This window comes from Gossypium hirsutum, chromosome D13 (assembly GCF_007990345.1).
Source record: "Gossypium hirsutum isolate 1008001.06 chromosome D13, Gossypium_hirsutum_v2.1, whole genome shotgun sequence".
Taxonomy (NCBI): domain Eukaryota; kingdom Viridiplantae; phylum Streptophyta; class Magnoliopsida; order Malvales; family Malvaceae; genus Gossypium; species Gossypium hirsutum.
The window spans coordinates 13,226,886-13,298,974 of NC_053449.1; the positions used below are offsets into that span (position 1 = coordinate 13,226,886).

The 72,089-nt window shown below is 35.5% G+C and overlaps 2 protein-coding genes and 2 non-coding genes across 4 annotated transcripts; 3 read left to right on the forward strand and 1 right to left on the reverse strand.

The window, feature by feature from the left end:
- Positions 1–22,052: 22,052 nt before the first annotated feature.
- Positions 22,053–23,493, forward strand: LOC107919631 (protein FEZ-like). Its single transcript, NM_001327157.1, is given in 3 exon segments — positions 22,053–22,307; positions 22,404–22,705; positions 22,816–23,493. Coding segments are annotated over 3 exon segments (1,143 nt in total). The 5' UTR covers positions 22,053–22,126; the 3' UTR covers positions 23,476–23,493.
- Positions 23,494–33,102: 9,609 nt separating this feature from the next.
- Positions 33,103–33,208, forward strand: LOC121225878 (small nucleolar RNA R71). The gene has a single exon (XR_005923782.1). It is a non-coding gene; the product is annotated as a small nucleolar RNA R71 (small nucleolar RNA).
- A 6,372-nt stretch (positions 33,209–39,580) lies between these two features.
- LOC121225882 (small nucleolar RNA R71) lies at positions 39,581–39,688 on the reverse strand. The gene has a single exon (XR_005923785.1). It is a non-coding gene; the product is annotated as a small nucleolar RNA R71 (small nucleolar RNA).
- A 1,243-nt stretch (positions 39,689–40,931) lies between these two features.
- Positions 40,932–41,420, forward strand: LOC107919368 (uncharacterized). The gene is made up of 2 exons (XM_016848841.1): positions 40,932–41,084; positions 41,136–41,420. The coding sequence occupies exons 1-2, from the start codon at positions 40,932–40,934 to the stop codon at positions 41,418–41,420; spliced, it is 438 nt and encodes a 145-aa protein (XP_016704330.1).
- Positions 41,421–72,089: the final 30,669 nt, after the last annotated feature.

The following is a 72,089-nucleotide window of genomic DNA, read 5'->3' on the forward strand; positions in this document are numbered from 1 at the left end:
TATGAAGAAATTGAAAATTTCAACTAAGATGAATATATGGAAATTTATGCATAACCAACAATAGGCTTATTGGAAATGTGTAAAAATGTGACAGCCCAAAGTTGACCCTAGTCGGGAAGTGGTTTCGGGACCGCTAAACCGAGTCACTGAAATGTTTGAATGTGATACTTATTGTCTAGAATATGTAATTATGAATGTGTGAAAATTTCAAGCTTCAATTTGGTTGATTTCATGTGAATTTAGTCAATAGGACGTATGTGAGAAAATTCTAAAATGTGATAGGTCAATGTGTGAGGACCTATTAGTGCATGTGGACAAAGGGGGACTTGCATGTCAAATTCCCCCCCTACTAGTAGTGGCCGGCCATGACAAGCATGGTAGACCAAGTTTGATGGCCAAGACATGTCATAGACATGTTTTGTTGGTGCATCATGGGTGGAAAAAAATAAATAATAGGCATGGAAATTAAATAATGAAAAGGAGTATGATGAATACACAAAAAAAAGTGTGTAGTTTATTCTTTTCCCCCCATTGCCGTGAGCTAAAGAAAAGAGAGGAGAAGATCTTTGTTCATCCTTTTCTCACCTTCATTTAGCCTAAATTAGAAAGAAAAACAAAGAAAAAATTTCTCATCCTTTGGTTCATCCTTGGCCAAAAATTTTAAGGAGGAAAGAAGAAGAAAGGTGAAGAGATTCGGCCATGCATGTAGCTAGGCTAAGGTATGTGTGATGATGTTCCATGAGATGCATGCATGTTTTAGTTGTTAGCTTGAGTTCTACCTAGCCCATGGTCTAAATCTTGCTATGTGATGGAAATGGCACTTGACCATGGATGCATCATTCTTGGTTGGTGTTTGATGTTGTGGTGATGAGGCATGAGGATGAGTTAAGATTCGGCCTAGGTGGAGGTTGTGTTAATGCCATTGCATGCAAAATATGAAGCTTGTTAATGATGCATGTGATGATGGCTTGATGATTCTTGAACCTCCTTTTTAGCATTTTTGTGTGAGCACATATGTGCATTGGTTGCTAAATGGAGAAGAATCGGCTAGCAAGATGTGTGCTAAGGCCGAATGTAACTTTGCATGTTAATGAGCAATGCATGTGTTAAATTGATGAAAAGGGGGAGGATGCTTTACTAGTGTGTATATGTGTGTATTAAGTGTTGAAATCGACCCCAAAAATAGACATGCATATTCGGCCAAGGGGAAAGAAATTAGCTAATATGTTGTGTTGATGCATGATTTTTGCATGTATGAGACTTTAATGTCTAATGTATAAATATGGGCTAAGTGCCTTGTGTTCATCTTTTTGATGCCTAAATGATGAAATCAATTTATTTGTTTAATTAAGCTCAAGAGCAAAGGGGAAATAAATCCGATAAAGGGAAGGAAAAAGTGGTTGAATAGCTAGCGGAATCGTTCGACAACACCCGAGGTAAGTTCTTGAGTAAGAGAGCTTAAATTACGATGTGATTAAATCATGCTCTATGTGTGGCTATTGAGCCGAATGTGCAAGGACGATATGTGCCTTGTGTTTGAGTTTCGCAAATGAAAATGAAATATGAATGTGCCATGAATTATTTTTAGATGTGCATGATTAATTGAATGCTGTCCGGGCTAAGTCCCAAAGGCTTTGTGCTAAGTGAATATATCCGGACTAAGATCCGAAGGCATTTGTGCGAGATACAAATTCCGGGTTAAGCCCCGAAGGCCTTTGTGCGAGATACTAAATCCGGGTTAAGTCCCGAAGGCATTCGTGCGAGTTATTAAATCCGGGTTATGTCCCGAAGGCATTGTGTGAGTTACTAAAACCGGGCTATGTCCCGAAGGCATTTGAACAAGGAGCTATATCCGGTTAAATCCCGAAGGTACGTGATTTGGTAATGAATGAGCTTGCTGTAAAATTCCAGCGAATACTCGAAAAACATCCCAATATGGGGATATGTTACGTATGTGTTGAATTTAATCGAGCCCTTACAAATAAATGTTCGCTCAGTTGATAAACGAGCTACCGGCCTTCGGCTAAGTTAGTCTATTGTGTATGTACATAAGGGTTGTTAATGTTGTGAAGCAAGTTTGATATCGGTAAATTGCGTATTATGAAATATTCCGTTTAGCTAAATGTGTGTTATTCTTTGTTTATGCTGGAATTCCTTGCTCAAAACTTACTAAGCATAAATTGCTTACTCGTTACACTGCTCCTCTGTTTTATAGATTTTTGGTTCTCCAGCTATCGGACTCGGGATCTTGAAGTCGAAGTCGCCCACACTATCAAAGGCTCTTTTGGGTACTATTTTGGTTGAATTTTGATATGGCATGTATAGGACTACCCATTGTTGTTTTCGAGTACTTTATGAAATGTATAAGTGTACAGCCATGCGAAAATGGCTTGTAGAAGTGGAGTATGGCATTAGACCATTCGTGTTTATGAATGTATAGATGGTTTCATGATGTAACTATAGTTGGAATGGAAGTGTTGAGCAAATGATCAGCCATTGGAATGGCTAAGTATGATCATATGTGGGCATATGTATGACAAGGCCCTAGTTGGTCCATGAAACCCCGAAAATAGGTAAGGTTTACTTTGAAAACAGAGGCTGACAGCAGCAGTGGTGTGGATTGGAAAAATCACAAGAATTCGTAGGAGTGGAATTAAATAGTGAATAAATTATGTAATCGAACCTTGATGAATCTACTTTCATATGAAAGTAACGAAACAATCATATGAACAGTACAGTAAGAGATATCCGGGTTCTTGTGGAACAGGGCCAGAACAGTTTCTGGATTTCCTGTTCCAACTTTGGAAATTCACTATAAATTGACCAGAGATAATTAGGGGTCATACCATATATGTATGGATTCCTCTCTGAGTCTAGTTTCCAAAGAAACAAACGGAATCAGTATTGAAGCTCTGTGCAGAGAGATATCCAAGTCGTAATGGGAAAAGGCAGTGTAGTCGACCCCTGTGACATGGGAGACTTTGACTAATAAACTGTACTAATTGGCCCGACCAAAAATTCTAGAAAAAAATACATAGGTGGGGACGTGAGTCTAGTTTCAGGGAAAAATCACAAAACTGATTTTCGAGTTGTGAAACTCAAGATATGATTTTTGAAGCGACTAGTACTCAGGCTGGGCAGTGTCTGGAAAAATTTTTCAAAGTTTGTTAACATCTCGTGTCCGACTCCGGTGTCGGTCTCGGGTTCGGGGTGTTACATTAAATTGGTATCAGAGCTATGGTTTAGTCGATTCTAGGACTACCGTAATGTGTTGGGTCTAGCTATACCTGCCATTTTATGTGATTACTTGATAGTGTGGTGATTTCTGACAATTGTAAATGTGTTTATAGTAATGGATCCCGATCGTGACCGAGAGGTAGCTGATGATCTTGAGAGTGTAGCGCCTGCTCCCGCACAAGGGACAGTGCCGGCAGACTCTCAACCTAATGCTAGTAATCCGAATGATGAAGCTAGACAAGCATTCTATAGCGTGATGAATGATTGGTTCAACCAATACATTCGAACTAATATGGCTGTTCCACAACCTCCATTCCCGACAAATACTACCCCCGCACCTACAATACCACCGGTAACGGACCAAATAAGGTCAAATAAGCCCCCAGTTGACAGAATCCGAAAACATGGGGCTACTGAATTTAAGGCTATGGATAGCGATGATGCCGAGCAAGCTGAATTTTGGCTGGACAACACTATCCGGGTACTCGATGAGCTATCTTGTACACCCGATGAATGCCTAAAGTGTGCTATCTCCTTGCTACGTGATTCTGCCTACTATTGGTGGAGTACTCTGACTTCTGTTGTGCCCCGAGAGCAAGTAACTTGGGAGTTTTTCCAAACTGAGTTTCAGAAAAAGTATATCAGTCAGAGATTTGTTGATCAAAAACGGAAGGAATTTCTTGAGCTTAAGCAAGGCTCCATGTCGGTTACTGATTACGAGCGAAAATTTGTTAGACTTAGCAAATACGCTCGGGAATGTGTTTCGTCCGAAGCTATTATGTGTAAACGCTTCGAGGATGGGCTGAATGAAGATATAAAAATGTTCGTTGGCGTTCTTGAAATACGAGAGTTCGTGGTACTTGTTGAACGAGCTTGTAAAGCCGAAGAGCTTAGAAAAGAAAAGCAAAGAGTTGATGAGGGAACTGGAGAGTTTCGTAAAAGATCCTCGGGAAGGTCTCTTCAACAGACATCGAAGAGATTTCGAGATGATGCGGGCTAGTTTAGAGGCACTTCGGGCCTTTTTAGACGAGATCGTGATCGACCCCCTGTGGCTACACGAGGCACTTCGGTCGCCAGTGTTGGGAATGAACGTCGAGATAGAACGAAAGGTCGATATTGCGGTAAATGGCATTCGGGGAGTTGTAGATTCCCTGACCGCTCCTGTTACAAGTGCGGATCAGTTGACCACTTCATTAAAGATTGCCCGAGGTTGTTTGAACAGAATGAAAATCAGAGTGGGAAACCGGGTGCTACCACTGCTCGAGGTAGACCATCTGGAAATACGGGCAATGCTAGTGGTGGTCAGAGAGGATCTAGAGATGATATAACCAGATCCGAAGCTCGTGCGCCTGCTAGAGCTTATGCTATAGGTGCCCGCGAGGATGCTTCTTCGCCTGATGTTATTACCGGTACATTCACTCTCTTTGATACTAATGTAATTGCTTTGATTGACCCCGGTTCTACTCATTCTTACATATGTGAAACCTTAGCATCCAGTAAGACTTTACCTATTGAGTCTACTGAGTTTGTAATTCGGGTGTCAAATCCCTTGGGTCATTACGTGCTTGTCGACAAAGTGTGTGAGAAATGTCCCCTGGAAATTTGAGGTTCCTGTTTTCCGGCGGACTTGATGCTTTTGCCGTTTGATGAATTTGATGTTATCCTTGGTTTGGATTGGTTGACCGCGCATGATGCGATTGTGAATTGCAAGAGCAAGACTATTGATTTGAGGTGCGCAAATAACGAAGTAGTCCGAATTGAGTCTGCGGACTTGGAGGGGATGCCAGCTGTAATATCAGCAATGTTGGCACAGAAATATGTAAGAAAAGGGTGCGAAGCATACCTTGCGTATGTACTTGATGACAAAGAATTAGAAAAGAAACCCGAATCTGTGCCGGTGGTTTGTGAATACCCGGATGTTTTTCCGGAAGAATTGCCGGGTTTACCACCTGTTCGGGAGATAGAGTTTGGTATTGAGCTTGCACCTAGGACTACGCCGATTTCGATAGCTCCGTATCGTATGGCACCAACCGAGTTAAAGGAGTTGAAAGCTCAGTTGCAAGAACTAACGGATAGAGGTTTCGCTCGACCAAGTTTCTCACCTTGGGGTGCACCAGTATTGTTCGTGAAAAAGAAGGACGGAACCATGAGGTTGTGCATTGACTATCGTCAGCTGAATAAAGTGACGATAAAGAACAAATATCCGTTGCCGCGCATCGATGATTTGTTCGACCAACTGAAGGGAGCCTCAGTGTTCTCAAAAATAGATTTGAGATCGGGCTATTATCAGTTGCGAATTCGAGATTCAGATATTCCTAAAACTGCCTTCAGAACGAGATATGGTCACTACGAATTCTTAGTGATGCCGTTTGGGCTCACTAATGCCCCTGCAGTATTTATGGATTTGATGAATCGGATCTTCAGACCGTATTTGGATCGGTTCGTAGTTGTGTTCATTGATGACATTTTGGTCTATTCAAGAGATGAGACCGAACATGCTGAGCATCTGAGGCTAGTGCTGCAAATTTTGCGGGATAAGCAGTTATATGCTAAGTTCAGTAAGTGTGAGTTCTGGTTAAGAGAGGTTAGCTTCTTGGGTCATGTGGTATCCGCGTCGGGTATTCGAGTTGACCCGAACAAAATTTTAGCCATACTTGACTGGAAACCTCTGAGAAATATTACTGAAGTTCGGAGCTTTTTGGGACTCGTCGGTTATTACCGACGATTTGTGAAAGGTTTCTCGATGATAGCCACACCAATGACGAAGCTACTTCAAAAGGATGTTAAGTTCGAGTGGACGGAGAAATGTCAGAAAAGTTTCGACCAACTGAAAACTCATTTGACTGAAGCTCCAATTTTGGTGCAACCCGAATCAGGTAAAGAGTTTGTCATTTATAGTGACGCATCCCTACTTGGGTTGGGTTAAGTATTGATGCAAGAAGGTCGAGTCGTGGCCTATGCGTCAAGACAATTGAAGCCACACGAGAGGAATTATCCGACCCATGATCTCGAACTAGCTGCCATCGTGTTTGCTTTAAAAATATGGCGACATTATCTGTTTGGTGAGAAGTGCCATGTATTTTCGGATCACAAAAGTCTCAAATATTTGATGACTCAACGAGACTTGAATCTGCGACAAAGACGTTGGCTTGAGTTGTTGAAAGATTACGAGCTTGTCATTGATTACCACCCGGGAAAGGCTAACGTGGTTGCGGATGCCTTAAGCCGGAAGTCATTGTTTGCTTTACGAGCGATGAACGTGCATTTGTCTGTTCTACCAGACAATGTGTTAGTAGCTGAATTAAAAGCTAAACCATTATTGACTCACCAAATTCGTGAAGCTCAGAAAGTCGATGATGAATTGGTTGCAAAACGGGCTAAGTGTTTTCCGAACGAGGAATCGGAGTTTCAAATTGATGATGATGATTGTTTGAGGTTCAGAAATCGTTTGTGTGTTCCAAGGAATTCGGAACTCATTTCGATGATTCTGAACGAAGCCCATTGTAGCCAAATGTCAATTCACCCGGGGAGTACGAAAATGTACAACGATTTGAAACGTCAATTTTGGTGGCATGGTATGAAACGGGACATCTCCGACTTTGTTTCGAGATGTTTAATATGTCAACAAGTGAAAGCGGAACATCAAGTGCCTTCAGGATTACTCCAGCCGATCATGATACCCGAGTGGAAATGGGATCGAGTCACAATGGACTTTGTGTCCGGACTGCCCTTGTCAGCAAGTAAGAAGGATGCGATATGGGTTGTTGTTGATAGACTGACTAAGTCAGCTCATTTCATCCCCGTACGTACGGATTTTTCATTGGATAAACTAGCTGAATTGTACGTTTATCAAATTGTGAGATTACACGGGGTACCTGTTTCTATCGTGTCGGATAGAGATCCGAGATTCACCTCACGATTTTGGAAGAAATTGCAAGAAGCTCTGGGTACCAAGTTGCATTTTAGCACTGCTTTTCACCCCCAAACCGATGGTCAATCCGAGCGGATAATTCAGATACTTGAGGATATGTTGAGATGTTGCATCCTCGAGTTCAGTAGTTCATGGGAACGGTATTTACCTTTGATTGAATTCGCTTACAACAATAGTTTTCAATCAAGTATTAAGATGGCACCTTACGAGGCTTTGTACGGTCGTAAATGCCGTACACCATTGTTTTGGACCGAGCTCGGTGAAAGTAAAATTTTCGGAGTTGATTTGATTAAAGATGCTGAACAGAAAGTAAAGGTAATCCGTGAAAGTCTAAAGGTAGCCACGGATCGTCAGAAGTCGTACGCAGATTTGAAACGAAAAGACATCGAGTATCAGGTGGGAGACAAAGTGTTCCTTAAGGTTTCACCTTGGAAAAAGATACTCAGGTTCGGCCGTAAGGGCAAGTTGAGCCCAAGATTCATTGGGCCGTACGAAATCTCCGAACGAGTTGGTCCGGTTGCGTATAGATTGATTTTGCCCCCGGAGCTTGAAAAGATTCATGACGTCTTTCATGTTTGATGCTTCGACGCTATCGATCTGATCCATCGCATATAATTAGCCCATCAGAGGTTGAAATTCAAGTCGACATGAGCTATGAAGAAGAACCGATGCGTATCCTAGCTCGTGAAGTGAAGGAGTTGTGAAACAAAAGAGTTCCGCTAGTAAAGGTGTTATGGCTCAAACACGGGATCGAGGAAGCTACTTGGGAGATCGAGAGCTCGATGAAAGAACGATACCCAAACCTATTTACCGGTAAGATTTTCGGGGACGAAAATTTCTTAAGTGGGGGAGAGTTGTGATAGCCCAAAGTTGACCTTAGTCGGGAAGTGGTTTCGGGACCGCTAAACCGAGTCACCGAAATGTTTGAATGTGATACTTATTGTCTAGAATATGTAATTATGAATGTGTGAAAATTTCAAGCTTCAATTTGGTTGATTTCATGTGAATTTAGTCAATAGGACGTATGTGAGAAAATTCTAAAATGTGATAGGTCAATGTGTGAGGACCTATTAGTGCATGTGGACAAAGGGGGGACTTGCATGTCAAATTCCCCCTACTAGTAGTGGCTGGCCATGACAAGCATGGTAGACCAAGTTTGATGGCCAAGACATGTCATAGACATGTTTTGTTGGTGCATCATGGGTGGAAAAAAATAAAATAATAGGCATGGAAATTAAATAATGAAAAGGAGTATGATGAATACACAAAAAAAAGTGTGTAGTTGATTCTTTCCCCCCCCATTGCCGTGAGCTAAAGAAAAGAGAGGAGAAGATCTTTGTTCATCCTTTTCTCACCTTCATTTAGCCTAAATTAGAAAGAAAAACAAAGAAAAAAATTTCTGATCCTTTGGTTCATCCTTGGCCAAAAATTTTAAGGAGGAAAGAAGAAGAAAGGTGAAGAGATTCGGCCATGCATGTAGCTAGGCTAAGGTATGTGTGATGATGTTCCATGAGATGCATGCATGTTTTAGTTGTTAGCTTGAGTTCTACCTAGCCCATGGTCTAAATCTTGCTATGTGATGGAAATGGCACTTGACCATGGATGCATCATTCTTGGTTGGTGTTTGATGTTGTGGTGATGAGGCATGAGGATGAGTTAAGATTCGGCCTAGGTGGAGGTTGTGTTAATGCCATTGCATGCAAAATATGAAGCTTGTTAATGATGCATGTGATGATGGCTTGATGATTCTTGAACCTCCTTTTTAGCATTTTTGTGTGAGCACATATGTGCATTGGTTGCTAAATGGAGAAGAATCGGCTAGCAAGATGTGTGCTAAGGCCGAATGTAACTTTGCATGTTAATGAGCAATGCATGTGTTAAATTGATGAAAAGGGGGAGGATGCTTTACTAGTGTGTATATGTGTGTATTAAGTGTTGAAATCGACCCCAAAAATAGACATGCATATTCGGCCAAGGGGAAAGAAATTAGCTAATATGTTGTGTTGATGCATGATTTTTGCATGTATGAGACTTTAATGTCTAATGTATAAATATGGGCTAAGTGCCTTGTGTTCATCTTTTTGATGCCTAAATGATGAAATCAATTTATTTGTTTAATTAAGCTCAAGAGCAAAGGGGAAATAAATCCGATAAAGGGAAGGAAAAAGTGGTTGAATAGCTAGCGGAATCGTTCGACAACACCCGAGGTAAGTTCTTGAGTAAGAGAGCTTAAATTACGATGTGATTAAATCATGCTCTATGTGTGGCTATTGAGCCGAATGTGCAAGGACGATATGTGCCTTGTGTTTGAGTTTCGCAAATGAAAATGAAATATGAATGTGCCATGAATTATTGTTAGATGTGCATGATTAATTGAATGCTGTCCGGGCTAAGTCCCGAAGGCTTTGTGCTAAGTGAATATATCCGGACTAAGATCCGAAGGCATTTGTGCTAGATACAAATTCCGGGTTAAGCCCCGAAGGCCTTTGTGCGAGATACTAAATCCGGGTTAAGTCCCGAAGGCATTCGTGCGAGTTATTAAATCCGGGTTATGTCCCGAAGGCATTGTGTGAGTTACTAAAACCGGGCTATGTCCCGAAGGCATTTGAACGAGGAGCTATATCCGGTTAAATCCCGAAGCTATATCCGGTTAAATCCCGAAGGTACGTGATTTGGTAATGAATGAGCTTGCTGTAAAATTCCAGCGAATACTCGAAAAACATCCCAATATGGGGATATGTTACGTATGTGTTGAATTTAATCGAGCCCTTACAAATAAATGTTCGCTCAGTTGATAAACGAGCTACCGGCCTTCGGCTAAGTTAGTCTATTGTGTATGTACATAAGGGTTGTTAATGTTGTGAAGCAAGTTTGATATCGGTAAATTGCGTATTATGAAATATTCCGTTTAGCTAAATGTGTGTTATTCTTTGTTTATGCTGGAATTCCTTGCTCAAAACTTACTAAGCATAAATTGCTTACTCGTTACACTGCTCCTCTGTTTTATAGATTTTTGGTTCTCCAGCTATCGGACTCGGGATCTTGAAGTCGAAGTCGCCCACACTATCAAAGGCTCTTTTGGGTACTATTTTGGTTGAATTTTGATATGGCATGTATAGGACTACCCATTGTTGTTTTCGAGTACTTTATGAAATGTATAAGTGTACAGCCATGCGAAAATGGCTTGTAGAAGTGGAGTATGGCATTAGACCATTCGTGTTTATGAATGTATAGATGGTTTCATGATGTAACTATAGTTGGAATGGAAGTGTTGAGCAAATGATCAGCCATTGGAATGGCTAAGTATGATCATATGTGGGCATATGTATGACAAGGCCCTAGTTGGTCCATGAAACCCCGAAAATAGGTAAGGTTTACTTTGAAAACAGAGGCTGACAGCAGCAGTGGTGTGGATTGGAAAAATCACAAGAATTCGTAGGAGTGGAATTAAATAGTGAATAAATTATGTAATCGAACCTTGATGAATCTACTTTCATATGAAAGTAACGAAACAATCATATGAACAGTACAGTAAGAGATATCCGGGTTCTTGTGGAACAGGGCCAGAACAGTTTCAGGATTCCCTGTTCCGACTTTGAAAATTCACTATAAATTGACCAGAGATAATTAGGGGTCATACCATATATGTATGGATTCCTCTCTGAGTCTAGTGTCCAAGGAAACAAACGGAATCAGTATTGAAGCTCTGTTCAGAGAGATATCCAAGTCGTAATGGGAAAAGGTCAGTGTAGTCGACCCCTGTAACATGGGAGACTTTGACTAATAAACTGTACTAATTGGCCCGACCAAAAATTCTAGAAAAAAATACATAGGTGGGGACATGAGTCTAGTTTCAGAGAAAAATCACAAAACTGATTTTCGAGTTGTGAAAGTCAAGATATGATTTTTGAAGCGACTAGTACTCAGACTGGGCAGTGTCTGGAAAAATTTTTCAAAGTTTGTTAACATCTCGTGTCTGACTCTGGTGTCGGTCTCGGGTTCGGGGTGTTACAAAAAATTAGAGATGATTCCATAAGAAATAATTTTAAAAATAGCCCTAACAGTTTCATTCCTGAGTTCCCAGATCTTATATTTGGGTCATGGAAAGAAGAGGACGTGAATTCAAACGAGAACGAGAAGACAAAGGAACAAGACAAGGGGTATGATTCAAATTAATAAAGGGTAGAATTTTTTTTCTTAGTAGTGCTCTTAAGACTTTTATTTATTATAGGAGTATTTTATTTTATGCACAATAAAGTTTAATAATTTGATTTTTATGAATAAACTAAGTCAATACCTTCCATTAGTTTTGTTCTCTAGTAAAGAACATAGTAGTGTGACAATGTGAATGTACATGACTAAGGATTGAATTTTTCAAAAAAGACTTGGTACATAAGAAGTCTGCATGACTCATATTTTTTTTGAGTCCTACTTGGTGTACAATTTTCATTCACTTAAGCGATTTTCATGACTAATGAAGACATTGCTTCTTTTTGAAGGGTAGGGTACGTGCCACAAGCTTGTATGGATTTTAATTTTTTTTCAAATTTTACACATAAGTATGCTGAAATAAAATAATGCTTAGAAATAATTTTTTGTTAATGAGTTAACTCATATGCAAGTATAATTTTTTATTTTATTAAGCTTTCATTATATGCTAGCTTAGTTATGATATGCTTGTATTTTCATTAGTTTTAATATAGCCTTTTCCATGAAAACATATTCTCCTTGGAAATAGACCTGCATGAAGGTTTAAGTCTTTAGAATTGTCTTAGTAACTTTCTTGAGGGAAAATCGTAGGAGGCATAAAACTCTAAATATGATTTAGGCATATTTTTTTTGGATCGTTTGAGCCTTTCAAGCCTACCATATGAATTAAACCCTTGAAACCTTAGTTTGAGCCATATAGCCTATTTTATTGTTATTTACCCAATAAACCACCATATATTGATCTTTTAAATTTTTATCCTATCTTGCATCTATCTTAACTATACTTGTATTGGTGAAAAAAATTCGGGGGAAAATACAGAAAGATGTACATATTTGATTCAAGAAGAAGAAGAAGAAAAAGAAGAAGAAAATAAAACAAAATCTCTACTTAAGTATTGAGATGTATTGTTGAGTGTAAGTTTCAAATTAAGTTTGGGGGTGTTAAAACTCATTAGTAGGAAGACTGTACCCCAAAAAGATCCAAGAAAAAGTTAGTGTTAAGATGATTTAGCCTAAAAATCACTTCTCTTTATCCTTACTTTCAGCCTAGCCCCATTACAACCTTATAAAAGACAAGATGGTTGTGTCTTTGCGGATTCGGAAGACGATTAATGCCCTCAATTGGAACTATTTTTGTGATGCACGATCATTGCCCAAAGAGGAGTTAGTTTGAGAGTTCTATGCAAATTTAACTATGCTAGATGCTACTGAAGTTCTTGTTCATAAGAAGAAGGTACCGCTAACTTCTAAGTCTAATACTGATTTGTTTAACCTACTTTATGTTGAAGAAGATGAGTACTTTATCATGATGACAAATATAAATTGGGATTTTCTTTAACAAGTGCTTAATGTTGTGACATATTCGGGATCCCAATGGATTATAAGAAAGTATGGTAGTCATTCTTGCTGAAGGGAATATCTAAAATTAGTGGCTAAGGTATGGTTCTACTTTGTTCGATATAGTTTCATGCCTATCTCATATTGTTCCACCATCTTAATGGAGCGAATACTTTTGTTGTATGCAATTATAACAGAAAGGTCTATAAGTGTTGGGAATATTATTCTCATAGAGATCCACAATTGTGCTTGAAAGAAGACTGGAAGTGCTTACTTTCCATCATTGATAACTTCATTTTTCTTAAGAGGCCCAAGTTAAAACAAAAACAAACTTGAAGGGCTCGTATGTTCAAGGTTGCGTCATAGCCCATGATCTTGAAAGGTTAGTGCAGAATGTCCATGAGCTAAACCCAATTGAACCAACCAAACCAGAAACTGGCGAGTCATTGAACAAATTCGAATCGGAAGCTGACTTAGTTGATGAGACATAAGAAGCAAAATATGAGGAAGAATCGAACAGTCTAGAACCTATAAAGGAACCGAAAATCTCTGAACCAAGAGGAGCCAAATGCTGATAAACCAGTTGAACCAAGTATTGATCCTGAGTTGACCATTCCTATACCCACCTCTTCAAATACTGTGAAGAAATCAGAATTGTTAATTATGATAGATCTAATGAAATTTATGCATAACCAACAATAGGCTTATTGAAAATATGCAAAAGTTAGAGATGATTCTGTAAGAAATACTTTTAAAAATATCTCTAACGATTTTGTTCTTGAGTTTCCAGGTTATATCTTCAAGTCATGGAAAGAAGATGGGAATGCAAGCGATGATGAAACATCAAAGGAGGAAGACGAGGGGGATAAGTAAAATAAATAACAGGGGGAATTTCTTATCTTTAGTAATTATTTCTTTATTTTTATTTCCTAGTTAGAATTTTTCTTTTGCATAATAAATAGCAAGCATGAATAAAATAAGCTCTATGCCTCTTTGTTAAGAAAAGCAAAGTGATGTGATAATGGGAATGAACATGTCTAGGATTGGATTGCTGAGAAAGACTTGATACTTAAGTAGTCTTTATGACTCACCTCTCTTTTCTTGCAACCCTACCTGGTGTTCAGTTTTCATTCATTACTTTGTCTTCGCAATGAGGACATTGCTTCTTTTTAAAGGGGGTTAAGACATTTTGCATGAATTTCTAAAGTATGTTTCAATCTTTTTACTTAAGTATGTTGAAATAAATGAATGTGCATAAATAATTTTTTTCATAAGTGAGTTCAAATGCAAGTATGATTTTTGATTTTATCTAAGTTATTCTTATGTGTTCTTGAGTGATGGAATGCTTGTATGCTCTTTAGACTTATGTAGTATTTGCTATGAAAATTTGATTTCTTTATTGACATGTGTGAAAGTTTAAGTATTTAGAATTTACTTAGCAACTTTCTAGAGACAAAATCCTAGGAGGTATAAGAATCTAATATGATATAAGCACACTTTCTTTAGATCGTTTGAGCCTTTCAAATTGACCTTATTAAATTAACCCTTGAAACTTAATTTTTGAGCTTAATGGCCTGTTTATTGCAAATTACCTACATCATAAGTTGTATTATCATCTCTTTTATTTGATCATGTTCTTTTGCATCTATCTTAACTGAATTTGTCTTGGTGATCAAAGTTTGAGGAAAAATAAGAAAAGATGTACATGCTCTTCTCATGTTTAAAAAAAAAGAATGGAAGAACAAAGGTAAGTTTGTTCTAAAGAATAAAAAGCAAAGAAAGGTTTGCTCAAAGTTTGAAAATAAGGGTTGAGCATGAGTTCGAAATAAGTTTGGGGGTGTTCCAAAGACCCATTTGTATGAAGGTTGGGGTGCAAAAAGATCCAAAAAAAAGTTAGGGTTAAGATGATTGAACCTAAAAATTCACTTCTCTTTATCCCTACCTTTAACCTAGCCCCATTATAACCTAATAAAAAACCTATTGATTTCATGATTATACCGACTACATTAGTGGAGAGGAATTGCTAAGTTCAACATATAAAGACCAATAATTAAACATTGTGATTGCTATGTTTAGTTGATAAGGAAAGCATATTGATTGGTGAATATTATAAATGATTTGGAAATGCATGCATACTATGACATTATGTTGTACTTAGTATATAGTTTGGGAAAAATATTTGCATTCGAGCTACTTATTAATAAAAATTATTTTTGAGCATGACTTTGTTGATGCATGATTATGTGCAAAGACTGATGCTGCTTTATTATATTACAAAATTTGCCTTAGCAAAGCAGTTGTGCTGTCCATGAACATTACTCAGGACAAGCAATGGTTTAAGTTTGGGGGTGCGTAAAGTCAAAATTATATAGGATTTTTCTATATATTTTTACCATATCTTGACTTAATAAATATGTTAATCTTGAGTAATTGTTATTAAAATAAGTGAATTTTACTTAATTATTAATATTGGACATGAATTTATAAAGTATGTGAAATTATGTTTAATTACTTGATTTGTGTACATAGTTTATATTATTTTCATGTTAAATATTAATATGTGAATTTTCATTATGCAGGAGAACCATGGAAGATGTGATTAACATAAATGGTGCATGGACATGCACACTTCCACTTCCACTTCATTTAGACGGCAATGCCATGCAAAACTAGGCCATAAGGATGTTAATTTAACCCAGTGAAAAATGTGCTAAAAGATGGACATGCCTCATTAATTATTGGATTGAGAAACCATCCAAAAAGGAGGAATGAAAGCCCAATTTCAACACAAATAGATGGCTGCCCAAGAATAAGCTTTGGGGTATTTAACTAAAGGTTCTTGAAGTTGGAAAAATATCAGAAATCGGCCCACCAACTTTGTCTTTGAAATCGTCCACCTTATGGCTATTAATAGCATTGTTTTGAATTCAAAAACAAGCAACCAAGTCATCCTCTTTTCCACAATTTGTGGTCGGCCATGTATGAGAGAAAAAAGAGGGATTTTGAATTCTATTTTTAGAAAAATCTACCCTTGCCTTCACCTATAAATACCACGTACCTTTCCACTTCTCAAATCATCCCTTCATTCATAACACATCCCTCTATACTCATCTCTCATTCATCATTCTCTCTTCCATTTCCCTATTCTTTTCCTTTACATAGCCATCCATCTCTATTCCTTTCTTTAGCCAACAAAGGCTTTGTCAATACCTTTCTTTGGCCAGTCACCTTAGGAAACCCTTAGCAAAAGGAGCACCGAGCAAAATGAAGGAACACATCAGTCAGAAAAGATCTGAAAGGTTGCTGAATTGAATTAGAGTTTACTCTTTCCTCTTGTTATTTAATTTACTTCTGTTTGCTATGCGTTTATTGTTTTTGACATCAACGATGATATGTTAAATCATTTTTTCTAGGATGATTATGTTATTTCAATAATATTTATTGATTCATTTTTAACATATTTGTGCCTCAGTCGATCATGTTTTCAATTAAAATCAAGATGTATTTCATTCATACGTGATTGGGTACATTCAGGTTAGCTAAGTGATGTGACGAGACGACGACTAGTAGACACATAATCGAAAAGTGTATTGTTCAATTTAGATTATGAAACCCGACTATATTAGAGGTTCATAATATCTTTAGTTAGCTCTATTATCTTACATAGTTTTTGGTTTATGTGATTAAATTGTTGCAAATGTAAATGTATCTGTGACCTCGCATAAATACAAAGAAACCCTTAGTTTAATATGATCAGTAAAATGCATATTTCACTAAGTAAAAGATTTCAAGAGGACTTAATTTGGTTTCCAAACTCGTGAAAGATAGAGTTGCCATGGAATGTTTTCCGAACATTGTTAAGCATGATGAAAATGAATTCATTTGATTAATATAATTATCGTAGCCTATTTTATGTTGATTTTTTTGTTTCTAAAGCCATTCATTCATACATTTAGATAATTTGCATAAAAATTGCATTAGGGATCAATTTTTGCATCTAGTTAATTTAATCATCACTATAAAAAATTATTGAGTTTCTATATCAAATTGTGATTTATAATTTTGCAATTAATCGATTAACATACACGATCCCTATGGAGACGATAATTCATTTTACTTACTTATTACTTTAACGACTATGTACACTTGCACAAATCTCGTTACACCTGGCCACATGGCCATGTGACCCCTATTTTCAGTTTTTGTCATATTTTTCTATTTTGTTTTAGATTAGTCCATATTCAATTCTAAATTGATTTTAGGGTTCCGAATGCTTGATTTAAGTCCTGTTTTAGTATTTAAGCTATGAATAGTGAATAATTACTAATTACTGGTGATTAAATAAATATTTTGGATTGTGATATGTATTATAGTTTTCTTAATATTGTAATATCCCGTAACTTTAATTCGACAACAGAGACGGGTTAGGGGTGTTACAACATGATGAATTATGTTTGTTTGATTATGTCTAGGTATGTGATTTTTAACATGTTATGTATTGGTGATATGAACTGTTCAGGCTTAATCATTTTGTATAGTTGGAATGATGAAACAAGATAAAGGAATGTTAATTTTATGTTATGTATGATTTGTCAATTAAATTGACAGGTATGTGATGTTATGTTTTACGAACTTACTAAGCTTTACGCAAGCTTACTCTATTTGGATTTCTTCCTTATAGATTGTTGGACTCTTACTGTCGATTGGAACATCATTAGATATCATACTATCCGACAACTCTTTCGATAGCTATTTGTTTATTTTGGCTCGGCTATAAGTGGCATGTAAATAGGGTTTCGATATGTTTATGTTATTGAATAACTTGGTGATGACTTGTGTCATTTTAGATGTAAACTTGCATTTTGTGTTTTGGTTTCATGAAATGGTAATTTATCATTTGATGTCTTTCTTGAAGATTTGTTGTTGAAATGACCATTTTACTTTGGTAACTTATGAACTTTGGTTGAAGTATATTTGGCATATGTTATTTGAGACTTAATTGAGGATTGAATAAAGTTAACATGTTGATTGTGCCTTGGTTTGTATAGTTGTTTTTTATGCTTAGATTATGGTGCCAATGAAGGCATATTGGTTAGACACATAGGTCAGATCTGAATTGGCATATTTTGGTACATTTTGAAGAGGTTTATGTGATGGTAATTTCATGGCTTGGTGTCTAAGGAAGTGTAGGTGAAATGGCTTTAGTTTGAAGGTATTTTTGGGTACACGGTTTGTGATATGGTCTGCCATATGACGTAAGCCCCACACTGTTACATAAACGACCATATGGCCTATTAAATTTTGGTGCAGGTTTGTCCAGACGGTCATATTGAGTTACACAGCCTAAGACACGATCGGGTGACCCTTGAGTACACGGTTTAAGTATTATGACATGAATTGGCACATGACCGTGTTCTTGTGCCACATGGGCTGAGCTCTATCACACGGCTTGGGCACACAGCCGTGTGACCCCTGTTTTCACTTTTTACTCAAATTTTTGTAAAAGTTTTATTTTAATCCAATATTGTTTCTGGTTTGTTTTAAATGTTCCGTAAACGCAAATTAAGTCTCATTTTGATTGAATAACATGAAAATGATTGTAAATTAATTATTTGGTTATTTTTAATTATTTTTGAATGATGTCAAAGTGTTATAGTTGTAATACCTTCTAGCTCGTGCCGAGCGACCGGATCGGGTATAGGGTGTTACACTAGGCATTTCCTATATCAAGTTCTTAGCCTGTGTTTGTATTTTGAACTTGAATTTGAATAAATAGTGTTTTATTGCTGAGCACAAAAAAATTGTAAATAATATATGAATTTATCAATGAACAAAATAAATGATATTTCAATTAGTACATAACACAACATACATGTCTTCTTAAACATTATTGTTGACTTGTAAACTTTAGCTACTGTGAATAGGATATGCTAGTAGAACTGTACATTAGTTAGACTTCTATATGACATCATATAAGTAAAGATCTTCTCAATTTGAACTTCTATAAAAATTAGATCTCCTTAAATATGGTAACTTGATCACACATAAATTCTTCAAATAAAATCATTGAATGATACTCAACAATATCATGTCCATATAAATATGTTAACTTGATCACACATAAATTCTTCAAATAAAATCATTGAATGATATTCAACAATATCATATCCATATAATTGTTCCTCAAAATTCTCAAAGAGATATAGAAAGATACACAAATGTGTCAAAATGTGCTAACATATATTACAAATTGTGTTAGCAAAAAGGGCATTGCTAAGAGCAAAAGTTGCTCAACCAAATTGGTGCTTGAGGTTTAGGGGCCAAACTAGAAAATTTTTTAGGGGGCCGAAATTAAATTGTAGTTTTTATGATAGCAAAAATGCAATTCCACCATTTTAATAGACTAATCTTTATAATTTTTAAATGATGAAAACAAATTATATTTTTAGGGGGGCAAAGTGTAATTTTACCTTTACTAATTTAAAATTTTAAAAAATTTAAAGGGGCCATATGGAATTTTTTTCATTTTAGGGGGGTTGGGGCCCCTGCCAGCCCCCTAGTTTTGCCACTACTGAGATGGTGGGCACTTCTCCAAGCACTAAATGAAAAACAATAAACACACAAGACACAAGAAGATGATTACATAATTCGATTTCCCTACGTTTGCGAAGCCTAACTCGGTGAAAAATATTCACTCTCTTCAACAATTACAAAGTGAACCGACTCAACCACACAACAGCATGATCGTTTCTCTCACCCTTACACTTTGAAGTTATAATACTCTCAGCATTATGATCACCCCTTATGATCACAACAAGTAAAACCACAACAATATGTTTCACTATAAAAATAACAATCTTACAAAAACATTCTCTCAAGAATAGATTAAGTGCTTAACGCTCAGTATATTTTCCTAGGCAAGTCTCTCAAATATATAGACATTGATTTCGAGTCTTGCTTACAATATAAGATCTAATACAATCCCAATTAAATAGTATACCACAAGAGTAATATAAAATAATTAAATAACATATGAAGTAAAGATGGACTCTTGACATCTCATCAACAGAATCACTATCTAATCCAAAATCCATTAAGGGATTGCCTTGGAGAATTTCGATCCAAATCAAGTAAAAATATTTGTATTCCCAAGGAGAGTGATCTTCCATAATGGGCTCAATATTCACCATTTAATCATAATAGACCAAATATAAAATTCAATAAACTGCCAACACCTAAATATATAAACTTTTTCTACACAAATTTGATGGGTAAGGGAGTGGACACTCCCTCTAATATCAAATTGTTAGTTTCATGTTTTTCAATAAATTACACAACCATTTAGTAGCAAAGTGAATCAGAATTGACGGTGTGATTGAAACATATGATTGATACTAACAATGTTCATGAATAATATGAATATATTTTTATAAATGAATTTAAAAAATTATTAACAAAGAGAGGTGTAGATATTTTTAATATCCATATAAACATGTGCGAAGATTGAGAAGGCAATCCCTGCATTTAATCTACTATATTACCATCCATGCTTAAAATACAAAAAAAAAAAAAAAAGAAAAAAAGAAAAAGAAGAAGATCCGCATGAAGATAATTAGTTGGAGGTGGTGTTTTTAAGTAACAATGTGAAGTGTGAACCATTTGAATTAAAAAATAATATTATAAAAGTAAATAATAAAATCAGATACAAATTTTAATTATATTAGAAAAATCAAAATACCTTTTAGATTCAACTTTTTCCTTTGGAGCAACGTCAATCCATTAATTATATCAATGTGCATTTATATTCTATGACATATGGATTAAGAGTGAAATATCGAAGAGGATGAATTTAGAGTATGAGTAGGATACGATATAAGTGTGTCTAATGCAGCTACATTATTTATTTAAATTCCTTTTTCCATACTCATGTACATATTATATATGCAAACTATGCAAGTGAAATAAGCCTATTAAAATTAAACAATAGAGTATGATGAAAGAATAATGAAGGTTATTTGTGAAAGCCTTTGGTCTTGATTTGGTCTACAGATATAGGTCCAGAAAGTCAAATGATTTGGTTTTTAGGGGTTTGAATTCTATAACTCTGAATGATAGGCGAGTTTTTCACCAAAAATGGTCAACAGAGATGTTCAGAGTTTAGGGCAAGTGGTCCCAATTAATTTGTGCATTAAACTTGATGAATTACCACCTTAATTTGTGTTTATAATATTATCTCTTTACTGATACGGGGAATACTATATATTATAAATCTGACAAAATCAGTAGAATAGAAGCTCTGGGAATGGAATAGAAGCTGAATTTTTGGATTCTGAAACACTTGCATAGGAACTTTATAGTACTTTAATATTATAATATTTATGTATTATATTTCATCTTATTGAATTGTGTGTATTGGGAGTTGGTTTGGGTCCATGTTTCTATATAAGAATTCAACCAAAGACCATAAAATTATTATATGTTTTTTTGGGTATCTTTTGTATCGACTTCAAACTGGATAGGCAAAAATAAATATATCATGGGGTTTGCATTAACTTTTTTTTGAAGATATTAGTTATGTTATTATCCCCAGATTCATAATGCTGATTTTTTCAGCTTCTATTGAGATTCTTCCATTTGGATTAATCAAATCCTTTAATTTGGTTCTGAGTAAGGTACAAGTAATTTAAGAATTGGATTGTCGCTTTCTCTTGAACCAAATCTATTTTTCTTGGTAATTATTTATAGTTAAAAGTAAGAGTAAGTTTCCCAAATTGCCATTCCCTTCACTTTTGTGGGTTAATTTTATAAGATGTTATTTTTTAAACTTTAATTTAATCTTTAAACTGTTGATATTATTCAGACTTTTCTATCAATCTAACTGTTAACTTAAGTATTATATGTTCGTTTAAAGTTTGATATAAAACATATAGATAAAAATTTAAACATACATGTACGTGTAAACAATTTGAATATGACATATAGAAAAATTAATCTTCCTAAATTTTAATAACTCTGTTTTTCTTAACGCAATATATCCAATTTGTTATTTGTACATATTGTAGGTTCACGAATTTTATCCATATTGAGGACTTGTGATAAAATTAACCCCTTCTTTGTTTTAGTCAGCCAAGAGGATCCTCGCAAGACACGTATAGCGACACTGGTTTTAAAAGTCACCATAAAATGCGGCTGATTCTACGGAGAGAAGAACCCTCCTCAGGAAGCATATATTGGCTTCAAATTAAGTGAAAACTTAAGCTCTCAACTTCCTGTCTTTGAGCTCATAATATATCCCTTCTTTAAAGTTTAGTTGTTTCTTTAAGGTTTCCTTCACTGTCAAGCTCTCCGTTTTCTTTCCTTCTAGGGTTTTTTTAACATAGAAAAGAAAAAGGCAAAAAAAAAAAAAAAAGAATGAAAGAGAGAAGTGAATCTGATAAAATGGAAGAAATAATGCTTCCAGGGTTTAGATTTCACCCAACTGATGAAGAGCTTGTTGGGTTTTATCTTAAAAGAAAAGTACAACAGCGCCCTCCTTCAATGGAATTTATTAAGCAACTAGACATTTACAAATATGATCCATGGGATCTTCCAAGTAAGTTAATACCATACATACATACAAATATGTTTTTAGTGTTTAAAGCTCTTATATAGTGTGGAATCTAACATGGGTTCGTATTTTTTTATGAAGAAATGGCGACCACCGGAGAGAAAGAGTGGTATTTTTACTGTCCTAGGGATAGAAAATACAGAAACAGTGCAAGGCCTAACCGAGTAACTGGTGCAGGGTTTTGGAAAGCCACTGGCACTGACCGCCCCATATATTCCTCAGAAGGCAACAAATGCATTGGCTTGAAGAAATCTCTTGTTTTCTACAAAGGTAGAGCAACCAAAGGGGTCAAAACTGACTGGATGATGCATGAGTTTAGGTTGCCTTCTCTTGCTGACTCCGCTCCTCCCAAGATATTCTTAGAGAAAACCCTTCCTCCCAATGTAAGTACGGGTTTGAATCCGTACGGGTTTGAATCCGAAAGCTGGTGTCAATCAGTGTCTAGTTCGCTTCTTTTATTGTTATATATCAATCATTGTATATATATTTTCAGGATGCATGGGCGATATGCAGGATATTCAAGAAAACCAACTCCACGGCTCAAAGAGCACTTTCTCAATCGCGGGTTTCTCAAGTACCTGAAACATCATCATCATCGATATCTGAGTTGCCTAGCATGCCCTTGACTGCAAAAACCAGTTTAAACCTTAATGTTGACCTGCTGCAGACATCCAATGGTGCATTTTCCAGTTTAGACTTTGTTCCTTACAAGCCTCCTCAACATTCAATGTCAAACGGGGACCTCACTAGTCTTGTTTTTACACCTCTTGACCATACCTCAACAGATTCCAGAGCTGTTGATGTTACTTCCATGTTGCTAAACATGTTATCTTCCATGCTTGGAGATCATTACTGTGGTAGGGCCACAGATGGTTTACATTTTGGTGGCGGCTTCACAGGGACATTGCCACATGAGATGCAAGGGAACAACATGATGAGTGGTGGAGACCATGAAAGTTCCCTATTTAAAAGCTTGAATGTTGGAAGCCATGGTGACGATCAGTGGGGTGGTGTTAGGTCCATTGGTTTTCCCATCAGTATGCCTTTGCCTATGAATGTTATGGGAGATGCTTGGAAGCCAAGCCTAGCTTGGGATTCTTCATGTCCTAGTGAGATGTCAACAAGTTTTTGCTCCACCAAGTGTTGTACTTGATGTAATTGATAATACTGTGAAAAGTGTTTTTTCCAGTTTAGAAATTAGCCAGCAAGTTCTTGTTAGGAAAAAAAAATATGTTTTAAAATTTAGAGTCCTTTTGTAGGCATATTAAATCATTTCATTATATATTTTGAGAAAGGAAAATTTTGCAATTATAGTATAAGGTCTTAATTAGTCAAATACATCACATAAATTAATGTATGCATGCAACACTCACATTTAAACATTAAAAAGAGTAGTCACTTCTATATTCACACGTTTAGAGTTCCACCAATATTTACACACACATGTATGTTGTTAATTAAACAGGCAGTAGTACAAACCGTTAAGATATTTAACAACTTAAAACGAGAACAAAAAGATGTCCATTTTCTGACTTCCATGAAGTCAAGTGGACATCATCTCTAGTTCTTACTTTAATTCATTGTTACCAAATGTTGAAGCTTTGCAATATCATCCAGCCATGGTTTAAAGATCCAATTTCAGCTTTCGCAGTTGCCAAGGAGAATGCGACCAATGTTTTAGTCCTGCATTAAGCATAGTCTCATTTCCCCTTTCAGTCCTGAAGCAACCAACAGTATTTCTCGTATATGCTAGAGCTTGGAATTCAAGTATGTTGTAGTATTAGGATTGTAACAACTCAATTTTTAATGGTGTCGAAAAATACGGTTTTAGAATCACATTTCTGTAAACCGAGTCAATAAATATAAAATAAAAATATTTACAGGGTTAATATTAAATTATAATAAAGTTAGATTAAGTAATTTAACTGATAAATTAATTAATTAAAGGTTATGAGCTAATTTGTAAAAGTTGAATAACTATTGAGTTTTAATTAAGAAAAAAATTAGGAACATAAATATCAATTATCCAAACAGCCAAAATAGTTATTTAATCATTATATATCTGGATGTTAATGGTTGTTTCCACTAGCTTAATTAATATGATTATTAGTATAATAAAGCTTAATAAATTAATTAATTAAAGATAATTAACATATAACCTTTATATAAAAGCCAAGTTAGTGGATGAAAGATGAGTATTCATCTTCTTCCCTCGAAGAATAAAATCGGGAGAAAACTCCATTTTTGGAGCTTAAGCTTCAACAAGCAAATTTTCAAGGTAACTAAGCTCTTTTTGTGTAAATTTTTTTTATAAAAGTATTATTATGAGAGTTTGATTTAACTAACTCATATATCAATTTGTTCAGTTGTTGAATTTTTAGCAAGTTGTCATTGTTAATAAATTGCTGAATTAGGCTTGAATTTTATAGATATTAAGCGTAGATCATGATAAAGACTAAATTGTAAAGTTAAATAAGCTTGTCAGTTAAATTTGTAACATTAGGGAACAAATTGAATAAATTGAAAATCTATCATGAATAGGAAGTATGGGTCCCTATTAAAAGAATGTAAAATCGGATCTTGATCTAAAGCTAGATATTGAAAAAATATGCATATCCCGAGTACAAAGACTAAATTGAATAAACTACAAAATATGTTTGGCTTTGTATTTGAATGTAAATTGAATGAGATATGATATGATTTTATTTATTGAATTATTGAACATAGGCAAAGATGGCATTGAGCCGTCAAGAGGGAAAGGAAACGCGAGAGTCGTTGACGAGTGACGAGAGGATTCAGTTTGTACTTTTATGATTCGAGTAATATATATATATATATATATATATACAAACATGTATGATTGTGGCATATTATTTATTAAGGTAAGATGATTAATTATCTTATGACTTGATTCGTGAATATTAAGAAATTTGACTGACTTGAATAAAATAAAAATAGCTAAGATCTAAATTGATAGATTTCATATATTATGAATCGATGATAGAAATGGTATAGAACAAAGGTGTGGAATATGTGATGATATGAATTTTATAATAACAAGTTATATGAATTGATTTGTGTTTACAATATTGAATGACATTGAATATCTTGAATTTGGGCTGAACTAAATATAGTATAAAAGACTGTGAGATTATTGATATATGATGTGTAATATGATATTGAATATTTATATATATGCATATGACCTGATGATGAAATGGAATGAGATTATGATATATGAACGGTTGATACCCGTGTGAACTTAGTAAAAGGCTAGGATATAGTTGGCATGATAATAGGATCATATGCGCGTGTGTGTATGAGATAGTTGATGATGTGGAGATTATGATATCTTATTTCGAGATCAAACATCTGTTGCGGATCATTGAGTATTCACTATCTCTTCGAAGACCTTAGTGTGGGGACGAGATGTATTTGAATACATATATTAACCACCTCCAGACGTACAAACGTCCAGACTGTGAATACTGCTATAAAATATGGAAGTACGAGGCAGTATTTGCAAGTATACGGGTCTAGTTGTAATATAGTTTTACAATGGAGTAAGTGAGTACTACAAGGATCATACCCAAGAAAGGCGAGTGCTAGATCAATTCTAACCTAAACACTAAAAGATTTAATTAGTACTTTAAATTAGTTATAGTATGAATCATAAAATAAATGAGTTTTAGGGTTTTTATAACAATAAAAAAAATCATAAAATAAATAGACTTCAACAGATAGAGAAAGGAGAATGAATCAAATCTTAATTATAGGTGATTAGCTCGCTTCGGTAATCCCCATCAATTGCCTTTTCAGGCTCCTCATCAATCAAATAGTCCCTACCCCCAGCAAGATCTTCCGATCTTCCACTAACATAATGAGTCAGCAAGGACTACTTATCTTTCGGCCTCACAATCCAAACTGGCTTAGGGTAGGTGTTCACGGATGGGCCATAACAACTTTGGGTTAATTCCCACCTTGATAACTTCTCGGGGTTGTCAGACCTAGGGTTTGTTTCATGTTCTTACTTTCCCAAACAGCTGATCCATTGAGTAACCCTACAAGACAGTCAATAGATCATACCTCCACTCGCTAATCCCCCATAGAGGGATTAGTTCCTCATGGTTTTCATAGACAATATAGAATGAATATAAAGAGAAAAAATTCTAATTAAATCGATAGTATAGAGTATATGGAAGAGTCTGATTATATTGAGATTAATCACGAATCTACAAAGTTTGAATGCTTTCCACAATTAAGATCTCTTAAGAAAAACGAAGAAGAACAGAAATAAATTATAAAACTTAAAAACAAAAGAAAAACTAAACTAAATTTACTAAAGAAAATCTAGGCTAAGTGAATGATGTATATAAAATGTGCCAAAGGAGCCTATTTATAAAGTTCAGGTGGTCGTCATCCTCAACCCTAGGTTAGTTGACATTCCCGAGCTTTAAGTTTGATTGTGAAAACCAAAAACCCCTATTTCGTATTTTATTTCCATCCCAGAGTCGGTGTCGCGACACACCAGGACCTGTGTCATGACATAGTAGTCAATGTAATCCTTTTGGGATATCTTCAGGGGTATGTCGCGACACAGCATGACTGTGTCGCGACATTAAAGGCAGTCTTGAGGTTTCCCTATTCTACTCCATATGTTGCAACATCGGTTATCCCTTGTTGCGACGTACGATCAGTATCAATTTAATATGGCTTTTAAATGTCTTTTGTACACTCACAACGTGTGTTAGCTCACCAGTAGGCTTCATTTGGCCCTTAAGGTCAATTAAAAACTTAATTTGTAAATTTTATTAACTTATTAAAAACTTAAGAAAACATAATTCAAACCTACTAAAAATGGTTGTTTTCAAGCTCCTAAAGTGCGATAATTAGTTTAATCTACTACACCGAATCACGGCATATCAAACTCCCCCACATTTAAGTCGTTGCTTGTCCTCAAGCAACATGAACAAAAACAATAAATAAAAATGATGACACTTGAGCAAATATGATACAAATAGTTATTTTAGAGCACATGACTTAGGCAAATTACATTCACTCGCAATTTTAACATGATGAAGAATTAATTTACCACTTTTAACCACAAACACCTAAGTTCAATATGTTACAAAGTATACAAGCATTAAGGATCTCACTTGTAGGGATCCATCAGTAAATCATATAAGTACTTTTATTATCCGAACAAAATAGAAATAGTCATTTATGCGTATGTTTAGTATGAGGTCCATTCATGTATAAGGATATTTAGGTTACATAGGAATTTTCGGCTTGTAACGTTTTGAGGCTTATGAAAGGTATGAAATTCAAAGATAGTAAGCATCAAGAGGGCTACAAACACGAAAATAGTTTGGCACATCGTATTGATCCCTATTCTTCCCCCCTTAGTGACCCTTATCCACTTACCGCCTTATTACTCTTTCTCTCACCTTCCTTGTCTCTTCATATGTAGGAAGTCATAACATGGCATAGTAACTACGGCTAGCCTTACGAGTTTTCGTGCGCTAATGAACAAGTTTTTCTTTCTTTTGTGACTTTGTGACTTTTTTCTTTATCAATGCATCTCAGTCATGAATGTTTTTTCGTTGGTTTAGGACTTTTTCTACTCATACTAACTTTCTTTTTGTTTGGAACATTATGCTAACTTATAGTTCCTATATCACACAAATCTTTCCTATTTCACTCTATTTTTACAAACTCCGCAGTGATGTATCTACTTAACCATCTTTCCTATTTCACTCTATTTTTACAAACTCCGTAGTGATGTATCTACTTAACCCTCAACACGTATGACCAGACGTCTACAGTCGTGCAATGCAGGACCAAAGAAAAATAACAAATACAAATTAACGTTTTTAGGCTCGATGTTTGTAATGAGGTTAATCAAAAAGTGTTAACAAGCTCAAAAATTGGTACTAAGGGTGAAATAGAAATAGGTAAGCTTTTTGGCTCTGGATGTGTTTCTACAATGTCTTAGGTCATCCCTGAATATCTCAATATGCACAAATTTAATTAACCAAAAAAACTCAAATTCAACCATTTATCATTCATATTAGCATGCTCGTTTCCTTGTATTTTCTATATCATTTGATACAATTGATTGCTTAATACCTATTTACAGTGTAACATATAGAACTTAGTAGTCTAATAATAAAAATTTTAAGATCACCTACCATCATGCAAAATTTATTTGTAAACACAAGCAACCTATGTACATGCTCCTAACCAATCACTTGTATTTCTACAAGCTCAAGCACACCAAAGCCAAGAAAGAATCAAAGAAAAATGTAGAACAAATTGAAAATAAACAAGTTTTCTATATTACATGTAACACCTCTAACCCGTATCAGTCACCGGAATAGGGTTACGAAGCATTATTGTAAAAACACAACATAAAACATACATTTCCAAACATTAATATAAACATATCATGATCTATTCATTTACATGCATATAGTCCCTTAGCCGAGCCTTCGAGGCCTTAAAAACACTTTAGAAATAATTCAGAACTAAACTAGAAACATTTGGAACATTTAAGAAAAAATGGAAAAATTAAACTACAGGGGTTATACGACCGTGTGGCCAGGCGGTGTAACAATCGAAATAGGGACACACGACCATGTCCCAGCCCGTGTCCGTGCCCGTGTAACTTTCGAAGTTGGGTCACACAGTTAAGCCACACACCCGTGTGCCAAGCTGTGTGCTAAGCCGTGTAACAACCTGACTTGCAAACCTTAAAACCTACACAGGACACACGGCTGATTCATACACTCGTGTCTCAGGCCATGTGGGCATGAAATTGGCCAAATTTAAACCATTTCCATCACCAATACAAGTATGTACCTAAACGCAGTTTGTGCTCAAACTCAAAGCACCAAAACCTGACCAAAAAATGCATGAAATGACCACTTCAATAGACCATTACCATTCAACCAATATGCCATACAAGGTACCTCAAATGCATTCATTCAAATCTTACCTAAACATGTATACATACCACATTTCAATCATGCACATCAAGTCCAATACCTCTTTCCAAAACATACCTATCTTGACCATTTTGAAACTATTCCATCACATACTATAGTGGCCATTGAAGCATGCATCAAAACTTAGCCATATTAACACATACCAACAAGGCACAAAATACCAAAAGTACATCAACCAAAACAACTTATATATGCCAAACTTATCAACTAAACTTTCAGCTAAATTCCATTTCAAGTCCACCTATACATGTATGGCGTATAATTAGGGATGTTGTTTTGCCTAGCAAATTCTTGGAAAATCAGCGTCGATTCTTTCATCCACTGTCTCATCCAATCTAGCCTTTGATGACTACTTTCATCAACTTCTTGTTGAGATTGTGTTAACCTCTAGGATGCAAATGGTGTAGCTATCACGTCTTGTTGTTGCTTGTTCCAATATTTTATTTGTTTGACTCTCTGCTCAGTATATTGTTGGAACAAGGTGTCCTTGATGATACTTTTAGATTGTTTCAGCAGTTGCTCAGTGGATGTCTAGGTACAACCGCCTTTTTACATAAGGACGTCACTAGATGGGGAAAGAAAACGCCCACCTTTTGGCAACTAATGCATGTCTTCATGTTCTGGTAGATCAATTTATCGATGCACACCTTCTTTTTCTGCAAGATTGCATATAGTAAGACTGCTCGAAAAGTATTAACGTTAGAAACATTTAAAGCAGGTAGTATTCGTGTGCACACAGATTGAATCCATATTTTAACCTCCGAAAACATAATGGCTTGATGAAAAGACACAAGAACATTGGTACCTTCAGTCAAAAGGTTTATAATGTTATCCATATCTATGTCTCGAAAATATTCCAAATTAGTTTCATCAATAAATTCTTTTTCATAGTATGGAGAATTATAAAAGTCACAAATAATTTGAGGGGTTACTCGTACTTCCTTCCCTCACTTGGGTACTATATCCCACATATGGCCTTCAGTGTTTCTAGACTCTTGGTTCCTTAAGGATGCATAAAACTCTTGAACAACAGAGACCACATCATTATCTTTAGTGATCGTCCAAAAATGTTTCCACCTATGATTTATTACTAAAGGCCATATGCCTTTACACAAAATCATCGACGGATCAAATCTCATTTCTTGGATAAAGGTTTTTCCCTGTATTTTAGTAAAATATTTTCCAATACACCGATTTACAAAATTATAGGGGTTTGTAGCCGTCAATGGTTTAGGTTGATTGGTTCATCTAACTTTTCTATAAGGCATGATTAAACTAAGAACCAAATTAATTTATCAAGCAATATTTTATAGAACAATAACAAGTTTGAGTTAGGAACCCTTAACCTCAAAGAAATCTTTGAAGTCCTTGCCGTACACATTGGTTTATTGTTCCTTTAAGTGCTCCCCTCATTTGCCACATCAAAATATCTTGAATGATGAGGGATTTCACACTAATTCCAAGAAGAGAGTGAGAATTGGGATTTTAGGTTTTAAAAGTTTTTAATGATTTAAGAGGATTAAGGAGTAAAGGGGTGTTAAATATATTTATGAGGTGTATTAGGGTTATAAAAGAGGTATTTTTAATGGTACAAATCGTGTAAAAATAAATGTTTAGCCACTCGATTGCACAATTGGGTCTGGTAAACCCTATAGAAAATTACAACGATGTAGCGACACAAGGGCTTCGTGACGCGACACATTTTTCAGTTTGGAAATTTGGGGAGACTGTCATCCATGTTGCAACATAGGAGTGTGGTGTTGCGACGTCGAGTTGGTGTCTTTAATTCTTGCATTCTACCCAAAGTGTCGTGGCTCGAGGTTGCCATGTTGCGACACTGACTCTATGTCAGTCCAAATTTCCATCTTTGAGGATGTCTCGATCTTGAATGAACATCTATCAAATAAAAGTTAACATCTAAACTCTACGGTTAGTTAAATATACAATAATTTAGAATAGTAAGGTAATTACAATATTTTTTAAGTTTTACTATCGGATTCATCCGACAGTATCATCAATTCGCCGATGGATGATTCTTCTGTTCTGTCAATATTAGTCTTTCGTCCATCGTACCATTCCACTCATGCTTGCTTGTACCTTTTCTTAAACCTGTTTATTGTTTCTACATGCATAAAAGGAAGTGTATCCCTTCACTCAGGAATGTTAGAGATAACCAATTTTTTGCATTGCTCCCCTAACTTCCTCTTGTCTTCCTCGCTTTGTTGATGGCCACATTTAAATATTCCACTCTGACCATTGATTTTCATAGTCAGTTCATTTTTCTCAAAATCAATCGTGGATCTAGAAGTGGCTAGGAATGGTCTACCTAAGAAGATCGCAATCTCTTGATCTTCCTTAAAATCAAGAACTACAAAATCTATCGGAATAATAAAACTGCGCACTTTGACTAACACATCCTCTAGTACACCTTTTGGATGAACTGAAGATTTGTCAGCCCACTGTAGTGTTATATGTGTATTTTTAAGATCCCTAACCCGAGTTTTTCAAAGACAGATAAATGCATCAAATTAATAATAGCTCCTAAATCACATAGAGCTTTATTAAAATAAATGCTCCCTATATCTATGGGAATACTAAAACTTCTCGGGTCTTTTAATTTTTGGGGTACCCGTCTTGAGATAATAACGCTACAGGAAGTTTTTATACTAACTTGTTCACCTACCTTAATTTTCCTACTCCTAGACATAATTTCCTTTAAAAACCTGGTGTACTTAGGAACTTTCTCTATTAACTTGATTAAGTGCAGGTTAACATTTAATGTTTTGAACAAGTTCAAGAAACTTACGAATTCATCATCATCCTTCTTTTTTTTCCTCTAGTCTTGGGGGAATGAGATTTTTGCACCGACAAAATTTTTAGTTATTTCATTCTCTGTCTCCGCTGCCGGTGTGGTTACCTCCTCTGGCTCTGGCTCATTTTTAGCCTCTCAGGATTCCACTTGAGGATCGTCATTATTTTCCACAATTGTCTTCGAAGTAGTGGTTTTTTGGCTACTCAGTACTTTGCCCGATTAAAGGGCAATCGATTTCACGTGCTTTTTACCTTCTCTCCGTGGATTATCTTCCGTGTTGTTGGGAATACCTGTGCCAATTTTTCTTTTGATGTCACCCATCATGCTCATCAAATGGCTCATTTGATCCTCGAGTTTAGTCAATGTTCTTGTTGAATTGGTGCACTTAGACTTCACCTGCTTGACATCTGTTCTCATTCACTATATCTCTCTCAATTTTATCCAGATGTTGATCACATTCAGTATGGTCACTTAGTTTGGCCCTATCCTGGGGTTTCTTCAAATAAGGAGGTTGGTAATTATTGCTTTTAGTTTGATTTGAATTATTACCTACTCCTTGGTTCCCTGCCCATATCAAATTAGGGTGATATATCCAATCGAGATTATATGTATTCAAATAAGGATCTCCACCCCTATTCCAGATGTAATTTATATCTTCGGTAGGATTGTTGATATAGTGTAAGAGCGGTTTGTCTCCCCATTGCATAAACAGTGAAGAAGTAGATCCACTAATTGTTAATACTTCTCATCCTCTTGGATAGCTTTTATCGTGGCAGGTTTCAGGCCGTTTGTGAATCCTTCAATTTGCCACTGACAGGAGTTTAATTACATGTTCTCAATAATTCTGTATGCATCCTTGTACATTCTGTTCATAAGGGCTCCTGCTGCTATTGTATTTAATCTAGATCGTACATTCGCATTCAACCCATTGTAAAAAACCTGCAATCGCATCCACTTAGGGAATTCGTGATGCGAACATTTCTAAACCAATGTTTTAAAATGTTTCCAAGCCTCATAGAAAATTTCTCCATCCATCTGTCTAAAGACAAGAATCTCTCTTCTAATTTGAACCGCTTTGTTGGTAAGGAAAAACTTCTGTAAGAATTTTCCAACAAGTTTATACCATGTCGTGGTAGACCCTGGTGCCTGCGAATCTAACCAAGAAAATGAATTGTCAATCAAAGAAAAAGAGAATAACCAAAGACGAATAGCATCATTAGTGACCCCATTATACTTAAAAGTATTACAAAGTTTGAGAAATCATTTTAAATGTTGATTTGAATCCTCTGTCATTGCAAATTATTTTGGTTCATCTAAATCATTGCTGGCTTGATCTCGAAATTATTTGCTATAATAATTGGCCTTGTTATGCTTTCCTAAACCATATCTAAACTTGGTAGTGCATAGTCTCTTAAGGTTACCCATCTGCACGTTTACGGGCAACTATGGTGCTGGTGGGTTTCCTAAAACATTATTGTCAGCGTCACCAAATAGTGGATTTTCACGTGGTACATTACCTGCAGCAGTTGGTGGTGGATCTTGCATCTGCTGTTGCTGTTATTGTTGATGTCAGATTTTTCTTCGAACTATTCTGAATGGATCTATGGCTGCTACAATAGGCATGCCCCTACTGCGAATCATACACTAAACCTAGAAAGAAAGGATTAGTAAATAAAATAAAATAAAATAAAATCATATCTATTACCTAAAAATTTCCTAATCATTATGTTTAAATGCAAAAATTAAAATCAAACTAGTGACGTTGCCTCCCTGGCAATAGCGCCAACAACTTGACTATCTCGGGATGTACTAATGTCTAGAGTGTGAATACTGCAATAAAATATAGAAGTACAAGGCTATATCCGTAAGTATACGGGTCGAGTTGTAATATAGTTTTACAACGGAGTAGGTGAGTACTCCAAGGATCGTACCAAGGGAGGTGAGTGCTAGATCAATTCTAACTTAAACACTAAAAGATCTAATTAGTACTTTAAATTAGTTATAGTAAAAAAATAAAGGATTTTTAGGGTTTTGATAACAATAAAACAAAATATTATAAAAGAAGTAAACTTCAAGAGATAGTAGAGGAGAATGAATCAAATCTTGATTATGGGTGATTACCTCACTTCGGTAATCCCTATCAACTGTGGTTATGGGTTACTCATCAATCAACTAGTCACTACCCCAGCAGGATCTTCCGATCTTTCACTAACATAATGAGTTAACAAAGACTACTTATCTATCGACCTCACAGTCCAGACTGGCTTGGGGTAAAGGTGTTTACAGATGGGTCATACCAATTTTGGGTTAATTACAACCTTGATGACTTCCTAGGGTTGTCAAGCCTAGGGTTTGTTCCATGTTCTCCCTTTCCCAAATAGTTGATCGTTAAGTAACCCCAAAAAATAGTCAATAAATCATACCTCCACTCGGTAATCCCTCATAGAGGGATTAGTTCCTTATGGTTTTCATAGACAGTATAGAATCAATATAAAGAGAAAGCATGCTAATTAAATTGATAGTATAGAGTATATGAAAGAGCCTAATTGTATTGACATTAGTCATGAATCCACAAGGTTTGAATGCTTTCCACAATGCAGATCTCTTGAGAACAACGAAGAACAATTGAATTAAATTTTAAAACCGAAAAACAAAAGAAAAACAAAACTAAATTTTCTTAAGGAAATCTAGGCTAAGTGAATGATGTCTATAACATGTGCTAAAGAAGCCTATTTATCGTGTTCAAGTGGTTGTCATCCTCAACCTTAGGTTAGCTGACGTTCCCGAGCTTTAACTTTAATTGCGTAGACAAAAATGCCCCTATTTTGTATTTGATTTCTTTCCCAGATTCGATGTCGTGACACACTAGGACCTGTGTAGCGACATAGCAGACAATATATTCCTTTTTGGATATCTTTAGTGGTATGTAGCGACACCCTCATGCTGTGTCGCGACATCGAAGGCAGTCTTAAGGTTTCTCCATTCTGCTTCCTCTGTTGTGACATCGGCCATCCCGTGTTGTGATGTAGCAACTAGTACTAGTTTAATATGCCTTCTAAAGGTCTCTTGTACACTCACAAAGTGCATTTGCTCACCCTTAGGCCTTATTCGACCCCTAAGGTCAACCAAAGACTGAATTTGCACATTTTATTAACTTATTAAAAACTTAAGAAAGCATATTTGAAACTTACTGAAAATGCTTATTTTGAAGGTTCTAATGTGCGATAATTAGTTTATTCTACTACATCAAATCACAACAGATCATATATACATTTGATGCTTATGGGATTTTCACTTCAGTGCCTTTGTATAGTGTAGTTCACCTACGTGTCCGAGTCTATTTTTACTAAGATTGCATTAGGAAAAACATTAAAATGAATTTTGAAATTAGAATATAAAATGTTTATTGGTTAAATGGTGTTTGCAATGATTTGATAATATAGAATGGTATTAGAGGTACATATATGTGAAATGTGTTTCATGATAGCATGTGAAATTCCATGCAAACCAGTTTATATGAGCCCAGAGGGTTGATACAAAAATATAGTGAATCAATAGATTCAATATGAAAACAAGATAATGATACGTTCAATGACTTGAATTGAAATGGAATTAAATACATTAATGCTAATATAAAGTAAAGTTTGATATGTTATATTTATATAATTAATTGGCAACAATTGAGATGCAAATATATGCATGATTGGTAATAGATTAATAACATGATATGCATAAATTAGATTGTAATTGTTGGCATTGTATGAAATTGAAACACTTGATATTATATAGTTGAAATGTGATTTTGCAATGGTATATTTACCTTGTTACCGTGTTATTTATATGACTTGAATCATGAAAGTACCACTGAGCTTTATTGCTCAGCGTATGGTTTGTTATTATGTGTGCAGGTATTAGGGAATCTCAAAGTATTGAGAATTGATTCAGCATCCAAACCGTAGTTATCGACTCAGCAAAGTTTGTGTAGTTCCTTTATGTTTTGATATAAGGCATATACCTAGGTTTTGAGTTAGTTTTGTATCAAATGGTCATTTTGTGTCCCAAATTGGTAACGCCATATGATTTTAATGTTATAAATTTCTAAATTCTTATAAAATTTTAGCTTAAGTATTTGGAAAGGGTTAAATGGTTGAAATGTTGCAATAGAGTATAGTATGACTCGATTTTAAGTTGAATTGGTTAGTTAGGTGTTTTTTTAATGAAAATGATGATGAAATAGTCATATTTTAGCTAATTGGAAACATGTATCTTGTTGAAATGCTTCATCTGAAGTATGAATTGTTTGTACAGTTGTTATAAAAATTGTACCATTTGGGCCTTTTGGAAATAAACAGTCACGTCATGATATCAGGACCTTAACGTCACGATGAGATCAAGTTAGTGAGCTGGGCCACGACGAGGAACCCTTGAAGTCGTGATGTTAACCTGATAATTTAAAATTTTTAAAATTTGGTCCCTATTTGACCATGAGTAAACTCAAGAGCTTTCGTAAGCTCGTATAAGACCTAGAAATGATTGTATAATATATTTTAAATTAGTAATATAATTATTAGCATGTATTCATAGTTAAATTAAATTGTATTTGATCATAATTGCTCTGGCAACAAATGTGGCATCCCGTAGCACTGACCTGGTCGTGTATTGGGTGTTATAGGGGCATTATACTTCTATATCTAATAATCACAAATGAGATACCTAATTCTGATCTACCCTTACTGGTAAAGGAATTTCAATGAGAGTGTGCCTTTGTTTTTTTCTTGATTATTTAAGAAGAAATCTTTCCATGTTGTTGCCAAATTCTTTGACCTAAAGATAGCTCCTAAGATTAACTAATTCGTTTTTGAAATATACTATGCTTCCAAATGTTAGAGGATTGCAATTATTTTGAGTTTGCATATATGTAATTTCACCCTTTTCCTTAAAGGTAAGTATGTTGTTACTGGAGATAAAATAAACTTATGAGAATTTAATGAACACTTTAAGGTGTATAATGATGCCAGTTTCTTTAATGTTATTTTTGGTCTAGCTTTTATTTTGGCCAAATAAATACTGATAAATGAACCTCGAGGATACAATGAATTCAATGACTATCTGTGTTTTACACTGATGAAAGTAGTCCACTAAGTATTGAACAAAGCATAGAAAGAGTATCAAATTCTATAAATAACTTCTGTAATAATTGTTTAAATAAAAATATTTGAATATTAGAAGATGGAGGAGAATAGGAAGATGTTTTATTTTTGAAGCTTTGATGTCTTGATATTTCTTCATGCAAATGTTGACATATTGGAAATTGTTGTAATGTGCCCAAGGAAGTGATTACTTCCATCACTAAGCGTGCTAAACGATGGTTGAAACCATCCCTTTTCTTTAATCGATGGTCGAAACCATCCCTTTTCATATTCGATGGTCGAATCCATCCCTTTTTATTTTCAATGGTTGTTACCATCCCTTTTCATATTCGATGGTTGTCACCATCCCTTTTTATATTCGATGGTCATCACCATCCCTTTTCATATTCGATGGTCGTCACCATCCCTTTTCATATTCGATGGTCGTCACCATCCCTTTTCTTTAATCGATGGGCGTCGATACTTCATTGGATTTTTTCGTCGAGATATGATATGATAATATAACATGATAGCATTTAAAACAAAAATTTAAAACTCTATTTAACGTACGAACTTACCTAGCTAAATTGCAGAAATGACAAGGTTCAAGGGCATTTTGGTAATTTTCAATTCTCCTCGACTTTCCACTTGATCTTGATCTAAATTAATAATTTTATTCAGTTAATTAATTTAGATAGTAAAACAATGTATTTTATGCAATTTAGTCACTGAGCCTAAAACATGCAAATTAACCATTTTTAATGCCAATTCACATCAGTTGAATATTCGTGGCACACAAAAATGCCCAAGTTTTTAATAAATTCACCACAAATCTTTGTATTTTAATTATTTCAACAATTTAGTCCCTAATAAGAAAATTCATCAAAATTACTTAACAGAATACTTTCAAATATCAACCAACATTTCAAATTGATCATGTAATATCTAAAATCACATAGATTCATCAATGGAAACATTCAATATCTTTAACAGTTTCAAAATCAAAAGTACAAGCTACCTGGACCTAGTTGCAACGATATCAAAAACATAATAATTATTTAAAACGGGGCAAAAATCACATACCATGCATGAAATTTCACCATGGCTGAAAGATTCATCTCAAAAAAGGCTTCTCCCTCCATTAAAATTTGGTGGAGAAACATTGTAAAAGATGATAAAGCATTTTGATTTGATTTAATTTAATTTAGTTGACTAATTACCATTTCACCCTTAAAAACTCAACCAAATTTCATCAAATTCCAAGCCATGCTCATCCACTATCCTCTAAGTTGGTTGAATTACTACTTTACACCCTAATTTCATGCTTTTATATCAATTAGATACAAATAATGCTATACACGTTAAATTTTGCATCTTTTACGATTTAGTCTTTTTCTAATTAATTAAGTATCGAAACGTTAAAATTTTTTAACAAAACTTTAATACCACCTTAATGAAACTCCATAAATATTAATAAAAATATTTACGGCTCAGTTTATAGAAACGAGGTCCTGATACCTCATTTTCTAAAACTACTTGACTTTAAGGTCTTACCACTTGAAGTTAATAAATCGCTTTTATAACATAAATTATCAAATCAAAAATATTTTTAAAAGCACATTTGACTCATAAATATTAAATAATAATATTAAAAATATTTACAAACTTACTCGTCGGATTTGGTGGTCCCGAAACCACTATTTTCGACACCACTGAAGAATGAGTTGTTACACCCGTCTTTATTTTTATGCATTTTAATTATTTTTATAAAATATGATTTTCCATCATCTTAGGATTACTGTAATATATTTTAATTAAATCATTAGTTAGATATGTTAACGTAGAAGTTAGAATTAATTTATTTTTTCCTCCTTTGGGTACGATCCTCGGAGTACTCCAATACTTTGTTGTATTAATATATATTACAACCTAACCCATATACTTGTAGAAACCACCTAACGATTATATTTGGTTGTAGGATTTACACTCTAATCATTAGTACATTCAGAGGTAGTTACTTGACAATTTGAACTAAAGCCAATCATGTTCCAAATGTTGTAATATATGGCTCAGTTTAGTGGGATGCCTATTGAAGATCCGCACATTCATCTTCACCTATTCATGGAAGTGAGTGACTCTTTTAAATTGGTTGAAGTTACAGAGGATGCCTTGAGACTAAAATTGTTTCCATACTCTTTAAGAGATAGAGCACAAGCATGATTGAGCTCCTTACCTCTAGATTTAGTGACTACATGGAAAGAGTTGGCTGAACATTTCTTGATGAAGTACTTTAATCCCTCTCTGAATGCCAAGCTCCTCAATGAAATCACTTTATTTTAGCAACTTGATGAAGAGTATTTATATGAGGCATGAGAGCAGTTTAAGGAGTTATTACGAAAGTGTCCCCACCGTGTGATTCCTTGTTGCATTCAAATGGAGACTTTCTGTAATGGTCTAAATGCTCATACTATAATGGTGGTTGATGCTTTAGAAAATAAAGCTCTTCTTTCTAAGTCCTACAAATAAGAATATGAAATTCTTAAAAGGATCTTCAACAACAATTATCAGTGTCCAACTACTAGAGCACCTACAATGAGAAGTGTGGCTAGAATTCATGAAGTCAACGCTTTTATATCTTTGGCATCCCAAGTATCCTTAATATCAACTATGCTTAAGAACATGAACATGAATTTATCAAATGGTAACTCGATAGGGTAGCCTCTGGATCAATTCGAGAATGTTTCCTATGTGTATTTTGGTGATGGCCATGTTTTCGATAATTGTACATTGAATCCAACATTAATTTATTACATAGGAAATTACAATAGGAATGGGCCACAATTGAAATCCTACAATTCTTCATGGAAGCATCATCAAAATTTCTCATGGAGTAATCAAAGGGATGGTCTTAGCAACTCATCTATGTCTTATTGACCAAATTATCCATCGGGGTATTCTCAACAAGTTTAAAGACCTTAAGAAGTCGAGTATTCTAATACTCTTGAAAATTTATTGAAGGCATACATGGCAAAGAATGATGCACTTATCCAAACCGAACCAACGGCATTGAGAAATTTAGAAAATCAAGTTGGGTAGCTAGTTAATAAGCTTAAAAATAGATCCCAAGGTGTTTTACCAAGTGATACAGAAAATCCAAGAAATGTTAGTAAGGAACATTGCAAAGCCACAACTTTGAGAAATGGAAAGACATTGGAGATAAAAAATTCTAGAGTTAAGTGTGAGCCCTCTACAATCCAAAATAGTGAGAAAATTCAAAAGAATGTTGGAAATCCTAATATATTGAAATTTGCACCTACTCGGAATGCTACAATATTGTCGTAGTAAAGCCATCTTGACAAATTGAAAATTCAGCAGCCACCATTTCCTCAATAGTTTCAAACGTCAAAGCAAGATGCTAAATTTAAGAAATTTTTAGATGTGTTGAGACATCTGCATATCAACATTCTACTTGTGGAAGCCCTTAAGAAAATGCCCCAACTATGTGAAATTCATAAAGGATATTATTTCTAAGAAGAGAAAGTTTGAGGAATTTGAAACCGTAGCGCTAATTAAAGAGTGTAGCTCATTTTGCAGAACAAGTTGCTGCCTAAGATCAAAGATCTAGGGAGTTTCACCATTCCATGTAATATTGGAGATTGGGATGGCCTTCCGTGATTTGGGTGCTGGTATAAACTTGATGCTAATTTTTGTTTTCAAGCAATTAAGGATTGGTGAGGTCAAACCTACTATAGTTACTCTTCAGTTGACAGACATGTCTCTTACACATCTTCATGGGAAGATTGAAGATGTGTTGGTATGAGTTGATAAGTTCATATTTATCGTTGATTTTATTGTGTTAGATTAGGAGGTAGAGAGAGAGGTGTCTATTTTTTTGGGAAGGTCATTCCTCACAACCTGTAGAACCTTGATTGATGTGCAAAAGGGTGAACTCACCATGAAGATCCACGATGATATGGTAACTTTTAATGTCTTCAAGGCTATGCATTTTCAAAATGAGCTTGAAGAATGCTCTATTGTTTCAATAGTGGATTCTTTATTTTCTACTGAGATGGAACATAATTCTCTTGATGATCCTTTGGAACATCTCTTGTTATTTGATTCTCCACATGAAAATGATGAAGATGAGTAACTAGCTTGGTTGAAAGCTAATTCGTAAGGATTTGGAACAAGGGCTAGATTTGATTCATTAGAGCTTTCATCCAAAAATTTTAGGGCACGAAAAACATCAGTTGAAGAGCCACCCAAATTGGAATTGAAGGTTTTGTTCACTGAAACTTGGGTTGTAATCAACTTTAAATAGCCAAATTTTGGCTGAAGAAAGAGAGGCTATAGTTTTAGGGTTAACTTTTTTTTAGTTTAGGTTTTCTTTTATCTTTTAGCTTAGGAGTATAGTAGTTTTCTTCTCGGTAGTTTAGGGTTTACTTTTTCTGCACATTTTCTTTTTTTCTCTTAGTATTAATGGTAGTTAGTTAATTTAGTTATCACTGTAGCTAGGGTTTAATTTCATGTTTAGGACTTTTACTTTTCTTGTAATGACACTTTCATCTTTAGGTTAATGTTATTTTAGTTTTCTTTCTTATTATCTATTAAAGATCTCATCTTTATTATTCTTATTTCTTTTTCTTTGTGTTAGTTGTTTTTCATTTAAGTTTATTAAGTTAAAAACCAAAGCTTTCATATTTTTTTTCAAGTTTATGTTTTTGGATTCCAAGATTGTTTCTTACATTTTTGTTAGTTTTAATATGATAATGGGTAGCTAAACCCTAGGTGGTTGGTTGATGGAAATTTTGGGTAGTTGGTTTTAGGTTTTAGGGACTAAATCTTAAAATTTAGACTAAATTGAATACACTTCGAAACTTAGGATTGACGCCTTTAAGGGAAAATCAAGATAAGTGAGACCGAGAGGTAATCTTATTGGGCACCCATTCCTTAGTCCCGGGTTAGCTAGCAAAGTCAAAAGATAAACCGAACTAATTTTCTAAGTTGGTAAAGTTGAGACCGAAAGGTAAAATGGAACTAATTTAGGAGTGTTAACGAATAGATCCCTAATTCAAAGGTTAATTAACAACATGGAAATCAACCAACCGTTGCATGTTATCGTATTTGGTAGTTTTATATTTTGCATTATTTACAATTTGGTCTTTTTCTGTTTTAGGTTATTAATTAGTTTAATTTGTCTCAAATTAATGGTTTGTTGTACTATTGCAATTAGTGAGTAGCTAGCTAGACTTCTTTCTTGCATGCACTTCTGAATAGAAATCAATAAATCGCTAACTCTCTTGGGTTCGATCCTTGGAATACTCTAGTGTTCGTTTGTAACACTATAAACATTACAACTGACATTTTACGCTTGCAATTAAAACCACTTTTCAAAATAGTCTTTCCAAAATCATTACTTTTAACGCACACGCATGCGAGTGGTTAGGAACCCTATTGCTAGTGAAGAGCAAGAAGATCACACCAAAACTGATAGTGACAATCATTAGTAAAATTGGAGGGAGTTTTCTTTCTCTTTTTTTTTTTTAAATTTTTAGTTAGTATTTGTTAGATGTTTTTGCTTAATTTTTAGTTAGCAATGGAGGCATTGCTTTCTTTTAAGTTTGGGAAGGGAGAGTATGTTTAAGTTGGTGTTTAATTTATTAATTTCCTTATTTCTTATGTTTCAAAAAGTTTCTTTAATATTTTGATGCTTACATGGAATCTAAGTTTTAATGGAATGTAACACCCCTCGCCCAACCCGATCGTCGAGTTCGAGCTATAGGATGCCATATCTGTTAGCGGAGCAACTACTATACAAGAAATATAAATAAATCATTTAAACATTCCATAATCACAATTATCACATGCTATATAAACTTTTTTGAGACTCAATTGAGCTTATGAAGGCTTTTTTCTTGACTTGAGCGTGAAATATGTCCAAATTGCAAAGTTTTCAAAATTTTAGTTTAGGTATCGATACCCCTTCCAGGTACCAGTACTATTTTGAGCTTCAATGTGTAGAAAAAAAATTAAAAATAATGTATCGATATCAGTCATTAAGTATCAATAGCTCCTTCATGGTATCGATACTTTACCTTTGTATCGATACCATTTTAATGTTTGATGTTTTAAAAATTAAGAAAAATTGCTAAAGTATTGATACCCTTTTTTAAGGTATCAATACCTCAGAGCAAAAATGCGAAAATTCTACATTTTGGTACCTATTTCGTTCTAACTTATCAACTTACCCAAATGGTGCTTAAATTCACATTTACACCTGCATAAAACCAAACCAAAACCATATCTAAACATTTCATTTTAACCAATTCAAATCATTCAAACTAATATGCCATCATTTGGCACAATACATAGTAAATCAACCTATTCTTTCATAGTTTTAAACCATTCAATACCATTACTTACCATATCAATTCATTAATCAATTTGGCATTCAAGTGCCACATTCATAGCCTATTAAGTTACCAATATACACATATTCATATATGGATAATAACATTCTCTAATTCAAGCATTAGTCAAATTCAAACCAAACTACTTACCCAAAGTAAACACATCTATTAACACTTATGTACATGCCACATAACCAAACTTTAAAACAATCAAAATTCTACCAAGTTGATAGCGAGATAATGTGAGCTTCGATACGATCCGATCGATGTGTTTTACAAACTGACAACTACAAGGGAAAACGAATTTTAATACAATAAGCAATTTAACTTGGCAAGTTGCCTAGACATGACAACCACATATCAACAAGGTGAGTTCTTTATATAACCATATTATTAACAATTCAAATAATTAACATTCAACACAATGTCATTAATATAGAATCAATAATTTAATACCATTTGAATAATTCAATCAACATATAATCTTTTGTATATCAACGTATACCATTTCACTTTCCTTAAACCATATAGCCCGATGAACTCTAATGAACAGATTCGGATACACAAGTAACTATACCACACCAGGTTGCCCGTTAGAGCAGTAACTAAACAACACCAAGGCACCAAAGTACAAATCCCATAGGCAAGCACATATAATCATATAATAATAAGTCCCTCCACCACACCAAAGTCTTTGTAGAGACATTCAATATTCGATGATCCGTAACAAATGTTGGATCTTGATATGATCTGTAATAAACTTCGTACAATGACATACTTTGTTCCATCACATATAACTCGTTCCAGTGTGCAATTAACCCTATTGACTTGCCAATAGTATCCTATCCTTTATTACATTCTTTCGGGCACATTTAGCATGTATAACCATTTTTTACAATTTAGTCCATATCTCACCTTTTTGTACCAAACCATAAATAATTCAAATTACATTCACACAACACAAATTATTACTTCAACTATAGATTTCAATTACATATAACCATATCATGTGAACTTACTTAGAAAAAATAGCAACAAACAAAACATCAAGGATAAATCTGTAATTTTGCTTTTTCCTCGATTATCCTCCATTTAATTCAAATCCCAGTCTATACCATAATTCATTTCAGTTTATCAATTCCAAATACCTTATAACATCCTATTACATGCATATGACAATTCAATTTCACTTTTTGAATGCTCCCTAAAGTTTTACATTTTATTCAATTTAGCCTCTAAAACTAAAATTACCATAACTTTAAAAATTTGAGCTTTAGTTTTGAAACTGATCTCCATTACGTCTTTTTATAACCCCTATTATCTATAATAATAGAAATTTAACATCAATTTTGAAATTTACACACATTAGTCCCTAAGTTCAAAAAGTAACAATTAAACTTTCCAAACTAATCATTTTTCCTTACTAAGCTTAAATCTAGAAATTTAGTACCAAAAGCTTAAATAAATCAACAATGAAAAGTTTTGAAAAGTTTAACAATTTCACAAATTGGTACACCGATTAGCTAAATCAAGCTCTTGGGGCCTAAAAAATATGAAAATTACAAGAAATAGACTTGAAATTGCTTACCAATCAAGGGACTAAAGCGTGATTGTTCCAACCCTATTTTCTTCTTCTTAGAAACAGTATGAAGAAGATGAGCATGAAGAATGGCTTATTTTTCTTTAATTTTTTACTTTTATACCATGTTTAGTTTATAGTTAAATATAATTAACTAATTAATCCTAATTAGTTAACCATAAGCATAATTTAACACAATTTGTGGATTCTAAACAATATCCACCATCAAACATCTATTTAACAATGGACCAATTGCTTAATTGGTCCTCCAAGTAAATAAAAATCCATAGTGATTAAATTTTACCATTTTTACAAGTTATTCCTTATACTTTAATTAACTATCTAAATAAAAAAATTAAGGGACCAAATTTGTTGGACCGTTTAGAGAGGATTTAGGTTTTTTTTTGGACTACTTGACCCTTTTCAAGCCTACCTTTTTTATTATTATCCCTAGAATACCAAATTTGAGCTTAATGGCCTATTTTTATTACTTTAGGATATATATATAGTTATTTTATTACTTTTAAGCTTATATTTCAATTAAGATAAAAGTGGTATATTGTGTTTTTGTAATTAATTTAATTATGTTTATGTTAAGTAGTTAATTTTTGAAGCTTTTATTTTAATAATGTATTTTTGAGAAATGAGATACTAGAAATGTGAATTTTTATCCTTAAGGGTGGCTAGTAGAACATTGGAAATGTAGAGAAAAGAAGATGCTAAATTTGAACATATGAAGCTCCAATGCTACAACAAAAACGTAGCATCAAGCTTGATGGCAACAGATCGGATATCCCTACATTTAAAGAACACTGCATAAGCTTTTGGGCTTAACCCATCTCTTAGCCAATTGTCGATGATGACTAATAATTAGAAAGAATAGGGCTCTGCAAAAATTGAAAGGTCCAAACACTCTCATGGGGACAAAAATAGAATAGAAAGGGGACTTGACATAGCCTCCCACCATCTTTTTGGGGAGGATATAAATACCTTATTTTAAGAGCAAAGAAAAAGAATAGTCGTATAGCGGTTGATTTTCAGTTGTACTAAAAAATACAAGTTCGTAAATATTATACAATAATATTGTGTTAGAAATAGAAAGTATAGGGTCCCTAATGAGAATATATGAAATCAATTTTTTATACGAAGCTAGGAATTTAAAGTTATGGGTATTCCGAGTTTAGGGACTAAATTGAATAAAATGTAAAATTTTAAGGATATCGAAAAATCAAATTTATATAGATTCATGCATATCATAGAGTATTATGGATACATTTGGTATTGATTGATGATATAAAATAATTGTTTAGATAAAGAATTGGATCGAAGTGGAGTTGATGGAGGAAAAGCTAAAATTACGGATTAGACCCTGAAGTAACCATTTTACATATTTTGAGCAAGTAGTTTCATATGGAACTTACCACCCTATTTTATTTTATGCATGAGTTATGTTTGAATTTATATATATGTTAGAATTGAGTAGAATTTAGTGATTTTTGACATATGGCTTAAAATAGACTTAATTGAAAAGTCATGAGAATATTGGTTAATTTGAAATTGTATAGGATACAAATATCAATGTTGAATGATTACGAGAATCATAAATAAAATATGTAATCATGTACAAGGATTGATAATGACATGTATACGAAAATGATGCCCGTGTAAACTTAGTAAAAAGTTAGGAAATGTATGGCCTGCCATTAGGATTATACATATGTTTGATCAGGGATAATACATGATGTTACGAGGTCTAGGATTTGTCGCATATTCTTGGTTTATATGTATTTTAGGTTCAGCCTAGACAGGTAACCTTGATATAATGTCAAATTGTGTGAGCAACCCTAATATATTGTCAGCTTGTGCGAGTACTCAAGTTCGTTTTACTATAGTTCCATCAGGTGATATTCAATTGATTGGAAATGGAAACTTAATTGTGAATTGTAAATGAAATGGTAATTGTTGATGCTTGATATGTGAATAGCTATGTGATTCCTTTAAAATCTTGATTTTACTTATGATTTGGGAATGTGACTAACACATTTAAATAAAAATGTTGTTATATGTTTAGTCATATCACCAAGTGCCAAAGGGTCACTATGTTATATGCCAAATTGATTAGTTTAATTATGCCTTAAATTATCAAGGTATGTTTAGTGATTTCATTTGAACTTTCTAACCATTCTTAATGCATTCTCTAGTTTTTTCTTTCCCTGTAGATTTTCACCTTGCGGAACGTGCCGAGCCGAATCAGAGTAGGAGTTCACACTATCATAAGATGATAGATATACATTCGTTTTGAGTTTAGACTTTGTGGCATGTACATAAGAACTGTAGTTGTGCAAATGGTGAATTTTGGAGTTAATGTCTTTGTTAGAATGTGATGATGGTAGGATTTGTGTAATAGGTTTAACATGTGATCAAATTATGCATGTTTTTATCTTTTGTGGTTCTTGTATGCATAATGGTATTAATTGATAGGTTTTGGAATGATAAAGATAGGAAGTATGATGGTTTGAATGGTTAGGTTGCTAAATGACCTGTAAAATGGGTAAAAATGATGATCATGTTTAAAACATATGTTTAGTGTATTGTTGATTTGGCTCTTTTCAATGTCATATGGATACTTGATGCTAAAAATGAGTAGTTATGCATATATTGATCAAGTAAAATTTTCATGGTTAGATGATAACTCTAGAATATTGAGTTATATTCAGTACTTTTAAGCTTACAATTCATTCGAGTTTAGAGCGGTTGATAACATTTTAGTAGTATTTTGGTTATATTCTTGTTAGGTATTTATTAAATAAATATTTTTGTTTGACTGAGGGGTTTTCATTAACTTCTATGCTAAAATGTGAAAGATTTCCTTGAAAGTGTGCTCACTAACCAAAAGGCTAGGATGTACTATTGGGAAACTAAGAAAGGAAGCAAAGGGATAATAGAGTCAGCACCCACTAGTGCTAAAACTGCATCTTGGCACCTATGAAGACATCTTACATTTTGTCTATTATGGAGATTTCTTGCATTTTGCCTACTCGTAGGTCCATTCATAGTTCACCAGTCCCTACAACAACTCGCATCTATCACAACTCACTTACATGGAGCTCAAAAGTGTCACAGGTCGCACGCATTGAGCTCGCACTTCACCACTCGCATGCATTGTTCGCAGTAGAATACAACTCACATGCATAGTTCAAAACTCTCCTATTTGCACTTCACCAGCTCGTAGCCGTCTGTTTACAGCTCGCACACATTGCAGCCCTTTATTTACAGCTCGCAAACATTGTAACACGTATTCCATAGCTTGCAATATTAGCTTACGATATCGAGAGATAATTGCTGCATGAATAGTCCTTATAAACGAAACCTAAGAAGGTGATCTTGATGTTAACCTGGCATAGATATATGTTAAGTAACCTAAATATTATTGTAGGACTTCGAGAGAAGCATAAAACTTGAAGAAAATGGATTAATAACTTGTAACAACTCGTTTTTAGTAATATTGGAGCAGTGGTTTTGGGACCATAATTTCGATGAGTAAATTATTATTTAATTATTTATTTAGTGTCTACAAGATTTCATTAAGGTTATAATAAAATTTTGTTAAGAAATTTTAATGTTTGCATGGTTAATTAAGTGAAAAGGACTAAATCGTAAAAAGGGAAAAAGTTGAGTTCTATTAGTTAAAGGGGTTAAATAGCTTTGAAATCTTAAATTAAAGGACTTGAATTGGAACACCCCAAAAATTTAAGTCTTTAATTACTTTGTATGTTTTGACACAAATTGCTTGTTTGCTTTAATGGCTTAGTGATTTGGGTGTGTATGGGAGTATTTGAGAAGCCTGGGTTCAAGTATTGGCTTCTGTAGAATTTTTAGTTTTGCTCTTAAATGAATCTGGACATTGGCATATAGGCATTATAAATAATAGTGTTTGTTTTATGACACAAAAAAAGCTTGTGGTCTACTGGCAAGGTGGCGTGTTGTGTACCTGTAAGGTCTGAGGTTCAAGTCTTGGGTTGTACAATGGAGTATTTATTTTTCTACTTGAGGTATGTAGGTAGTGGAGTTGGATTGAAACACAGCTAAGGGGAGTTTGAGTAGAATTTGAATGGAGTTGTTGGGGGAGTTGAGGAGAAATCGATGGAGTAATTCAAGGAGGGATCAGAGGAGAGATTTTAGGAGAAAATCAAGGGAAGTGAGGAGAGAGGAGAAGTGTGCCGAATGTGGACTTTGATACTTAGGAAATTCAGCAAAAAGGGGATATTGCTCATTTTGGTATACTTCTCATTTCGGTTTTGGATAATGTTTCCCTCTTTTTTCTTTTTGGTGCCGAATTTTCGCTAAGTTTTCATGTATCTCTTGGGTTTGTTCGACTACTTTTTTGCTCTTCCCTTTTATTCTTTTAGTTTTGGCCGAATAGTATTTTGGTTCCCTCCTCTGCCGAATTCTCATTTCTTTCTTGCAGTTATCGGCTTTTGATTCTCCATTCCTTTTTCTTTCTTCTTCTCTTCGTCAATTTGTGCTCTCTTGACCGAATATCCTCTTTGTCTTTCAATCGGTTTACCACTGTCAGGCTATTTCTCCTTCTACCTTCTAGCCGAATATCACCCTTTCATTGTATCATTCTCAACTTCGATCTTTTCTTCGCTACTTCCTGCTGTTTCAGTGCTGCAAGTGTTTTTTACTGTCGGTAAAGTGTTTATACTCCTCATTTTTTTTATTAAACCTGTTCTCTTCTATTCTTCTTCTTAAAATTGAATACTCTCCTTTTCATTCTTTGATTACCGACTGTTGATTCTTTCCTCATAATTTGTTACTCGTTACGATTTTAGGGTTTCCTTCAAAGAGTGGTGGATTGTAAGTGGTTTGAAGTAGTCGCAACCCTTATTCTCTGCGTTCAATCAAGGTAATATGCTACCTCACTTTTGGGGTTTAGGCCGTTTACTAATTATGTTCCTATAGGATATCGTTTGCGGTTTGAGGCCACTTATATGGCCTAACTTAGTTAATGAGATTGTTTTTATGGTACAGATAATCGATAAAAGCGTGTGACCACTTTTGGTTGGCAGTCTTGGAGGATTAAGTCGCCCTCATTCAAGCAAGGTAAGGATAGTGTTTTTGGATTAAGTGTCAATAAGAGGGTGTTTTACCCTAATGATTAAAGGACTGACATTGGGTCATGATTGAATCTAGGTTAGTGTAGGTGGAGATCAACCTATAATAACAATGGTAGTTAACAATGGTCATGATTAAAGGACTGACATTGGGTGTTTTACCCTAACAATTTTAGATCAACCTATAATAGCAATGGTAGTTTAACAAGGCAAACATTTTGACTTGATAATTTGTTAAATAATAATAAAGAGGTTATTAAACTTAGGAACGAATTCAATGTGACACGCCAGATTCGGCCATAACGTCTAGGCCGGGTTTGGGGTGTTACATGAATGGTAAATAAACCATTTAAATGATATAGTGGATATACATGGCAAGGTTTTGTTGAATTTATGATGATTTTTAAAGGATAAAATGGTAAATGATCAATTAAAATTAAATTAAACAAAACAAAAGAAATTTTCATCTTTATTGTTCATCTTTTTCACTAAAAATTGAAGAGAGAATAGCCATTTTTAGGGTTTGAAGGTTTGGTTGGTCTTCCCTTGTGCATGAAAGTGATTCCAAGCCCCGTTTTTAATGATTTTTATGTTTTTGTACTCGTTTTAGCTTAATCTAGCTAGCTTAGGGGTCAATTTGTAAAACTGTTAAAGGTTGAGGGTTATGTGATGAATGTTCTTTAATGGTTTGTGATATTAACTAATAGATTATGAATCTTTTTTTGAGAAATAAACAAGTTTTGTTAAGTGATTTTTGATGAAATTACATTTAGGGACCTATGTGTGAAAATAGTAAAATTTCATGTTAAATTTAGAAAATGTTAGTTTAGTTGAATTGGTTGAGATCCTAAATAATTCAGTTAGCCTATAAGAGGGATTAAAATGATTAAATTTTAAATTACGAGCTTAAGGACTAAGTTGTGAAAAGTTAAAAGGTTAGAGGCAAAATGGTAATTTTACATAAATATGAAATGTGGATTAAATTGAAGCATTGTATGGTCGAGTTTGCCTACAACAACAGTTTTCAATCGAGTATACAGATGGCACCGTACGAAGCATTTTATGGTCGCAAATGTCGAACTCCTTCGTATTGGACCTAGCTCAGTGAGAAACAGATTCACGGGGTTGATCTGGTTAGAGAAACCGAAGAGAAAGTGAAAGTAATTCGTCATTGTCTGAAAGCTGTTTTAGATCGACAAAATTCATACGCGAATTTGAAAAGAAAAGAAATCGAGTTTTAAGTGGGTGATAAAGTGTTTTTGAAAGTATTTTTGTAGAAGAAAATTTTAAGATTTGGCCGAAAGGGCAAGTTGAGTCCGCGTTTCATTGGGTCGTATGAGGTTACTGAAAGGATTGGGCCAGTGGCGTATCGATTATCTTTACCAGCAGAGTTAGAAAGAATTCAAAATGTGTTTCATGTATCGATGTTACGACGATATCATTCTGATCCTTCACATGTGACTTCTTCGACAGAGATTGAGATTCGGCCGGATATGACCTATGATGAGGAACTAGTAAAGATTTTGGCTCGGGAAGTTAAACAGTTGAGAAATAAAAGTATAGCCTTAGTGAAAGTGTTGGGGAAAAGACATGGAGTAGAAGAGGCTATGTGGGAACCGCAGGAAGCCATGAGAAAACAGTACCCAAGCCTCTTTCCTGGTAAGATTTCCAGGGATGAAAATCCCTATAGGGGGGAGAGTTGTAACAGCTCGATTTTTGCCCTAGTCGGAACAGTGGTTTCGGGGCCACTAATCCTACGAGGAAAAAATTAATATTCTTATATTTTTATGATCTAAAAATGTACGGAATGATTTCGTGAAAATTTCATTCGAAAATTTTGACATTTGGGCACTCAATTTAGTCGAAAGGACTAAATTGTAAAAAAGTGTAAAACTTGAGTTCTAGAAGCTAGAGGTGTCTAATTGCTATAAAATTTTAAATTGGAGGTCATTAAAAGGTAATTAAATCATTGGTTAATTTGTTGGACAAAAATGGACGTGAAATAGGTGAAATAGAATATTTTTAAGTTAAGGGCATTTTAGAAATTTGGTGATTAAATGAATTAAAAAGCCAAATTAAAAGCCAATGTTTGCTCATCTTCAACCCCTTGGCCGAATTTCACATGACGAAGAAATATCTAGGGTTTTTCAAGCTTCTAGGCTCGATTGTAAGTCCGTTTTTCCCCGTTTTTAATGCTATTTACATTTTTTAGATCCTCGTAGCTCGGTTTAGCTATTTCTACCATTATTTTGAGCTAGCGTTTGTGTTTAAAAATTTATGCATGGATGACTTGCATGTGTTTTAATGTTTTATGGTAGAATATGAAAGTTTAAAGTGTAATAAATAACTTTTACTAAGTGATTTTTAGTGAAATTGCATAAAAGGACTTATTTGTAAACGTTGTAAAATGTGTGTAAAAGGGGAAAAATGTGATTTAGTGAAAATTGTGTGCTACTATAAGAGGGAATATGAATCGGCTAGGCTTAAGTAATGAGAAAAATGAGTACTTTTCATTTTACGAGCCTAGGGGAAAAATTGTAAATATGTGAAAAGTTAGGGGAAAAAATGTTATTATACCATAAGGTGTTTTTGGGGCTGAATTGAAAATGTGTGTATTAATGAGTTAAATGTGTTCTTATAGATCAAGAAAGATGAGGAATCGACCTTGACCGGGGAAAAGGCAAGGTTGTGGACTAAGATGCAAACATTTGATATTTTGGACCGAGGTAAGTTTGTATGTAAATAATGCATCGTTTTTACTTACACTTTCATATTTTGATATATTTTGTGAAATGTGGCTGAATATTTGATATATTTGACAAAATATCAATAAGTGAGAAATTTCACGGTTGAACCTTAAGAATAGAATAGGATACAAGTGACATGTCACTAGGAACCTATGTGAAAACTATGTGAAATTGTGACTAAGTGAACCTGGGTGCTAGTCTTATAAGTTCTACTAGTGACTTGGTAATCTGGCATGTGTTGCAAATACCTGACAGCTTGTGTGAGCAACATTGAGTAGTTACGAATGTGAATAGCTCGAGAACGAGCCTATGTTTGATAAGTGATGTGAAGTAGCTTTGGCTACAAGTGTGGCACTAAGTGCAATATTCTGATGTATCCGTTAATATTTTGATGTGCTCAACGAGAAATGACAAAGTGTAAATGATTGTGATTATGTGATGAATGAGTGCAGGTACATGTGTATATATATATTTATGAGTAGTGTGCTCAATATGTGATCGAATTTTGGTAAGGTTGATGTGGAGTAAGTATGACTATGAAGACTTGTAAATATTTGATAATGACTAGCTATTGGAATGGCTAGCTATGGACATGTTTGGTGTTATGTGTGTGTAAATAAAAGTTGATACAAAGAAAACATGAAAGAGTAAAATTAGTAATAAAACAGTTTTGGACAGCAACCGTTGTATAAATTTGAAAAATCACCAAACATTTTGAAAATTGAATTAGAGGTTGAATAAGAAATGAAATTAAAGATTATTGAGTCTAGTTTTATATAGAGTAATGGTGTAAGCAAGAGAATTTCATATTACGAGGTATTTGAACTTTTATGAGACAAAGTTAGAGTGATTTCGAAATCCCTTGTGTTGACTTTGGAAACTCATTAAAAATTGTATAAAAATGATTATGGGTTAGAATTTATATGTTTAAAATTCTTAATGAGCATATTTTCAATAGAAACAAATAAGAACATCATCCGAATCCCATACGAGGAGATAATTAATTTTTAGTAAAGAAGAATCGAAACTGTCAAACAACAGAACAGGGATGACTTTAAAGAATAAACTGTACTTATTGGCTAAACCATAAATTCTGAAAATTTTATGGTAAGAATATATTTGAGTCTGGTTTCAGATAAATTTAGCGGATCATAATTCGGAGTTCCGTAGCTCAATATATAAATAATTTATTGAGTATGACTCGCGTAGAGAACTTGATATAAACATGAGTGAATAGTGAAACTATATGCAGATATGATTGTATTATCTTGAAAACACATTATGAGGATTGATAAAAGCATGTTAATAAATTTTTTTATTATTTACATACCAACTTACTAAGCTATATGCTTACTCCCTTTTCTTTCCCTTGTCTTATAGTGTCACCAAGCTAGCTCGGGGTACGAAGATCGTCAGAGATCCATCCACACTATCAAAACTCTTTTGGTATTTTGAAAGCAATATTATGAATTATGACATGTATAGAGGACTTGATTATTTTGTTATGTGTCATAATTGATTTGGCCTAAAATGTTGGCCTATGTTATTTGATAGTTCATTTTGTATAAGGCCATTGATGTTGGCTATTATTTGTTAAGTTGTACGTTTATGATAATGCCATGTTGTGTGTTGATAAATTTGGTATAAGTGTGTAAATGTTTGGATGGAAAAAGGCTTGGTAAATAGCCTAACTTTCATCCACACGGCTGGCCACATGGCCATGTGCTCAGGGCATGTGCCCCTGTTTTTCAATAAAATTTTCAAAGTTTTCAAAAGTTCTCGGTTTGGTCCGGAACCACTTTCAAAGTATGTATTGGGTCTTGTAAGCCCATATTATGGGCTTTATGATGAAATATGAAAATTTTTAATTTGGATGAAATTTCATGACTCGATTTTGTATGAATGGTTATGTTTAAGTCCGATAATGCCTCGTACCCTGTCCCGGCATCTAACACAGGTAAGAGGTGTTATAGATTCCCACCTTAATAATATTGATAGCTCAAACTAACGAACCTTTACATCAAATATGCCCTTATTATAAACTTGGTAGATAACCACGGTGGATACCCTCATTGAACATACTGATTCAAACTTCTTTTCAAGAAAACTTCCTTTAAAAATTATTCGATTTCATTACAGAACTTTTCACACCAGATAACTTCAGATAGATCATACCCTTATCATAGATTTATCAAAATATGTCACAAGGGCTAGATAGAGATACACCACAAAGGCAACATATGGAACATACCACAAGGGCTAACATAATATGCCACAAAGGCTAAAAAAGTACCATGAAGGCCAAACTAGATTATGCCACAAAGGCAACATACAAAGTACACCACAAAGGTAACATACAGAATACGCCACAAAGGCCAAATAGAATGCCATCCAAGCACCCTGAGTGAATTGTCATGTTTGCAATATGGATTTGCCTAAACTCACAATCACATGAGGTTTGCCCATTATTGCCTCGGGACACACAGAAACCCTAGTCAACAAATACGGCTCATCCATTCTTTCCAAACATTCCATGGACATAGGCTTTCTTCAGATTCATCATATCATAACTTGTGTTTACTGTATCGATGGACTTCATTGAAAACCACTATGGTGTCAAAACTCACATATCAAAACCTTTCAACACTCAGTTACATGCTATTTCCCCATCTTTATTCATTACACCTTATAAGTCTAACATAGGTACATATAGGCTATGTAACAACCCAATTTCAGTGTTGTCAAAAATAGTGGTTTTGAAACCCCGACCCCGACAAGTGAGTTATTATTTTAATATTTATTTAATGTATATAGGATTAATGTAAGGTAGTATTAAATTTCCATTAAGAAATTTTGAAATTTAAATGGTTAATTAGGTAAAAAGGACTAAATGGCAATAAAAAGGAAAGCTAATGGACTTAGGAGGTAATTATACCATATTATATGTTAGTAGATGTTTATGGTTAGGTTTTAATAAAATTTCAATAGTTTTAAAAGGTTAACTTGGTAATTTAATAATTAAAATAAAATGTTAAAAAAAGAAAAGGAAAAAAAGGTTGTCATCTTTCTCATTTTTCCTATCTCAAAACTCAAATAGCCATTGAAGGGGGAGGAAGCTTCGATTTTTAAATTCTTCATGCATGGTATGTATTAAGTCTCGGTTTTAATGATTTTTATGTTTTTGAGCTCGTTTTAGCTTAAACTACTTAGCCCAAAGGTTAATTTGCAAAACTGTTAAAGGTTAAGAGACTTGCCATGATTGTTTTTGAATGTTTTTTGATGATAATTAATAGATTATTAAACTTGGTTGTTAAACAAACTTGTTTTATTAGGTGATTTTTAGTGAATTTAGGGTTTAAGGAGTTATTCATTGAAATAGTAAAATTTCATGGTAACTTTCTGAAATGATGATTTAAGTAGGTTGATATGAGTCCTTAATAAGTTCGACAAGCATGTATGGAGGATAAAAATAGCATTTCTACAAGTTTCGAGCTTAAAGACTAATTTCTAAAAAACTTAAAATAGAAGGGGTAAATTCATAATTTTATGAAAATAAGAATTATTGATTGAATTGAATACTTGAAGTTATTTGATGTACTTAATTGAATGAAATTATCTATTTAGGTCAAGATAAACAACAATCAGACTTAAATTGGGGAAAAGCTAAAGCTCTGGACTAGACTTCAATTCAATTATTGCAACCATAGTTGTTGAGGTAAGTTCGTATAAATTATAATCTTATTAACGATAGTTTGATAGATTATCGATTATATTATGTTTGTTATCAACTAACTTGAAAATGTACGTATATCGATGCTTTGAGTAATTGACGAATAAGTAATCTCGTTTGAACCTTAAGAATTCTTAGAATACGAATGACATGTCATCAGGGATTTCATGTTTGGGGTGCTGGTCTTGAATGTCCTACAGATGGCTGAGGTTCTACATTTGTTGCGAATTCCCCAAAGCATCGTGTAGCTAACATTCCAACCCACAGCTCATGTGAGCATGCCCATTACACAGCTCGTGTGAGCACTATTAAAAAGGAAAGGTTACGGTTATATGGAAAGGCACACTATGTGTCTGAGCATTCCTGAGTATCCAATGCAATTCTAGATGGTTCAACGAGTAAGTAGAGGGTAATGGCATGGTATGTATACAATTGGATATTGGTTCATGATCTTATGAAATGGTTAATGTGATAAATGATGTGTACACGAAAATCTACTTATGATATGGTTGAACTTATATGTATCATGTATGAACTTACTAACTTGTGAGTTTGATGTTGCTTATATAAAATTTTACTAAGCCTATGGTATTGGTAATGATGTTATGCTTATTTTATAAATCGTGCTTAAGAATGTTAAGTTATGTTTGAGTTTATACGAGCTTACTAAGCATTAGTTGCTTACATAGTTATTTTCCTTTGTTTCGTAGATTATTACAAGCTTGACCGAAGCTTATCGAAGATCTAACACACTATCCAACAACCATTTTGGTAGTTTTTGAGTTATTTTGGGCAAGGTTATAAATGACATGTATAAGACCTCTTTATAATGGCAGTTCTTGAATGTGGTAATGGTCAATTTGGTATGTATATGTTTTTGGATTTTATGTATTATTTGATGAACTTTTAGTTCCTTGACAACTTTAAGTCATTTTGGCCACTTTTAAGTATTTGTAATATATTGTCCTTTTGGTATGTTTATGAATATATGTGAATAGTCACAATTGATGTCATTAGGTAGTTAAAGGAACTAGGTTTTTGTGTTTGAAATGTGGTAATATTTCTTTAATTTGGTTACTGTTGTTTTGGTATAAATGTGGTGCCTTTGAATGTCATATTGGTTAGGTGAAATAGGTTAACTAAACTAGTATGTTTAGATGTGTTTCAAAGTTGTTTATGTTTATAGAATGTATGCGCACATGGAATGTTTGATTAGGTATGTTTTGGCCTTGAAATGGCTTGATTATAGGGTCAAATTATAAAGTACACGCCCTGGGACACGAGCTTTCACACGGCCTGGCTACACAGTTGCGTGTCTCTTATTATTTTTGGTGTATATTTCACACGGCCTAATACACGACCGTGTGCATCAAGTTAGTGAGTTACACGGTCTAGCACATGGCCTACGACATGGCTATTTTACCCAACTCAGTTAGTTGCACAGTTTAAGACACGGGCTGGGACACGGCCGTGTGACCCCTTTTTTCAAAATTTTCAACTTTTTCCCAAATTTTTTGATTTTTTATTTAGTCCCAGATTATTTCCAAACTAATTTTAGGGCCTCGAAGGCCCTATATAAGGCCCAAATTTATATGTTTCATTGGCTTTTAATGAGTTATATTTAATTAATATTAAATGGTTGTTATTCGGATTTGCATGGTAATGCTCTGTAACCTTAATCCAGTGACGGAGACGGGTTAAAGGTGTTACATTTAGTGGTATCAGAGCTACAATTTAGTCTATTTTCAGACTGAAGGTAGCATGTATTGAGTCTAGAAATACATGTCATTATATAACCTGTGATAGTGTGGTATCTCCTGATTCAAATTGAATTATATTTTCATATAGATAACAGATGTCATCCAACTGAGTTGATTCTGATGTGGTTGAAAGTAGTGCGCCAGCCTCCGTTCAAGGAGTAGCTATTAATGGGCCCGCAGCTGAGGGTTGGGGAAGTGAGGCGAAAGAAGCCTTCTTTTAGATGATGTCTAAATGGTTCTTTGTGTTCGTTAGAATGAACCCTATGGCTCAACAACCTCCAGCCCCTCTCATACCCCAACCTGTCCCCTCTATTCCTCAAGGTTTGGAACAAGTACGTGTAAGAAAGCCTCCGTTTGATAAAATACATAAGTATGGGGCAGAATAATTTCTTGGAATAATTGAACACGACCCTAAAAAATTCTAGTTTTGGTTAGAAAATATTGTAAGGGTTTTTGATAAACTGTCTTCTTCTCTAGATGAATGTTTAAAATGTTCTGCATCTCTGCTAAAAGACTCAGCGTATCAGTGGTGGAATACTTTGATTGCTGTGGTGCCAAGGGATCGTGTAAATTGGGATTTCTTTCAGACAGAATTCAGAAAGAAATATGTTATTCAACGAAATATTGACAAAAAGCGAAAAGAGTTTCTTGAGTTAAAATAAGGCCGTATGATTGTAGCCGAATATGAAAAGGAGTTTGTGCGACTTAGTAAATATGCTTGGGAATGTATTCCAAAAAAATTTGTTATGTGCACTCAATTTGAAGATGGTTTAAACGAAGACATAACATTACTAGTGGGGATTCTGGAATTGAAAAGAATTATGGTATTGGTGGATCAAACGCATAAGGCTGAAGAACTTAGTAAAGCTAAAAGAAAGGTAGATTTTGAGGCTAGTGATACTGGTAAACGACCTATAGGAAAATCATTTTCATCTCTATTGAAGAAATTGAAATAATTTCATAATCGTACATCAGCTTTAGTCGAGCATTTGGAAAGAGAAAAAGGAATGCAATATCCAAGTTCGAGACCTCAGGCTACTTCTGTAGCGAGTGTGGGGAGCATTCGAAATAATAAAATTGAATGCCAACAGTGTAATAGACAAGATTTTGGAGAGTGCAGATTGAGAGATGGATCATGCTTCAAATGTGGTTCCTATGATCATTTTCTTCGAGACTGTCTAGAAAGGTCTAATACAGAGAAAGGTTATAACACTCGGTCGAGTAACATGGCTGTGAGAGGAAGGCCGTCGAGAAATATTGGTCATGCGAGAAATAGTAGAAGTGAAATGAAAGATTCTATAGTTAGATCTGAGACTCGAGCACTAGTTAGGGCCTATGCAATTCGAGCTCGTGAGGAAGCTTTGGCACCTATTGTAAATACCGATACATTTTCTATCATTGATACTAATGTTAATGCTTTGATTGACCCGGGGTCAACGCACTCATATATATGCACGACTTTAGTGTCGGATAAGAAAATACCTTATGAGTCAACAGAATTTGTGATCAAAGTAATGAATCCTTTAGGTCAATATGAGTTAGTTGATAAAGATGGTAGAATTTTCCTCTGATGATTTGGGATTGCAACATTCTAGTTGATTTGATGCTATTACCATTTGATAAGTTTGATGTGATTCTTGGTATGGATTGGTCGACTCTTCATGATGCCGTTGTGAATTGTAGACGAAAGTAAATTTTATTGAAATGTTAGAATGGTGAAATTGTCTGGGTTGAATAAGATAGATTTGATAGTTCAACTAATATCATTTTAGCTATGTCAGCTCATAAATGGGTTAGAAAGGCTTGTAAAGCGTAATTAGCTTATATATTTGATTCCAGGGTTTCGAAATTGAAATTAGAGTCAGTTCTGACTGTAATTGAGTTTTCGAATGTATTTCCAGAAGAGTTACCAGAGTTATCGCCAGTTAGAGAGATTGAATTTGCTATTGAGTTAGTACCGGGAACTTCTCCTGTAACACCCCGAACCCGAAACCGACACCGGAGTCGAACACGAGGTGTTAACTGGCTTTAGCCCCTTACAAAATTTATTTTCCAGACACTGCCCAATCTGTGTACTAGCCGCTTTAAAAATCATATCTTGAGTTTCGTAACTCAAAAATCAGTTTCGTAATTTTTCCCAGAAACTAGACTCATGTGCCCCTCTATGTATTTTTTTCTAGAATTTTTGGTTGGGCCAATTAGTACAGTTTATTAGTCAAAGTCCCCCAAGTTGCAGGGGTCGACTACACTGACCTTTGTCCATTACGACTGGGATATCTCCCTGCACGGGGCTTCAATACTGTTTCCGTTTGTTTCTATGAAAACTAGACTCAGAGAGGAATCTGCACATATTTGGTACGACCCCTAATTATCTCTGGTTAATTTATAATGAATTTCCAAAGTCGGAGCAGGGAATCCAGAAACCGTTCTGGCACTGTCCCACTAAAATCTGATTATCTCTTAATATACTGCCCATATGATCTTTTCTTTACTTCCTCATGAAAGCAGACTCATCGAGCTTCGATTACATAATTTATTCATCAATTAATTCCACTCCCACTATTTTTAGTGATTTTTCAATCTCATGACACTGCTGCTGCCAGCATCTGTTACGAAAGTAACTAGGTCCATTTCATGCCTACCCTTGATCCAATTCAATCGAACATTCGTGCCATTTTCGCATGGCTTAAAGTTTACATGCCATAATTCAAACACAACGTACTAGCTTATACATGCCAAAATGATCTTCTAAACACACTAAGAAGAAAGTACCAAAACTTGCTATCCGGTGTGATGACTTCAATGACGGCCCGACCCCGCAAAAATAGATGAGACCAAGCAACCTATAGTGGGTGACAAGGAAACATCGAGTGAGTTTATAACTCAGTAAGTCATAAGAAATGCACTACCATCTATCAACAACATTATCACAAGAGGAAACAAAATGGAACGAGACAATTTACTCTATCCATACCGAACCATACCATAGTTCCTCCAACTTATCAATTCAATTTCATATCAATTCATGCATTCACATTCTATATACTCATCAATAGGACATTGAAGCAATTTCATAAATCGATTTATTTTCGTTACAATCAAACGACTATACGACCTTTCACCCATCCTACGATAAAACTTATGTACGTGACTTCAAGTATATTTGTCACATAGGTTCGAACTTACCGAGCTCAACACCAAGTATAAGCATAGCACCTATTAGCCACGTGCTCAAGACACTTACCCGACCCGCTGTCCGCGACCGACTCAATAGTGTCGCACACATAGTGTCCATAATGATTCACGAATGTATATTGAGCCCGCACACTCAGTGCTATACAATCAAATCGCACACTTAGTGCTACATAGTTAGACTCGCACACTTAGTGCCGCATGGTCAATTCGCACACTTAGTGCATCATATTCATTTCGCACACTTAGTGCAACATAGTCGAATCGCACACTTAGTGCTGTACAATTTAATCCCGCGCACCTAGCGCCAATCTCATGGTCATAAATGGTTATCCCGCACGTTTAGTGCCGAGATCAACAACTCATTACATCTTACCTCTTTTCATTCATTCAACAATTTCATCATCACATACGTACATGCATATATATATGTATATTTATTCATTCCAATCAGCATCAATACATACACATTATGACCATTTGAAATAATACCCACTACATGCTTAATGACTTACTTTATGTTGGGTAAAATAATTCCGAGTGGGCTACTCGATGACCTTCGATTTCCCCTTGTTGGACGCCTCTCCTTTAGGTTCTTGAGCTTAAATAATACAAATAAGAGTATTCAATATTTAACTCAATAACATGAATTTATTTATCACATTCGGCAATCACACATCATTAAATTTTCAAACCAAGATGTCATTATATGACCACATATACACATATCCATATACTCAAGCTCAATAATTATAATGTAATATCATGTACCCACTTTAAGTATATTGCCGAATATACTTAATCATACATACACCTAACCAAAACAATTTCCTAAAATCTTCATATCATTTATACACTAGGCCGATTGCCCTCACCAAGTTCACCTATGTTCTTCAACAATTCCTTCATTGATCAAGCACATATTCGGCTAAGAAATGGCAATTTTAGCAACCTTCGATTTAGTACTTAACTTTTACCACATATCAAATAACTCATTTCCTTACTCATGTGACCACGTATATTCGGTCATGCATACACACATAAAATCAATTTGGAGACTCTATCAATCCCACATACATTCGGCACCTTCATCCACCATTCTACCAAGCATGTAACATTCAAACACAACCAAACTCACATTCGGCCCTAGCTCATAACAAGGTAGCCGATTCTTTTTATAGTTCAAACATTCCTCTATCATCATTCACCTAACTTTAACATGAAACCACAAAACTCACCATTTCTCATCCAACTAACATGAACAACAACCATTCCTTGAACACTTTCTCATGACCGATTGCTCATGTTATCAACAAGATTCAAGGTTTGAACATGGGCTATTTAAAACATGCATGCATCTCAAAGACAACATCAAACATACCTTAGTCTAGCAAACCACCATAGCCGATTTTCTCAAGCTCTTCCCCCTTCCTTTTTGCATTTTCGGCCAAGGATGATAAAAGATGAACAAATTTTTTTCTTTCTTTTTTAGAACATTCGGCCAAGGGGAAATGAAGAAAGATGGACACTTTTTTTTTTTTGTTTTTCCTTCTTACTTTCACGGCAAAAGGGGAGGAAAGAAACAATTACCACCCATCCTTTCCTTTTTCCATTTCTTTATTTCCCCATACTTCTTATTATATTTCATCCTACATACCTCACTAGGCCAACATGTTCCCAACATGTTTCCACCCATAGCATGGCCGGCCACTACATATTAGGGAGGGGGAATTTGACATGCAAGTCCCCTTTTTCTTCCACATGCACTAATAGGTCCTCATGCATTGACCTATCACATTTTAAAATTTTCTCATATAAGTCTTATTGACTAAATTCACATGCAATCGACCAAATCGAAGCTTGAAATTTTCACACATTCATTATTGCATATTCTAGATAATAAACATCACATTCAAACCTTTCGGTGACTCGGTTTAGCGGTCCCGAAACCACTTCCCGACTAGGGTCAATTTTGGGCTGTCACAACTCTCCCCCACTTAAGAAATTTTCGTCCTCGAAAATCTTACCAGTAAATAGGTTTGGATATCGTTCTTTCATCGAGCTCTCGGGTTCCCAAGTTGCTTCCTCGATCCCGTGTTTGAGCCACAACACCTTAACCAACGGAACCCTTTTGTTTCGCAACTCTTTCACCTCACGAGCTAGGATACGTATCGGTTCTTCTTCATAACTCATATCGGCTTGAATTTCAACCTCTGATGGGCTAATTATATGCGACGGATCAGATCGATAGCGTCGAAGCATCGAAACATGAAAGACATCGTGAATCTTTTCAAGCTCAGGGGGCAAAATCAATCTATACGCAACTGGCCCCACTCGTTCGGAGATTTCGTACGGCCCAATGAATCTCGGGCTCAACTTGCCCTTACGGCCAAACCTAAGTACCTTTTTCCAAGGCGAAACTTTAAGGAACACTTTATCTCCCACCTGATATTCAATGTCCTTCCGTTTCAGATCCGCATACGATTTCTGACGATCTGTGGCTGCCTTCAAACTTTCACGGATTACTTTTACTTTCTGTTCGGCATCTTTAATCAAATCAACTCCGAAAATTTTACTTTCACCGAGCTCGGTCCAAAACAATGGTGTACGGCATTTACGACCGTACAAAGCCTCGTAAGGTGCCATCTTAACACTTGATTGAAAACTATTGTTGTAAGCGAATTCAATCAAAGGTACATACCGTTCCCATGAACCACTAAACTCAAGGATGCAATATCTCAGCATGTCCTCGAGTATCTGAATTATCCGCTCGGATTGACCATCGGTTTGGGGATGAAAAGCGGTGCTAAAATGCAGCTTGGTACCCAGAGCTTCTTGCAATTTCTTCCAAAATCGCGAGGTGAATCTCGGATCTCTATCCGACACGATAGAAATAGGTACTCCATGTAATCTCACAATCTGAGTAACATACAATTCGGCTAGTTTATCCAATGAAAAATCCGTACGCACGTGGATAAAGTGAGCCGACTTAGTCAGCCTATCAACAACAACCCAAATCGCATCCTTCTTACTTGCGGACAATGGCAGTCCGGACACAAAGTCCATTGTGACTCGGTCCCATTTCTACTCGGGTATCATGATCGGCTGAAGTAACCCTGAAGGCACTTGATGTTCCGCTTTCACTTGTTGACATATTAAACATCTCGAAACAAAGTCGGAGATGTCTCGCTTCATACCATGCCACCAAAACCGACGTTTCAAGTCGTTGTACATTTTCGTGCTCCCCGGGTGAATTGACATTCGGCTACAATGGGCTTCGTTCAGGATCATCGGAATGAGTTCCGAATTCCTTGGAACGCACAAACGACTTCTAAACCTCAAACAACCATCATCATCAATCTGAAACTCCGATTCCTTGTTCGGAACACACTCAGCTCGTTTTGCAACCAATTCATCATCGACTTTCTGAGCTTCACGAATTTGATGAGTCAATAATGGTTTGGCTTTTAATTCAGCTACTAACACATTGTCAGGTAGAACAGACAAGTGTACATTCATCGCTCGCAAAGCAAACAGTGATTTCCGGCTTAAGGCGTCCGCAACCACATTAGCCTTTCCCGGGTGGTAATCAATGACAAGCTCGTAATCTTTCAACAACTCAAGCCAACGTCTTTGTCGCAGATTCAAGTCTCGTTGAGTCATCAAATATTTGAGACTTTTGTGATCCGAAAACACATGGCACTTCTCACCAAACAAATAATGTCGCCATATTTTCAATGCAAACACAATGGCGGCTAGTTCGAGATCGTGGGTCGGATAATTCCTCTCGTGTGGCTTCAATTGTCTTGACGCATAGGCCACAACTCGACCTTCTTGCATCAATACGCAACCCAACCCAAGTAGGGATGCGTCATTATAAACAACAAACTCTTTACCCGATTCGGGTTGTACCAAAATTGGAGCTTCAGTCAGATGAGTTTTCAGTTGATCGAAGCTTTTCTGACATTTCTCCGTCCATTCGAACTTAACATCCTTCTGAAGTAGCTTCGTCATTGGTGTGGCTATCATCGAGAAACCTTTGACAAATCGTCGGTAATAACCGGCGAGCCCTAGAAAGCTCCGGACTTCGGTAACATTTCTCGGAGGCTTCCAGTTAAGTATGGCTGAAATTTTGCTCGGGTCAACTCGAATACCCGATGCGGATACCACATGACCCAAGAAGCTAACCTCTCTTAACCAGAACTCACACTTACTGAACTTAGCATATAACTGCTTATCCCGCAAAATTTGCAACACTTGCCTCAGATGCTCAGCATGTTCGGTCTCATCTCTTGAATAGACCAAGATGTCATCAATAAACACAACTACGAACCGATCCAAATACGGCCTAAAGATCCTATTCATCAAATCCATAAACACCGCAGGGGCATTAGTGAGCCCAAACGGCTCACTAAGAACTCATAGTGACCGTACCTCGTTCTGAAAGCAGTTTTGGGTACGTCCGAATCTCGAATCCGCAACTGATAATAACCCGATCTCAAATCTATCTTTGAAAACACCGATGCCCCTTTAATTGATCGAACAGATCATCAATACGCGGCAACGGATATTTATTCTTTATCGTCACTTTATTCAGTTGACGATAGTCAATGCACAACCTCATGGTTCCGTCCTTCTTTTTCACGAACAATACTGGTGCACCCCAAGGTGAGAAACTCGGTCGAGCGAAGCCTCTATCCGTCAATTCTTGCAACTGAGCTTTCAACTCTTTTAACTCGGTTAGTGCCATACGATACGGAGCGATCGAAATAGGCGTAGTTCCAGGTACAAGCTCAATACCAAACTCTACCTCCCGAACAGGTGGCAAACCCGGTAACTCTTCAGGAAAAACATCCGGGTATTCACAGACCACCGGCACCGATTCGGGTTTCTTTTCTAACTCCTTGTCATCAAGTACATACGCGAGGTATGCTTCGTACCCTTTCCTTACATATTTCTGGGCCAACATTGCTGATATTACAGCTGGCAACCCCCTTAAGTCCGCAGACTCAACTCGGATTATTTCGTTATTTGCGCACCTCAAATCGATAGTCTTGCTTTTGCAATTCACAACCGCATCATGCGCGGTTAACCAATCCAAACCAAGAATAACATCAAACTCGTTGAACGGCAAAAGCATCAAATCAGCCGGAAAACAGGATTCTCGGATTATTAGAGGGCATCTCTTACACACTTTATCAACAAGTACGCATTGACCCAAAGGGTTTGATACTCGAATTACGAGCTCAGTAGACTTAACAGGTAGAGTCTTACTGGTTGCTAAGGTTTCGCATACATATGAATGAGTAGAACCAGGGTCGATCAATGCAATCACATTAGTATCAAAGAGAGTGAAGGTACCAGTGATGACGTCGGGGGAGGTTGTCTCCTCTCGTGCGCGAATGGCATATGCTCTAGCAGGAGTACGGTTCTCGGCGCGATCGGCCGTATCAGAGGCCCCCCTCTGACTACCACCCCTGCCTCCTAATATTCTCGGTGGTCTACCTCTAGATGTCACTCCACTAGGTCTTGCACCTTGAATCTTATTCTTCTCATCCAGCTCCGTGCAATCTCTAATGAAGTGGTCCTTCGAACCGCATCCGTAACAGGCCCTGTTAGTAGACTTGCCCCAACATTCACCTAGGTGTCGTCTTCCACATTGGGGACATTCAGGTTTCTCGTGACGATTATTGCCCACACTAGCTACCGAAGTAGCTCGGGAGCCCATCGATGGTCTTGCCCTGATGGAAATTCCCGCAGTCGCCCTCGACTTATTAATGTCCTCCCTGAACTTCTTCACAGCTGAGAACGGAGCTTTACTCGTCGATCTTTTACGATAATCTCTAGCTTCAAATTCAGCCTTCCTCTTCTCCTTTCCAAGTTCCTCCGCCTTGCAGGCTCGTTCGACTAGTGTTACGAATTCCTTTATTTCCAAAATACCCGTTAGTAGCTTTAAATCTTCATTCAATCCTTCCTCGAATCTTTTGCACATAGCAACCTCATCAGCTACACACTCCCGGGCATACCTACTAAGTCTTACGAATTCATGTTCGTATTCAGATACAGTCATACGGCCTTGCTTGAGTTCCAAGAACTCCTTACGCTTCTGGTCAATGAACCGTTGGCTAATAAATTTCTTCCGGAATTCCGTTTGAAAGAAGTCCCAAGTTACTCGCTCGTTCGGGACTATGGAAATCAAGGTCCTCCACCAATAGTAGGCTGAGTCTCGCAGCAAAGATACAGCACATTTTAGACATTCATCGGGTGTGCATGACAATTCATCGAACACCCGAATGGTGTTATCAAGCCAGAACTCGGCCCTTTCGGCGTCATCAGTTACTATGGCCTTGAACTCCTCGGCCCCACGCTTCCTAATCAAGTCTACAGGTGGCTTACTCAGCCTCACAGGATCAGCGACTGATGGCCTTACAGGCTCTTGGGGTGGATTATTCAAGTTTGGGAATTGTTGGACAGCCGGGTTGGCTCGGGCATATTGCGCGACCCACTCATTCATCATGGTAAAGAAGGCTTGTTTAGCCCCCTCACCTTGATTATTCGCAGATGACTGAGGTTCAACAGGTGGCGTCCCTTGTGCAGGAGCAGCCGCTACGCTCTCAACGTCATCCGCTAGGGTTCTTTCTTCATCGGGATCCATTTACTAATCCAGACAAAAACATTTCAACCGTCAGAAGTCATCACCCTTTTAAACATTAACATTATGGCATGTATAGCTAGACTCATACGTGCTATGGTAGTCCTAGAACCGACTAAACCATAGCTCTGATACCAATAAAATGTAACACCCCGAACCCGAAACCGACACCGGAGTCGAACACGAGGTGTTAACTGGCTTTAGCCCCTTACAAAATTTATTTTCCAGACACTGCCCAATCTGTGTACTAGCCGCTTTAAAAATCATATCTTGAGTTTCGTAACTCAAAAATCAGTTTCGTAATTTTTCCCAGAAACTAGACTCATGTGCCCATCTATATATTTTTTTCTAGAATTTTTGCTTGGGCCAATTAGTACAGTTTATTAGTCAAAGTCCCCCAAGTTGCAGGGGTCGACTACACTGACCTTTGTCCATTACGACTGGGATATCTCCCTGCACGGGGCTTCAATACTGTTGCCGTTTGTTTCTATGAAAACTAGACTCAGAGAGGAATCTGCACATATTTGGTACGACCCCTAATTATCTCTGGTTAATTTATAATGAATTTCCAAAGTCGGAGCAGGGAATCCAGAAACCGTTCTGGCCCTGTCCCACTAAAATCTGATTATCTCTTAATATACTGCCCATATGATCTTTTCTTTACTTCCTCATGAAAGCAGACTCATCAAGCTTCGATTACATAATTTATTCATCAATTAATTCCACTCCCACTATTTTTAGTGATTTTTCAATCTCATGACACTGCTGCTGCCAGCATCTGTTACGAAAGTAACTAGGTCCATTTCATGCCTACCCTTGATCCAATTCAATCGAACATTCGTGCCATTTTCGCATGGCTTAAAGTTTACATGCCATAATTCAAACACAACGTACTAGCTTATACATGCCAAAATGATCTTCTAAACACACTAAGAAGAAAGTACCAAAACTTGCTATCCGGTGTGATGACTTCAATGACGGCCCGACCCCGCAAAAATAGATGAGACCAAGCAACCTATAGTGGGTGACAAGGAAACATCGAGTGAGTTTATAACTCAGTAAGTCATAAGAAATGCACTACCATCTATCAACAACATTATCACAAGAGGAAACAAAATGGAACGAGACAATTTACTCTATCCATACCGAACCATACCATAGTTCCTCCAACTTATCAATTCAATTTCATATCAATTCATGCATTCACATTCTATATACTCATCAATAGGACATTGAAGCAATTTCATAAATCGATTTATTTTCGTTACAATCAAACGACTATACGACCTTTCACCCATCCTACGATAAAACTTATGTACGTGACTTCAAGTATATTTGTCACATAGGTTCGAACTTACCGAGCTCAACACCAAGTATAAGCATAGCACCTATTAGCCACGTGCTCAAGACACTTACCCGACCCGCTGTCCGCGATCGACTCAATAGTGTCGCACACATAGTGTCCATAATGATTCACGAATGTATATTGAGCCCGCACACTCAGTGCTATACAATCAAATCGCACACTTAGTGCTACATAGTTAGACTCGCACACTTAGTGCCGCATGGTCAATTCGCACACTTAGTGCATCATATTCATTTCGCACACTTAGTGCAACATAGTCGAATCGCACACTTAGTGCTGTACAATTTAATCCCGCGCACCTAGCGCCAATCTCATGGTCATAAATGGTTATCCCGCACGTTTAGTGCCGAGATCAACAACTCATTACATCTTACCTCTTTTCATTCATTCAACAATTTCATCATCACATACGTACATGCATATATATATGTATATTTATTCATTCCAATCAGCATCAATACATACACATTATGACCATTTGAAATAATACCCACTACATGCTTAATGACTTACTTTATGTTGGGTAAAATAATTCCGAGTGGGCTACTCGATGACCTTCGATTTCCCCTTGTTGGACGCCTCTCCTTTAGGTTCTTGAGCTTAAATAATACAAATAAGAGTATTCAATATTTAACTCAATAACATGAATTTATTTATCACATTCGGCAATCACACATCATTAAATTTTCAAACCAAGATGTCATTATATGACCACATATACACATATCCATATACTCAAGCTCAATAATTATAATGTAATATCATGTACCCACTTTAAGTATATTGCCGAATATACTTAATCATACATACACCTAACCAAAACAATTTCCTAAAATCTTCATATCATTTATACACTAGGCCGATTGCCCTCACCAAGTTCACCTATGTTCTTCAACAATTCCTTCATTGATCAAGCACATATTCGGCTAAGAAATGGCAATTTTAGCAACCTTCGATTTAGTACTTAACTTTTACCACATATCAAATAACTCATTTCCTTACTCATGTGACCACGTATATTCGGTCATGCATACACACATAAAATCATTTGGAGACTCTATCAATCCCACATACATTCGGCACCTTCATCCACCATTCTACCAAGCATGTAACATTCAAACACAACCAAACTCACATTCGGCCCTAGCTCATAACAAGGTAGCCGATTCTTTTTATAGTTCAAACATTCCTCTATCATCATTCACCTAACTTTAACATGAAACCACAAAACTCACCATTTCTCATCCAACTAACATGAACAACAACCATTCCTTGAACACTTCTCATGACCGATTGCTCATGTTATCAACAAGATTCAAGGTTTGAACATGGGCTATTTAAAACATGCATGCATCTCAAAGACAACATCAAACATACCTTAGTCTAGCAAACCACCATAGCCGATTTTCTCAAGCTCTTCCCCCTTCCTTTTTGCATTTTCGGCCAAGGATGATAAAAGATGAACAAATTTTTTTCTTTCTTCTTTAGAACATTCGGCCAAGGGGAAATGAAGAAAGATGGACACTTTTTTTTTTGTTTTTCCTTCTTACTTTCACGGCAAAAGGGGAGGAAAGAAACAATTACCACCCATCCTTTCCTTTTTCCATTTCTTTATTTCCCATACTTCTTATTATATTTCATCCTACATACCTCACTAGGCCAACATGTTCCCAACATGTTTCCACCCATAGCATGGCCGGCCACTACATATTAGGGAGGGGGAATTTGACATGCAAGTCCCCTTTTTCTTCCACATGCACTAATAGGTCCTCATGCATTGACCTATCACATTTTAAAATTTTCTCATATAAGTCCTATTGACTAAATTCACATGCAAATCGACCAAATCGAAGCTTGAAATTTCACACATTCATTATTACATATTCTAGATAATAAACATCACATTCAACCTTTCGGTGACCGGTTTAGCGGTCCCGAAACCACTTCCCGACTAGGGTCAATTTTGGGCTGTCACATCTCCAATATCGATATCTCCGTATAAAATGACACCTACAGAATTGAAGGAGTTGAAAGCACAGTTGCAAGAATAGACAGATAGAAGATTTGTTCGGCCTAGTTTTTCTCTCTGGGATGCACTTGTACTGTATGTCAAGGAAAAGGATGGGTTAATGCGATCATGTATCGAATATCAATAGTTTAATAAAGTTACGATAAAAAAAATCCATTGTCGCGTATTGATGATTTGTTTGATAAACTAAAAGGTGGAACAATGTTTTCAAAGGTTGATCTTTGTTCTAGTTTATTA

What these genes read in the sequence shown, in the direction of transcription:
- LOC107919368 (XM_016848841.1), top strand. Translation starts at nt 40,932, where the DNA reads ATGGCCTTCCGTGATTTGGGTGCTGGTATAAACTTGATGCTAATTTTT. An exon ending in GGAAGATTGAAGATGTGTTG is followed by an intron (nt 41,085 to 41,135) that starts GTATGAGTTGAT and finishes GTGTTAGATTAG; the next exon opens with GAGGTAGAGAGAGAGGTGTC.